The sequence below is a fragment of the Rhipicephalus microplus genome, unplaced genomic scaffold, assembly GCF_043290135.1.
Source record: "Rhipicephalus microplus isolate Deutch F79 unplaced genomic scaffold, USDA_Rmic scaffold_26, whole genome shotgun sequence".
In the NCBI taxonomy this organism is placed as follows: domain Eukaryota; kingdom Metazoa; phylum Arthropoda; class Arachnida; order Ixodida; family Ixodidae; genus Rhipicephalus; species Rhipicephalus microplus.
In genome coordinates, this window is record NW_027464599.1 from 4,962,849 (window position 1) to 5,034,937 (window position 72,089).

Genomic DNA, 72,089 nt, shown 5'->3' on the forward strand with positions numbered 1-72,089 from the left:
TAATCGAACATCTAGTGTAACTGCCATGAAGGTCAGGCTTAATCTCTCTCTGCTGTCATGCGTAGAAAAATCGCTCGCCTTTGCGCGTTTCAATAAATATACTATCACAATCACGTTCTAAAATCGCGCTTAATACAGCCTGCATCTTTCATATCATCCCGCATAGATCACCCCCACAAAGTGCATATTACTCGAAGTAACACCGTCACCTTTTCCCGAACTTTCCTTCCTAACACATGTCGCGACTGGAATCTTTTGTCAGCATCAACCGCCAGTATTACTGAACCTGACGCGTTCCGTCAGGCCTTCACATGTTGAATTCATTGACGAATTAAATTTCATGTTGCGCACGCGATAATTCCTCATCGTTTTCGTAACTTGTATTTCACACCGCATTCTCTCTTTTTTTTCTTCTCGTTTTCTTATTATTGAATCTTTTGCATCTTTTTTGCGTTGCCTAGCTTATTACGTGTATGTTTTGCTTTTTGCCCATTTCGCTTTTGCCCGTTTCGCTTTTGCTCGTTTTCTTATTATTGAATGTTTTGTAGTTTTTGTGCGTTGGCTGACTTATTACGTGTATGTTTTGCTTTTTGCCCCTCCCTTTTACAATGCTGTAAAGTCCTGAGGGTAAAATAAATAAATAAATAAATAAAGACGAGTGGTCTTCCCTCTCTTCGGTAATCGGTGGCGTAGCTGGGGACGTCTCACTCTAAGGCCGTCATAGACTGCGCACGTGCCGAAGTTGAGATTTCACCCTTGTGTGATGTCCCATTATTCGACACTCTTCATCAGCCGCCGAAGTTGCTCGTTCATTAAGATACCGATATTCAGTTTGAAAATTTTGCACTTGTTCCCGTTTCATGCAACGCCTTCGCTGACGCTACAGTCCTTTTTATGCCTTCCGATATCTTCAAATGTCGTCGAGCTTTGCCGCTGCCTTTCGCAACAATTGAGCTTGCCGCCGGAAGAAGCAACATGTTTGTAAGCAATCCGCTTTCCACACCTGTCACTTTGCTTGCGGGGGAATGTCTCGGCTGCGTGCAGGATCTTGACCCTTCGTCTTTGGTTGATGTCCCAGATAACTACTGCGACCACCCAAAAGCACTGTCCGCAATCGGGGAGTCGTCTAATGATACATTTTCCAGTGCCATCGCCGACACTCTCACTCCCACCGAACATGCCGACCTGCTGGATCTTCTTCATGAGTTCAGGAGTTCTTTCGATGTGTCGCAACCTTAACTGGGCCGGACGTCACAAGTCAAACATCATGTTGACACCGGCCTACACCAGCCACTGCGTCAAAGACCATACCGTATCTCCGCTGAAAAGCCCCGCGTGATTAATGATCAAGTCGAAGATATGCTTTGTGGAGACGTCATTCTACTATCTCACAGTCCCTGGGCATCTCCAGTCGTCCTGGTGCGTAAGAAAGACGGATATATCTGATTTTGCGTGGACTGTCGTCGTTTGAATAAGATAACCCGCAAGGACGTCTATCCTTTGCTGCGCATCGATGACGCCATTGACACCCTTCACGGAGCGGAATTCTTCTCGTCACTAGATTTGCGGTCTGGCTACTGGCAGGTCCCAATAGCTGAAGCTGATCGCCAAAAAAACGTCATTTATTACACTCAACGAACTATACGAATTTAACGTCATGCCCTAAGGGTTTCGTAACGCGCCTGCCACGTTTGAACGTCTTATGAATAATACGCTACGTGGCCTCAAATGGAATATGTGCCTCTGTTACCTCGACGATGTCGTGGTATTCTCCCATGACTTTCCTACCCACCTCATTCGCCTCAGATACGTTTTGACTTGTCTGACCAACGCTGGCCTGCAGCTTAACCTGAAAAAACGCCGCTTTGCTGCACGCGAGCTCGTTATCCTAGGCTACATCGTGTCCAAGCACGGCGTGTACCTGACCCAGCAAAACTTCGAGTAGTCGGAGAATTTTCCAAGCCGACGACCATGAAAAAACTTCTCAGTTTTGTAGGCCTATGCTCCTATTTCTGGCCCTTTGTTCGCAATTTTGCATCTATCATGTCACCGTTAACCGAGCTTCTTCGCGGTGACGTGAACCTCTCCTCCTGGTCCCGTGCATGTGAGGCTGCCTTCACAACTCTGCGCCGTCTGCTCACCTCCCCACTTATTCTTCGCCACTTCGACCCGACAGCTCCTACCGAAGTGCACAACGACGCCAGCGGCGTCAGGCTAGGCGCTGTCCTCGCTAAACGAAAGCCCGGCTATTCAGAATACGTTGTAGCTTACGCTAGCCGCACTCTGACGAATGCCGAAACTAATTACAGCGTGACAGAAAGAGTGTTTGGCTCTGGTGTGGGCGCTTGGAAAGTTCCAGCCGTACTTATCAGCCGCCCGTTCGATCAAGTAACTGACCACCACGCACTTTGCTGGCTCTCCACGTTGAAAGACCATTCTGACCGCCTTGCGCGATGGGCATCCACATCCAGGAGTGCGACTTTCGCGTCGTGTACACCGCTGTGGACGCAAACACTCTGATGCTAATGCCCTGTCCCGCTCACCTTTACCACCAGATCCGACGTGCGGAAACACTTGCCTCCAGATCTTGTCATCGCTAAATCTCGACTCGAATGCCACCAAACAACATCATGACCCATGGATCGCCTCTCTTATCGAATATTTATCTGGCACGCCCAACCTTCCAATATCTCGATCCCTTTGACAGTTTTCCATTTCGCCATCTGCGATCAACTTCTTCATCGACGCAACTACGCTCCCGATGGCCGCCGGTGGCTACTGGTCATTCCATGCACTTTACGATCACAAGTATGTTCCTCTCTTCACGAGGATCCGCAACGTGGTCACGCCGGGGTGTTCAAAACATATGAACGCTTTCGCCATCGCTATTACTGGCGCAGCATGTACAATTTTGTTCGCAAATACGTGCAGTGCTGTCCTGACTGCCAGCGACGCAAAGCAACACCGCCACGTGTGACTGGCGCATTGCAGCCACTTCCATGCCCTGCCAAGTCATTTGATCGCTTCGGCGTTCACCTCTACGGCCCCCTTTCATTGACATAAGATGGTAATCGGTGGATTATAGTGGCGCTTGACCATCTGACACGCTACGCCGAAACAGCCGCTTTGCCGAGCGCTACAGCTCAGAATGTCGCCTCTTTCATTTTACAACGCTTTATCCTTCGACAGGGTGCACTTCGAAAACTCCTTAGTGACAGAGGCCACGATTTCCTCTCCGAGGTCGTCGAAACTCTGATTTCGGAATGCCACATCATTCATCGGAAAACGACAGCATACCACCCGCAGACTAACGGGCTAACGGAACGGTCCAACCGCACGCTGGGTGATATGCTCTCAACGTACGTGGCATTTGATCATAGCAATTGGGACCATCTTCTCCCATACGTCACATTTGCATACAACACCGCAATACAAACCATCACGGGATTCTCACCTTTCTTTCTTCTTTACGGACGCGAGCCTTCCCATACAGTTGATACCCTACTTCCCTACCGTCCTGATGCTTCCGAGTGTCCACCTATCTCCGATGCTGCTCGACAAGCCGAAGAGTGCCGCCAGCTCGCCCGTGCGTTCACTTCGGAAGAGCAACAACGCCAGAAAGAAAACCGTAGCACCTCTCTTCCACATCCCAACTATGCCCCAGGGTCTCTGGTGTGGCTTGCCATCCCATACCAAACTCCCGGACTCTCCTCGAAACTTGTCCCCCGGCACAAGGGGCCTTACACCGTTTTGGAGAAAACCTCTCCGGTTAATTTTCTAATTGAACCAGTTTCCCGATCAAACGACATACGTCGGCATGCACGTGACATCGTTCTTGTTTCCTGACTGAAACCGTACTATGAGCCTCTGCCTGAAACTTCTTAAGTCGCCAGGATGGCTCCTTTTCAGCGGGGGCGATTGTGAAGAAGAAGATGTGCCTGCAGCGAGCAGCATCGCCAACGCCAGTCTCTCGGCTCGTGCTTTGGTTCGCTGCTGTGCCGGTCTCTGCTGGACGGTTCATCTCCGCTGGACGGTTGCCGGTTTCGTTAATGAATAATAAACCTCATCACAATATATAAATATATATATATATATATATATATATATATATATATATATATATATATATATATATACATACATATATATACATATATATATATATATATATAATTCGAAAAGAAGTTCTTTGGGTCACGTGCACATATAATTAAGAAATAAAGGAGTACACTTAAGAAAATTGGATACTTTTTTACTTTACGTTTTCGCCGTAGAGTAACAAATGGGGCAGCTGTGTCATTGCTCAGTCTCCAAGATTATAAGACGAACTTTTCACATATCAAGTTACTACCTTCGCACCTCGTTCTACAGAATTACTCGGAGCAAGTTATAAAAAATTATGGCTATTTCAAGGCAACAGTCTCGCACAAAGGCAACTGTGCCACGATTCCCTTTTCTGTCACCGACAAAAGAAACTCGCTCCTGGGATTAGTTGCCATCCGAGCTCTACAAATAATCATCAGAGGTGAGACCCTCACTTGTTCTCTCGTCGACTCCTCGGCGGTTCTGGCGAATGCGCCACCGAAGTATCACCACCTGTTTTCGTCGGACATGGGCACCGTTCGGAATTACGTTCATCGTGCGTAACGTCGACCTCGTGTGCAGCCAGTGGCAGCCAAACTGGGTCGTCTTCCCTTCTTGCTAAGGCAACAAGTTTTGGACTAGCTGTAACGACAAGAGTCAACTGGCATCATTGAGAGGGTAGATGCTTCAGACTGGGTGTCTCCCTTGCTCGGTGTCTGCAACAAGGACAATTACATCCGACTGTGTGTCGATCTCTGTGAGCTGATCTCCGTGAGCCGAACTTGGCCATTGTGGTGTACTGGTTCCCTCTACCTCACATCGAGGAACATTTACAACAGTTAACAGGTGCTAAAATTTTTTTCTAACTTGATCTTGCGTCCGCATACCACCAAGTTGAGTTAGTGGAGGACAGTCGTTATCTTACTGCTTTAGTAACACATCAAGGGCTTTACATATTTCGCATAGTGTGCTTCGGGCTGGCATCTGCGCCAGGGATTTTCAAAAAAATTATGAGCGATGTACTGAAGGGGTGCCCAGGTGTTCTCTGTTACTTGAAGGACAATATAGTTTGGGGCCGTAATTGGGAAGAGCATGATGTGCACTTGAAAGGTGTCTTGTCTAAAGTAGATTCCTGTGGCATGAAGCTTAATGACAAGTGTGTATTTGCTACTACTGAAATTACATTCTTAGGTCATAACATAAGTGCTCACGGGTTATTGCCGGTTGAGTTTAAGGTCGCTGTCATACTTGATGTCCCTGCTCCCACTGATGTTAAAGCACTGCAATCCCTCTTGGGTTTGTTGGATATTATGCAAAGTTTCCACCGCATTATGATGACGTTATTGAGCCTCTGCGCCGCATCTCCGGCAAGGTCTAAGTTTTAACTGGTCCGCTGAGACCAATGCCAGTTTCAACCAGGTTAAAAAACTCTTGCTGACCGCCCGGTCATAAATATTTTTGATAACAATCTTCCAATGGTGGTTACCACCGATGCAACCAATGTCGGCATTAAAGCAGTGCTCCAACAACAAAGAGGAGATCAGCTGCTAGCTGTTGTTTTTGCATCTAAAACATTGTCCCCGGCGGAATGCCGGTATTCAGCAGGAGAGCATGAAGCTCTTGTTTATTTGTTTGCGGTGAAAAAATGGCTTGTGTATCTTTGTGGTCGGCATTTTAGATTACAAACTGACCACTAGGCTTTAACTACTTTGCTGTCAGCTGGCGCGGTGGGGTGACGCCCCTTGCGAGTTTTTTTGATGGTGCGCCCGGCTGTTATATTAAAACTTTTCTGTACAATATTACAAAGATGCCGATAATGTTGTAGCAGACGCGTTATCTCGGCTGCCAGCCCACCTTTCGCCAGCACAGGCGCCAGAAGAAGAGATAATTGGTTCAGTTGCTGCATGCTTAAATAAGGACGAGTTACAGGCAGCCACTGCTAATGATGGTACTTTCCAGCAGCTTATTCAATACATTGCTGAGGAGTGGCCTCGAAAGAAGCCTTTGACTTCAGTACTTGTACCTTACTTTGCAGTGAAAGGCGAACTGTCTTATGCCGATGGGCTCATTTTCTGCAGGGAACATGTTACAGTTCCAGAGTCTTGCAGGGGGCAATTGATTCAGTTAGCCCATGAGAATCATCCAGGCATAATTCATACAAAGCAGCTGCTTCGTGACAGGTATTGGTGGCTGTGCCTTGACAAACAAGTAAAAAGTGCGGTTCGGAACTGTTGCATCTGTTAGGCTGCCAACGAATCGGCAAAACCTGTCTTTGCACCCCTACAACCAATTTCTTTTCCTGACAAACTGTTAGGCAGTTAGGCATGGACATTAATGGTCCTCTTTCAAATATTTCTTCAGATTGTCTCTTTGCAGTCAGTTTGACGATTACTCCAAATGGCCTGAGGTTTGTTTTGTTCGAGACGATACGTCTGATGCAGTCATCACCTTCTTGACTTCAGTCTTTTGCCGTGAAGGCTTTCCAGCATACTTAGTGATAAACAACGGTCCCCAGTTTAGTCTCGTCAGTTTGAAACCTTTCTTTGCGAAGGAGGTATTCAACACATCTGTTCTTCCAAGTACTATCTTTAAGCCATTGGGCAGGTTGTGCCGTTCAACAGGGTCCTGAAAGAGTACATTCAACTAGCCCAACTAGAACAACATCCTCTAAAGAAGGCAATTACAGAGTACTTAGGCGCTTACCGTTTTTCTGCTCAGGCAACTACGGAATCGTCTGCCGCAATCTTGCTTCATAAGCGTCAACCTCGCACAGCGGTTGATGTGATTGATCTGCCGTTGCCTTCTACTTTGCAGTCAGTTTTGGACAATATCTTAAGGATGCGAGATTTTCATAAACGGGAGTACATAAACAACTGTGTGGATTAGAAGCGAGGAGCCAAACCTCCAGTCATTCAGGTTGGCCAAGAGTCAAAGTACGTGTTCCAGGTAAAAAACACAATATTGAGGTTCGTTTACCGTTACGTCGGGAGTGGGATCCCAGGCATTTATGCTCAGTGATGGATCGATTCGGAATGCTTCTAAACTTGTAATCGTCCGTTCCGAACGGGAACCATCTTTACACTTGCACTCTTCAACACCTTTGCAGAACCAGTCGCAATACTCTGCCTCGATTCCACCATTGGTTTCTATACCTATTCCTGCAGCATCACCATCTGTCCCTGGAAGAAACGGTATTCAGGCACCGGTTTCAAATACAGCTGTGGTGCCCAGCCACCATATTTTACCGTGCACTGAGCACGCTTCAGAGCCCTCAGGTATTCAGGCACCAGTTTCAAATCCGGTTGTGGTGCCGAGCCACCATATTTTATTGTGTACTGAGCACGCTTCAGAGTCCTCGGGTATTCAGGCACCAATTTCAAATTCGGCTGTGGTGCCCAGTCACCATGAAGTTTTACCGTACACCGAGCATGCTTCAGAATCCTCGGACTCTTCGCAGGCTTCGTATCAATACTTGACTGACGAGCCTAGTTCCCATGCCAGTATCCTCCCTAAGACTGATGGACATGCTTCCGAACCTTCAGGTTCTCATGTTTTGCATCAGGGTTCTTCGTCCATAGCTACAGCTGAGGGAGGCTTAAGCGAATCATCAGACTCTTCAATGCTCTCAGAAGTGCCTGAGCAGCGCGTAAGCGAGCCAGTAGGCTCATCCTCACATACCGAACTTGCTGCTCGGCCAGGGAGTACTTCAGAGCGCAATGAGCTTCGGCGTTCGAAGCGTTCGCATTAGAAACCGTCCAGGTTTAAGGACTTCGTGTCCTAAATTCGTTCTTACTCGTATGTTGGAATCTCTACCATACGTGTGCATCGTTTTGTGTTGGCTGTAGATTTATTTATTGTATAAAGTTATAAGGGATACGCTGTTATGCCATGATTTTTTGTTGTATGTTGACTGTGTAAGTGCGTTCAGCTATGGTGGACTGTGTACATAGTTATGTTTTTTTCTCCTTCTCATGCCGCTTCTCTGTTTTTCAATTGGTTACTTTAGGACAAAAGGAGGGGGGATGTTGAGGTTTTAAATACAGTTCTATGTGTCAATACATTGTCCTAAAATTGTATAAGGTTATAAAAGTTACTCAGGTTTTGTTAATCATTGTATAAAGGTCTTAGAGCCATATTTCCTGTTCTTTCTTGGGGGTTTGGTGTGGTGTTTCAGTTCTGATTTCTTAGTTGCCAGATTAAGTTTCATGTGAAGTGTTTTCGCCCTCAGGGCGTGCTACCCTGTGTGTATATGTGCGGCATTGTACAGAATAAGTCATTTCCTGTTTGGCTACCGGCTGCAGCGTACCTCGTGTCGGCCGGTGCTTCACTGTCGTGCCCTGTGTAATCCGTGCGGCGAGTCGGCCTCACGGTACAACATATTCCAACATGAAAACTAGAGTTGAACAGAGGTAAAGGTTTCTTTCAAAATAGCATTGTAGGTCCGGTGAGTTGGAACTAGTCCACGTTACGATTGCACACGCAAAAGTCCACATTCGTGTTCACCCATGCTTGCGACAGCCCCCCCCCACCCCCCTCCAGCCCTTGTTTTTTTTTATCCGTCTAATGGTGATCTACTTTGATTGATGCACAGCAGCTTGCAGTACGTCAATCGTATGGTGTACAAATCACATCCCTATGTAACTGTGGCACAGACAGCATTGCAAAACACAGTACTCACCATGCATACATGTGACGATAGCGTCACCACCAACCAGTCTCGCTTGATTTGGGTCAGCCAACTTTTCTTTCGCGTTGAGCTCGACAGGAAGCGAAGCATTCTCACTCTGTTCTGAGTGTTGTTTGAAAATTGTGGAACACAACAGCCTGTTATGCTTTGTTCGCTGTGAGCAACCGTTGATGCAGCGCTAGCGAACATTGACGCACACCACAAAGAACGTAGAATTTGCGGCATCAAGTTCCACTCAAATAAAACTTTGTTGAAACGCACAGGTAGGGCCCGTGTAACCACTGTTTCCAATGTCGTCACAGTGCTACATAACTAACACCGTGTGCGTGGAGACATCCTTTAACCACCTGAACATTGACTGCCCTGACGTTGACCACGTTGAACCGGTTGAGTTGAAAAACAAAATGGCAACAAAAGAAGTTGGCAACAACGGCGACCATCAAAACTTGGGGGCGTCGGCATGTACGCTTTGAAAGGCTGACATCACCCTAAAACCGGGTGGAAGGCGTGTACGTAGTTTACTCGAGCAGCGCTTCCATGTCGCAACGGGGAGTGGAGGGAAAGAGTGCTGGACGGCCTGATGAAAGCGTTTGCCCAGGCCTGAAAAAAATAGGCAGGGCGCTGGCTTGTCATTCACAGTGGGATATTCCAATTTGTTGCTATTGCATTCATTGCTTCACCTTTGTGACAAAAGTGTGACGTCTTTTTTATTTTTAAATTTAACGTCAAACTTAGCTTTTTGTGGTCCTCCTGAGACGACTACTACAAATGTTGGCTAAAGAGTAGGAACGAGCAGGGGTACGCTATCTAGCGGCTGTTCAGACCCTTTCTTGCTCGGTTGCGGAAAGGCTCAAGTGGCTACTCTTTATGAAAGAATATTTCTCTATGACTGTATCACGTAAGAGCGGGAACACAGCGGGTGCAGAAGAAGGCGATACTCAACAGTGGAGCAAGCGAGTTCTAGCCGGGGCGTCATTTTGCCCCAACCAACGTTTTTAGGCCCCAACTGCCATGCCGCCAGTGGTCATTCTCGGAGCTATACTGTACATTGTGTAGTGATGATAAGCATACGTACAATTGTTATATGCACAGATATGTATGTTGAACATTCGCACATGTTTTATATGACTACATGTTTGCAGTTGCATATTGATGCCAAGGGCGACTTGTGTATCACCTACACCTGAAGCGGTAAGCTAAAATGCAGCGCTTGTGCTTGCGAGGATGGTAGCCCTTCATAGTGCTATGTAGACTAACTTCAGTGTTTGGTGCCTAAGTTCAATTGACACAAGCCCGACGTGACCCCTGTAAGATTGGAGACCATATGTATATGTTTTGAAAATTAGGTGGGCAGCAGTGCAACCACGATTGATGTTTCACAAACAATACGCCAGCATAGGGTCTTTTTTCACGACCTGCTATTGCTTGCCTCTCTATTAGAATACTGTGGTAGAACTCTTGGTCGCCATGGGTTCCATTGCTGCTGTGACCGTAACAAATATTATTTTTATTCGTCGCATCAGTGGTGCCAATGTCAGTTTTTTCTTAGCGCCCTTGCATTTGAATTGCCAAGGTCTGTTCTTGCCATTCCTCAGTAGATATAAACTGCCAAACACCTGTGGTGCATACCCTCATACCATGACTCGTGATGTAAGCATATGGGTCTGGAGGAAGGGGTTTGACATCGTACATGACATAATTTTATTATTATTTTTGTTTTGACCATATATTTCATAATTGTCAAACCCTCTCACCCTAACATCATAATTTGGATCCACACCAAGTTAAGGGGGAAGAACAATGAGAGTACCCAGATGAAAACGGCTAAATATATAGACAGACACACATGCTTAGTGTCTAAAGTTCCCAGAGAAATGCTTTGCATTTAAAAGAAGTAATAATCATCTCCGATGAACCATACGTCACCCTTACAAAGCCTATATTTGAAGATCTTGGAATAACGTCATTGCCAATCTTGTTCAAAATACCTCTAATAAAATTATATCATGCCTACCGCAGAATGATTGACGGACTGTTTTCAAAAAGCTTGCCACTCCCCACATGCTAGAACATACACTACACAACGCAGTCACACGTGGAACTTTCTATACGCTCGTACAAACAATAGCCACCGAGTGCTGATGTACTTGCAGCCACAGGCTCTCCATGCTTAGACTAATATGTTAATCTAAGCAACTAAATAGCCTTGAAGTAATAATGTATGCACTCAAATTAACAGAGTGGCCTCTTAAACTAAAGTAACTTTATTATAACCAGAAGTTTGTTGTAAAGGTCTATTCCTAACACGATTTCTATTGCAAGACTATTCTTCAGTTACTTTGTTATAACCGATATTTAGCAAAATTCAGGGCAATGAGATCTAGGTTTGAGTGTAAGTGCGATTCTGCCTTTACCATTTTCAGTCTTGTCATCTAAATGGACTTCGATTCTTATTTAAAATTGTCACCAAATTTACAGGCCTTTTTTCGCAGTTATTTCTTGTCCGTTGCTGTTTTGATTGTATAGTATTGTGTGTGACATGCTGGCCCTTTTCATGCTGTTAGACGCTTTTCGCTAGCACCCTGTCGCATCACGAGCTTGGCATTCCTTCCTAGTGAAATTTGCTATGTTATTATTATTATAATTATTAATATTATTATTATTATTATTATATTATTATTATAAATATTGATATTATTATTATTATTATTATTGTTATTATTATTATTATTATTATTATTATTATTATTATTATTATTATTATTATTATTATTATTATTATTATTATTATTATTATTATTATTATTATTAGGAAATGTGCTTGCTTGGTACATTAACACTGGCAGAAAACAGACACACATTAAATTTCACAGTCAAGGTATCAGACTTCTTTTGTGACAATGCTACTAAGGGGGCGTTACACACATATCCTGAAACTTGGCTATCACCTGAGCCTCCTGTATGCTGACGATGCTTGCCAGTCTCACTGCTATTTTAGTACATTGGTTCACAAGGTTCACAGACGCATGCGTATGCTCACTGTTGCGCAATGTGGCACACGCAGCCACTTGTAGCCGTGTGGCCTAACATTGTAACAGGAGATACACGGGAGGCACATGGGATATCGAAGTTGTCGGATATGTGTATAAGCTCACCCACAGTATCACTGCCCCCACTCTCCCCCACAAAATCAAATACCTTCACGGTGAAATATGATGCATATCTGTTTATTGCCAGCACTTATGTTACATCCAAGCATGTTTCTTGCATGTTTCTTCTGGCCGTCAGTGGTATAAAAAAGCTTGCTGCTGTCAAAATATCAGTTGTCATGCTTGTGTGTGCCAGGTTTTGAGTAAGCTAGGATTATCGGCAAAAGCAGGGACCAGACTGTAAGGGAACTGCTAGAGGAGTATTATACTTAAAGTAATGAGTGGGCTTGTGCCCACTCATTACTTCAGTCTGAGTTGTCTTCATTCATTCTATCAATCTGAGTTGTCCTTGTTTAATCGAATGCTCACGTGACGAGATGTTTGTGGTAACTATTTCACTCCAGTGTACGTGGGTGGAAATTTGCCCGTTTTTCAGCCTTCACCGGCAATAAGCAGTTGGTAGCTTGGTGCCTGTCTGTCTCTTTCCTCACCTCTTTTTCTCATGTTCCTGCTATAGCGCCTGTCACGAAATGTTCAGCAAATCAGTTGTCACTCGGTGCTCCAGGTGTGTTGTGTGCCCTCTTTTTTCTGCTTTCGTCTCATGCTGTAATCATGGAAGTGGGCTAAACCTGTCTCGGTTTGCGTAAATTTCTCACTACATATGAATGTGTGCAGGTGTGCCTGCAAGACGCACTGTTTGCCTTCCTGCCACGCATGATTTTCGGCCTGTACTACAACTTGCTTTCGGTGAGTTTTCCTCAGCTACTGTGGCCCAAGTTGCCACCTTGTCAACTGTGATAAGCTTTCAATCATTAGCGAAAAATAGCACATATTTTATAAGTAGGCATAAGGCCATGTTCATGTTTCTATGCCATGTAACATTGTAAACAATTCATGGGAAAATATGAATCTGTTTACCGCTGTATGGTCTGAGGGACATGCATCTATAATTAGGGGCCTAGGCTTACTCAAGAGATTAGAAGCCAAAAATATTTACAAGAATTGGTATTTGATGCTATCTTTAGTTTACAAGCTACTGTTTATAAAGTAATTATGCAGATGTGTTTTCTATGCAATTTTTATGACCATTTCGCTTGACTTCATAGAACTAATGATTATATAAGGGATCAGAGCATGCTGAATGATAAGTGTTGAACAATCTTTTCTGATTTAAGTGCACGCTGTGCTGCATTCAAGATTTTCAGTGGTAGAGCTGCTGGGCATTGACATTTTCAATGATCACTGTTTTTACTGATGCTTTATAGTGACACACTAGCATGTTGCGCACTACTCTCGGTCCATTCTTTTTAGGTAGCAGTGTTGTGAACATGCAGGCATCTTCATAGAAGAGACTTGTGTGATTCTGGCAGCCATTAAACACTTCAAAGAATAGAAATTATCAGATACATCTTTATATAAAAGGACTCCTCAAGTGTCATAAACGTTTTAAAAGCTCCAAGGAACCACATAGATCATGTTATCGTGTTGCTGCACTCATTCCTATTCACCATTTATGCATTAAAGCATATGCTAATAAGGGTAAAGGAAACAACCGCCCTTTTATCGCATGGAGCCGGATTTCTCAGAAAGAAAAGCCTCCTAGCAAAAGTTTGTTCTAGTTTGGGGTTCGCACCCAGAATCAACACTTTTTTGGGGCGGTCCCTCTGCCAATTGAGCTAACCAGAAAACTAGCAATTGACAGGGCCAGGGCGAAGTCATTGAAAACTTGAAGCACAAGGACATAACTATCGTAAATCAGTTCTGTGGGAATCTACATGTGGCAGAAGGTTCAAGAAAGGGACAGACAACCACCATTTTGCAGCACGAAGCCACACAGAAATTCGTACGATTTCTCAGAAAGAAAAGCCTGTTAGGTGTTGAAAAAATCGTGCTGGATGTTCGAACCCGAGACCAACGCTTTTCCATGGTAGTCGCTCTGCCTTGAAAGTTTCTCGGACGAAGCAAGAAAACTTCTGGAGTACTTGCACGCGCCCAGTTCGCATCGAATACATGCTAAGTCGCAGTCGAAGCCTTCTGGCTTGCTGCGAATTCTTCGGGCCCTCTTTATTATATTATTAAAGAAAAGGCCACAGACTGTTCGTGGCTGAGAGAATTGACTGACGCGAAATGAAGATAACGCCCACTATTTGTGTCTTTCCTAGGAATTTTGAATACCAGACGTTGTTGGTCCCGCTGTACCACTACTTTAAAAAACGTAGACGTCCAGAGCTCTTCTCTTTCAAGGGGTTCTTATAGCTTTCTCAATGGTATTCAAGTGGTTGGTGAATGCGGCCAGGGTGCTTTTTAAGATGCAAAAGCGATCATCAAAATATCGGAAGAATACTTTCAGAGAAGGGTCGAAGGAAGCCAGAGCCTGGCTTTCCACTGACTCCATAGCCAGGTTTGCCACCGTTACTGAGATCGAGGCGCCCAGAAAGGCTCCATGCAGCTGCTGTAAATCACATCACGTAAAGTAAAGTAGGTATTGTTCAAACAGAAATCCAGTTGTCTTAACATGGTGCGTTTGCCCAGTTTTTCATCAGCCTACAGGGCAGCTTTACAGGCACTTACAGCAAGTGGCACAGGAACACAGGTAAAAATGGAATTGACGTCGAATGTCATTATGATTTTATTATCGTCCACAGTGAGATGACGCACTTTGTCAATGATGTCTTGCGAGCCACGGATGATTGTGGGGCCACTTTTGAGCAGCGGAGCATGCATAGTTGCGAACGCGTGATTGTCACGCGTTCGCCTCTCTGCAGGCTTCAAAGCCTGCAGAGAGGCGAACGCGTGACAATCACGATGAGCCGTATTGGCGTGCCAAACATGAATTTCGAATAAGCTGTACAGTGCCGGCGCAGAGCCGTTGTGGCAAAGAAGCGAAAACTGAAAATCCTTGTGTTCCGGATTCACGTATCAGAAAAAGTCTACCAGAAGATCCTGCAGTTCTTATTTCACCTTGAGTGTGGGATCACGTTCGAGGACGGCATAGGTGCTGCTATCCCAGACGATGTCTGACGTCTTACTGATGTGGTCAGTTGTGTTCATAATAACAGTGATATTCCCTTTGTCAGCTGGCAGTATCACTATACCATAATTCTTGGGAAGATTCCTCATTGAGTTGGGCGGTTCGGGCAATAGGGCAGTGTGCTTTTTATGCGCGAACTTGGTGAGAATTCTGATCGCACAAGTACAGGCCTTGTCTCGTTCGGCGTCATCCATCTGATCAATGGCATGCTCTACGGTGCATATCAGTTTCTTTGGTTCAAGTGGGCCACTCATGCTAAAGTTCAGTCCAAATTCGAGCACACTCATCTTGAGCTGACTAGGAGCTTACGAGGACAAATTTCATACCACTAACCTTGCTTGGTATAACGTGTTATTTTTACGACAAGGCTGTAGGTGATTCAGTTTGTTCTGATGCGTGTGTTCACACAGAAATAACTGTAGCTGAGCCTTGCAGTTTGCGTAAAGCTCAATACTGGTGAAAACAAACGGGCACTTGTATTTAAGGTAATGGTGAGCAAAGGAGAGCTGTAATTAAGGTGACGGTGAGCAAAGGAGAGCTGATTCTGGAAGTCCAGAACTGCTCTGCAGTTCATGACTCAAGTTTTAAGTAACTGCCACTTAGCTTTCGATACTACCAGGTGTCCGAAAGCCATGTGCACCAGTCTCAGCATGCACAATGACTTCAGAATCAAGCCTTGGCCTTTGCAGAACAGGTTGAAGTTCAGGTGACCTTTGAACAAAGAGGTTCGAAATAAACTGGGAGACTTGGGTAATCTTTGGTTGGCCATATACGCCTGGCGTAGATAAACGAAGTCAAGAATTGGACGAAATTTCATGCTTCGGCCTCCCAGCATAGTGAACAAGGATACCGTCTGGAAGTACAAACATCTTTTTTGTTATATTTTCGACACCCTCTTGATTGGCGTCCTTTTTTTTCTGCAGTGTCATTACATCTCGACCGGACGAGATTGACAAGGATATTTTAACAACACTCGTTGATGAGTTGGTTGGTGCTTTGCTTTAAAAAAGATTCCAGCCAATAAAATGATGAACACAGAAAACGAAGCAGGAGACAGGAAAGCAGCTCGACTACCAACTGTTTATTCAAGTACGCGTGGCTCAAGTATATGTACCCATGTGGTCCCGTGGTGATGCTACAAGCTTCTAACAGAAATCGCATAATACAATAAACTGACGCCCAATCACTCTATGCCTTCTTCGTCCTACTAATCACTCAAGATTACAAAAAAGTTTCCAGGAAAGTTTTTTCTTTCCTGTGCAACGCCATGCAGCTATCACTACAAGATGCTTCGCCAAGAATTCTTTGGAATGTGAAAAGATTAAAGTACAGTCGAATCTCGATAATTTGAACTCGAAGGGGCCCGAAAATTTGTTCAAATTAAAAGAAGTTCAAACTAATGAAAGCTAAATAAACCGAGGGCTCTCCATGCAGTGGTGCATGTGCATTGAGCTAACACACGGGGGGGAAGTTTCAGAAGACTTACATTTATTTACAAATCACAGGACATCCATTATTATTTCAAGTATTCGGTGATTCGCGTCTGCATGCGTTTGCCTTGCAGCAAGTCAATCAATTCCGCACGCAGCTTGCAAAGCATTTCTACTTCGGCTTCAGCATTCTCCTGGCAAGAGAAGTTGCACGCGGAAATGTCCAGCATCGACACTTTCTAAAGACGACGACAACAACGGCTGCGTAGTCTCTCCGCTGCGCAGCCGTAGCATGGCTAGCACATGACGAGAAAGGAGGAGCATCTCCGTCCAGGCGGAGAGAAGCAGACGGCATTTGAGAGAAAACCATCACTCCACGGCAGCTTTTTTTTCACTGTTTTCGCGCGCGTCGTTGAAAGGAGAAGGGTTATGTGGCAGGGACAGGAAAGAAGGGGGACGCGTGGCATGGGCGCGTGAAAGACCCCCCCTCCTTCCTTCAATGTGCAGAGCCGTGCTTCCGCAAGGGGCAAAGGCCGCAGAAGATAGTGCCTTTTTCCTTTCCTTCAACCACACATTCATTCAACCCAGCAACAGCCTTTTTTTTCCTCTCTCTCTTCGCAAACGGCGTTGGAAGGAGAAGGGTCTTTATGTGGCAGGGACGGAAAAGGGAGAACCGTGACAAGGGCACGTCGCAGATCGGCATTAGAGAGTGAGCAAACATTCCACCATAGCCTTTTCTTGCCTTTTCATTTCCTTTTCGGGCAGCGCTTAGTTGTCGCAGGTGCCGCCATGGGATTGGGCAGGGTGCTGAGAGCATTTTCGGAGCACGGTATGTTCAAAATAACCGTCGCAAGTGTCTGCACGTTCGAATTACCGGGTGTTTTTGTCCATTGGAATACACATAGCTTTGAAGAGACCTTATCATGAGTTCGAACTGACCAGAAGTTTGAATTAAGCGTGTTCGAATTAATGAGATTCAACTATATTTCATGTGCCATTTTTTCATGGCTTCTGCCCAAAATCCTGAGTTTGTTCAGCATTGGCTTACATTTGCACTATTTACAATGAAGGGCTAATTTGGAGCCTGTTCCTTTCTCTAATAATTTAAAATGTTTCCATGCTCTAAAATTCACACAACACCTGTTTGGCTTATGTACACCATCCGAAAAGTCAGTGGAACTTCATATACCACACCAACAACACAATTCACACAAATTTGCCCTTGCTTCACTTCGTACTGTGGCTTCTTTTTTTTTGCCGATGTGTGCACATAAGCCATTCAGTTTCCTTGGCGCGGAAAACACCACAGACTCATTGTACCTGGAGGCAACTTTTTTCAGGCCATGCCCAACATGGTGCGCATAAGGCACCACCTGTAGTCTTCTCTGCTCTGGACAGGTCTGTGTGTTTTTCCTCTTTCCTGTCATTTTTCGTAGCAAATATTTAGCTACAGCAGATAAAACAAATTTATTTACTTATTTATTTCATTTTCCTCAAGGGTCCCGAACAGAAGGTAGATTACATGAGGGGTGGGCATACAAGACATGGGTAAAGGCAAAGTTGGATGTGCAACAAAACATAAAACAGAAATTTCAGGCCATATCTGAAGTGGCAGAAACAAACAAAACAAGAAAAAAAGGGGGGGGGGGGGTAACAAGTACATTTGTTTGTGGACTCTAGATAAAAACATTTTACAGTGACAAAATATACCACTTATAGGGTGCAAATCATTGCCAAGTACACAAAATATACATACACGCCATACTAGGAAGATGACACTAGAAACCATCACACAAGAATTAGCATGGCAAGTCACACGAAAAAAAATTATTATGGTTCAGTGATGGTTAACAGGGAATTTTGAAAGGCTTCTGCATCCTGAATGCTAACAATGGTATCCTGTAAGGCGTTCCATTCCTCAGCTGTCCGAATGAAGAAAGATTCGGCCAATGCGGTAGTTCTGGGACGAGGGTAATATACTTGCATAGTGTTGCAACATCAATCACAGAAATAGGGGTGTTGCGTGACGCAAATGCTGGATGGGGATGCGTGATGGAATTTGTGAAATAATACGAGCCGCGCAGTTTTTTGGTTTTGACTAAGAGAAATTAATACGGCAGGCTTCTTTAAGTCTTCTACACTGGTGAACGATGAGTAATTGGGAAAGGTGAATCTGGCAGCGCAGTTTTAGATGGCTTCTAGGTTTTGGATGAAATAATGCTGGTGTGGGTTCCAAATTGCTGCGGCATATTTTAATTTGGGGCGTATTATTGTGGTGAAAGCTACTATTTTTAAGTGGCTGGGAGCAAACTTCAGGCTTCTTTGGATATAACCTTCAGATCTACTCGCTGTTGAAATGACGTGATTGATCTGGAGGGTCCATGATAGGTCACTTGAGATATGTATTTCAAGGTATTTATACGAGCTAGTCGGTTATAGAAAACTGTTATATAGGGCGTAGTTGTACTTTAACGAATTAGTACGTCTGTGAAAAGACACTGATCTACATTCAGAAATGTTTAAACTCATATGTCACTTGTGGCACCAATTTTGAACGGCTGTTAGGTGTGCTTGTAAAGCTATTTGCTCTTCATGACTAGTGATTTTTGCGTAAATAATGCAATCGTCGACGAATAATCTTATGTTGTTAGTAATACAGTGTGGAAGGTTGATGATGTAAATTCGGAAAAGCAGGGGGCCAAGTACTGTTCCCTGGGGAACACCGGAGAGGACGGGAGAGATTTGAGACCTAGCTCTATTTATGACGACAAACTGTTTTCTGTCAGTGAGAAAGTTATTAATCCAGGACAAGAGGAATGGGTCGAGATTAGGCAAAGAAGGTTTGGTCAAAAGGCGGTGGTGAGGAACTTTATCAAAAGCCTTTTCAAAGTCAAGAAATAAAGCATCAGTTTGGATGTTCCGGTCAAGATTTGTGTGCAAGTCAGGGATGAAGGCAGCAAGTTGCGTTTCACACTACAGGCCTTTTCAAAAACAATTTAGGGAAGGGTGAATGAAGTTGTGCTGTTAGAGGTGATTAACGATGTTGGTAAATAAAATGTGCTCCATAGTTTTGGATGGGACACTTGTAAGCGATATGGGCCGGTAGTTATATGGGAATGCTTTGTTGCCATTTTTGTATAGTGGAGTGATTTCACCGAGTTTCCAATCACTTGTCACCTGTCCCTGTGAAAGTGATTCAGAGAAGAGCAGCTGAATTTCTGTACTAATTATCAATTGTGTGGTCATTATTATTTTGCCGTTGATGTTTTCCACTTGCAGATGACAGTTTCATTTTTCTAATTGCGTTATTTATTCTATTTGCAGATATTTCAATAGGTGACATTAGCTCACTTATATAGGCTCAAGGTTCTCTCCGGAGTTCGCAAAAAAGCTATCTTCACGCGTGAAAACAGAACAAAAGGCATTGTTTAGGGCATTGGCCGAATCTACGTCACTTAGCGATTTGTTATTAGTACCAAAAGAGTTATCGGCGAGATGTTTCATGGGTTTTTTGTTTGCCATAATTTCTTAGGGTTATTTTTGAGCATGTCTGGTAGTGTTGATCGAAAAAAATTGCGTTTCGCGTTTTGAATGTTAATTGAGAGGCATCGCACAGAGTCGAAATATTCTTTTCATAGAGATGGTCGGTTTTGTTGTTTGGCACGTCTGAACAGGTGTTTTTTCCGGCTCATCAGTTTTTAATCGCGTTGTTAAACCAAGGGGCGGATGTTTTGTTTTTAATTTTTATGCTCTGTATACATGCATCAGTTAGTTGATTGAGTTTTTCGACTAATAACTTCCAATTGTTTTCTATGGTGCGCTTGTTCAATCCCTGGTGGTATGAATTGTAAAATTGTTCAAGTTCGGTGTTAATATTTTCATAATTGCCACGACCGTAGAGCTTTATCTGCTTTGGTGTAAGCTTATTTTCTGGAAAAGTAAAACTGAGAGAGGCAAAAATAATTTTGTGATCACTTATTTCTTTAAGGTAATGGAGAGAATGTAGGCTACTTGGATCCGACATTAGTATAAGGTCTATTATAATAGAGCTGCGTAATGTTTCTCTGGTGGCATGGGTTATAACTTGTGTTCGTTGGTAGTTTTCTAAACAGGCTAGGAAATCGCCGCATTCACCGCTGCGAAGGAAAACATTGTTTGATCATTTTTCAGGATGGATAATTGAAGCCCCACAAATTATAAACTTTCTACGGGGATACATTTTGTGTAGTTTGTCGAAGGTGTCGTTAAAGCTGATGTTAAAGTTGGGCTCTGATTTGGCGGAGGGGGGGGGGGGTGGCGGTAACAGACACCTAGTATGACCAGCCCATGGGAACTTTCGCAAGTTACCCAAAGAGCTTCCAGTGGACTGGTAATGCTAATAATGAAGTGAAGGATTGTATGTTTAACAGCGATGAGCACGCCACCACCTCGACCGGATAAACGGTCCTGGCGATGCAATGTGAAATCGATTAGGTATGAAAGAACTTCAGAATCTTTGATGGAAGGTAAAAGCCATGTTTCTGTCAGCATCCCGACGTCACAATCAGATGATTCAATTATGGTACATATTTTGTCGTGTTTCGGCATGATGCTTTTTATGTTTGTGTAGAGAATAGAAAAGGTGACATTATTTGCATGTTTAGAGGGGTGATTCTGGATATGGCGAGAGGGTGAGGTAACTGGCGACGCATTTACTGGGTTGCGAAATTGTTAGCTTCACGCGGAAAAATTCCTTCGACTTCTTTTCGGGTTGCATTATAGTGGCACGATTTTTTCCCAATAACTACCTTCTTGTAACGAAGATTGAAAGGGTCGCTGTGCTCACATGCAAAGCGTAGAAGCTCTCTTTAGGCAGTGCGGGTAGCGAAACAATAATCCGGAGCTATACTGTACGGCGTATCTTTCAGTTTGAAACCGTTAGATAGGATTGCTTCTTTTATTTTGAACTGGGAGAAGTTAACAATTACCGGGCGTGGTTTTTCCGGTTGACATTTTGCGATTCTGTGCGCTCTTTTTATATCGTTTGGCACAAGATTAATTTTGATGTGCTTCTTGCAAATGTTACCAACAAACCCTTCACTGTCTGCCCAAGTTTCTTCTTTTTTGTGTGTGCAATGTGTATAGGCTAAAGCTGTCTCAACTGGCGTCTGACACTGAGCGCTGTCTAGCGAGGCGAGGAGGAATCACAATGGGAGTGGCGGCGGGTGCTGCCATCTATCGGGGGGTACGCGAGATGGGCACTGCGGTATGGCTGACAACTCATGTGCCACCCCCTGCTTGACGACCAAGTCCAGGGGTCGAGAAGTTCAGCGCTAAAGATGTCTTGCCATGCGTAGGCATAGCTAAGAACATAATGAAATGGCTTGCATTGGCTTGAATGTACATCTGTTGAAGATGGGCTGGCAGGCTGAGAGGTAGATTCACGAACCACAAAGGTCTGTTCGTTTACAAACTTTAACTTAGTGTTCTTGGGTTTGGTGGCCTGAGGCTTGACAATCTTCTTGAAAGGCTTACCATTTTCACTTTGCAGAGATGACTCCCTGTCATCCTTCTAAAGTTTAGCCAGTGTCGCATTTGGTGAAGCAATAGGCAGAGTGGCAGCACTACTTGACATCAGTGCCATCACCTTTGTCTGCTCAGGCTCGTCGGAACTGACTGAGCTTAAAGACTCGTCCCACTTCACAGCAGCTTTCTTGGCTGACGCAGCATTTTAAGCCTTTTGTGTCTACTTTGCGGTTGCTTGCTTCTTGGCAGGAGGCGATTTCGGCGCACTGTCCTCAGGATAGTTGGAAAAGCTGTCCTGTTGCTTCGATTGTTGGGGCTTCATGGTAGCTGCCTTGAGCACAGGCTTCTTACTCAGTGGTGCCACGGCTTTGAATTATGGGCTGTCGGATGCGTTGGTCTGAGGCTTTGCTCGCTTGCTAGGGGCTCTCGAACGAACAGCTCCCTGTTCTCGTAAAGAAGCTGATGTCTTTCGTTTCAATGTTTCATCTTCGTAAAAATAGGAGTTGAAATCCGAGTCCTTGCTGTGTCGCTCTGGTGCTCTGGGCTTAGCAATTTGATGTGAGGCGGGTGTTTGGGCGTTTATCTTGGCATTCATGTTGCATTTCGCAATTGCCGAGTTTATCGGCTTTGCCGGCTTGGCCTCTTCATTGGTGAAATATTCACTGAGTGGCACTTTACGAAGGATGAAACATATTTTATGGACCTCGAGGTCCGCTGGTGTGAGGATTCGAGAAAAAACGACAACGACGAAGGTGCGGGACAAGGCACGTGCGATTACGAGTGTGAGGATTCGAGAAAAAACGACAACGACGAAGGTGCGGGTCAAGGCACGTGCGATTACGAGGCAACTGTGCGCCAATCAGCTGATGACTAGCGGTGGCCCACAGAGGTGGCGTGCCACGATTGGGCCACGTGCGACAATTACGTGGCAGCAGGCTTTGTGGCTGGGGACGAGCCGAAGCAGCGGCAGGCGGAAGACAGCGGGCCGAAGCGTCGGACGCAGGCGATCCAGGTTCCGGCCAGGGAACGCGGCCGTCCACGCTGCTGCCGTCCAACCACCAGCTGGGGCGGCATTGCCGGCACGAGTACTGCATCTCGGGGCGTGGCCTGGCCTGCTGTTCTCTTCCTTGCCGAGGGCATCGCAGATCTCGGCGAGGCGTGTCAACCGTCAGCCGTTCGGCACAGCGATGGACGTGGCCTGGCTAATGGTCACGGTTGCGCCGAGCATCGCGTCTCGACGCTAGCTGTTCGCTGGACGGGCTGGCCATTCCCCGCATGGAGCATCGCGTCTCCGATGCGGGCTGACTGCTCCGTAGCCGCACTCATGCCATCAAGTGCCGGCGTCACCAGCGTCGCACATCGACAACAGAACAAGGAACGTGCGGAGAAGAGAGCTCGAAGGTTGAGGCCACGAAGGCAGAGGAAGCGGTGCGCCGCTCGAGAAGACGAGTTCCTGGCAGCGTTCCTGAGCCGGACGTGGGACCCGTACGTGTCGGCCAGGTCGAGCTCCGGTGTGTCTGTTTGAGGCCGAATCCGTCAGTCTGTACAAGGTCCATGGACGGGGCCTGCTGAACGGCTCCTGCCTGGGTGCAGTGGCCGGGAGCAGGTTCGTGGGCGAGGCCTACCGGGTGTGGTCCTCGTGAGCCGTGGCCAGATCCTGGACCTCCGGAGTTGCGACCCTGACTGCTGGGTTGGCCGCGACGTCCGACTCAAAGGCGCTGCACACGGTAGCGTATCCATGCACCGTCAGCCGTTCCACCCGTGCCATCAAATAAATTGTTCATGTTAATCCTTTCTCGTCCGCCATCAACAAACATAGTGACGAACGTCCCTTAATCATTACAGCTGGCTACCTGGCTGTTGTGCAATGCAAATGCTCTTGGCGAAGAGCCCAACCACGCTTAACGACGTCATTAGCTTGTGCCAAAGCTACAAAGAATCGCGGAAGCAGCGAGTTCTGACAAGACGTCCTCCAGCGCACGATTTGGCATGACTGTCCAGCGTGACTAACGGTCATGACCAAGCGTCGCTAATAGCCGAAATAAAAACATTTTTCGGCGATGAAGTCGCACGACAGTTTTCTTTGGTACCTTCACCCTGAATCCTACCACAACTCTACCATCGTTTCTCCATGGTGTCATTCAAGGAGAGCTCGCGCAGGCGCTTGCAGCTGCCTGTGAGCATAATTTTCTAACTGCTTTACTCACTTACGCTGCAGCTGCAGCCATGCCAACTCTCAAGTGCCTGCACCTCCATTCCAGTATCCTGCCAGCTATCCCCCACTTACTGTCTCTTGGAGTGGCACTAACACCTCCAATCCAATGCGCAGCTTTCACAGTCACCTGATATGTTTGGTATGTTGATACCCCGGACCCGTCGCAAGGTATTGCCGCCGCCGGACGTACATCATCGATGAAAACTGCCGAGAGCCCTTCTTTCTACTTGACTCCAACGCGCGTTACGGTTACTACACTCTAACGCAAGCTCGCTATCAGGATAACCACCGCCCTCGGTTGGGACATCTTTGCTCGCCCTCTCCGCACCGCCGCTCACCTTGTCCTATGCGTTGACAGCCTGTGCCTAACGAACAAAGAAACTAGATGCAGTTTATGAGTCAAGAACTGTGCAAGTTTTGGTTTGCCCAAGTCCTCATTCGTCACCTGTTTATGTTATTATAGTTTGCATAGAAAATGTCGCTGCAATCGCTTTTGTAGATACTGGTGCAGCTGTTACTGTTATCCATGCTGGATATTGCCGCTCAGTTCGTAAGGTCATGACGCCTTTCTTCAGATTGTCGTTTTGCACAGCCAGTGCTCAACCTCTTCAACCGATCGTAGTCTGTACAGCCCGTGTGACAATTGAGGACGTTCTGTATACAATATAGTGCATCATTCTTTCATCGTGATCCCATACCATTGTCTTGGTAAGAGACTTTTTGTCGCGTCACAACGCTGTAATCGAGTGTGCTTGGGCTGAGGTTCAATTCTGCGCACTGAATGACCGAGCCTCCGTCGACATCCAGTCTACCTCTAAACTAGTCGTTAATGACAACACCGAAATCCCTCCATGCTCTTTCGTATTCGTACCAGTTTCATGCAGTGCCATATTCGATGACACAGTCTTCTTCACACCATCTCAAATATTAGTTCCCCGAAGAGCCTTCCGCTGCCTTTTGCGTCAATCGACCTTGTCGAAGGCTCTACCACTATGCCAATATATGATCATCAGTCATCACCTTTATCCCTGTTTTATCACGGATGCCTTGGCCAGGTCGAGACGATCAACTCCACCAGAATTATATTCGTCCTTGATGAGGCGCCTTCCACCACTATCTGTGAAGTGGCTGTCATCTCTGTGCCTGACCCAACATCAGCGGACATATCTGGACCGTTCATTGCTGAAGATTTAACACCTTCGCAGTGTTCTCAGCTCCTCACCAACCGGCGAAAGAAAAGTGCTACCGCTTTTTTTCAACATTGCACAAGCATCTCTCGGCCGTGCCATAGCAGTCAAGCACCGCATCAACATTGGGTCCCACTCACCGCTGCGACAATGACAATATTGCGTGTCCGCTACAGAATACCGCACCATTGCTAAGCAAGTAGAGTATGCATGCTCCGCAGAAGCGTTATCACAGAGCTCATGGGCGTCTCTGATGGTCCTGGTCAAACAGAAAGATGATTCCATACGTTTCTGTCTTTATTTCCCGTGATTGAACAAGATCACGCTAATAGATGTCTATCCACTGCCACGCATTGTCGATGCTTTGGACTGTTTAGAGAGGGCTGAGTTTTTCTCCTCGTTATACTTGTGGTCAGGCTAAAGGCAGGTGCTATGGTGGAGGCCACTCGCCTCAAAACCACTTTTTGTCATGTCAGACAGCTTATATGGATTCGTCGTCATGCCTTTTCGACATTGCGATGCACCTGCAACGTTCGAATGAATGGTGGACAGCATTCTGCGTGGCCATAAATGGAACATCTGTTTGTGTTACCTCGATGGTGGCATGGTCTTCGCCCCAAACTTCGACACAAACTTACAGCTCTGCTGCATGCTCGATGCTGCTGCCCCTGTGCCAGAGTACTTCTTCTTTATATATATATATATATATATATATATATATATATATATATATATATATATATACGTGTGTGTGTGTGTGTGTGTGTGTGTGCGTGTGTGTGTGTTGAGATTTAGAAGGGGCTGTTAGCGTTATTGACAGGACACTGCACATTTTGCTAAGTTACTCATGAGTTTGTACGCCGCAAAATTCTGAGTACTAGTATAATAACTGACATCTAAATGAGCTACTGGCAATCATGTGGAATGGTGTATGACATTTTCGCCACCCTTACTCCTCAGTTTTACGAATCTCTCAAATTTCAAAGTTGCGAGTTTGGCAGATCTATATTTAATATCGCAGAGTCTGTCAAAATATTTGACAGGTGCAGCAAATCCTAATATGAACTTCATCACTGTTCGCTCAGTCGGGTAGTTCATCATACTGCGTTCATTGAAATAGCAGGGCTCTATTCACACTGGATAATTTAAAGGATGCTGAATGGTATATACTTCTTTTTCAATATCTAAGCTTTATTTATACTGCTCCAAGTTTAATACAGTTAAATCTGGATATAACGAAACTGATAAAGTCTCGAAAAAACTTGTTATAAAGAGGATTTCATCATATGCTGGTTTGGTACAAAATTCGGAAAATAAACGCGCAAATTAAACAAAAGGGGTACTTAAGGAGAGCTAACTGAAAACACTTATTTTACAGTAAAAAAAACTGCATTAATATTGCAATATCAATTACATGGACACACTCGGAGAGTTTTTGCATCGCCGCTATGTTACGTAACAAGTCCAAATTGATAAGATGCCCCCGCGCATCGTAATTTCACGAGGGAGTAAAGGCGCGCGAGCGCTGCTGAAGCAGAGATCAAACCAGTCTGCTCTTTCCTATCACCTGGAAAGAGCATAAGATAACATGCATAAGATAACTGCCGTCGAATGCTCAAACAGAAAGTAAACCACCCTTCTTGAACTAGCGTGAAACAATGTGGGGGTTAGGGGGTGGGGAAGGGGGGAGGGGATCGCTTGAGTGGCAATAATTAACTCAATTGGATTTTAAGGGTGGTTGCATGGCTGGTGCGCTTGCTATCTCGGCGAGTATCAGTGCCGTTTCAGCGCGAAGAGACCAACACCACCTAGACTTTAGGTGGTGTTGGAAGAGACTGTGTGGAAAGAGCACTTCTCCTTGGAGAGGCCATATTTGCTCACACCAGCATTTTGTTAGAGTTACGTGATATCCGATCCAAAAGAGTTGGTGCAGCTTTACGTATTATACCATTACAATTTTTTACTATCGCGTTCATTGGATTGCGCTGTCGTGTTGCTAGAACTAATCAGCTAATCGCAAAAGCTACCAGCCTGCGAACTGGCGGCGCTGAGCAAGACGGGAAAGCAAGTGACCAGTCGACCTGCGAAGAGCCGTCGTCACCGTGGTCTCGGAGAGTTTCCATGAACGTGTCATCTGACATCCCCTCGGTGTGGTCGACACGGTTGTCCGAAAGTAGGAAAAGTCACAGTTTCGCCGCAAGGGCGAAGCAATAAATGACTGCAATAGCAACAACTTTCAATATAACGCTAAGAACAGCAAGCAGATTGAAACGTGAAACGCGCTGCTCTGGCACGAATGACGCACGAGCACAATTAACAGGACGAAGCAAACTAACAATGTTTACGGCTCGACACTTAACACGCTGTTTAAAACGAGGCACGAAACGTAATCACGGGTACAGATTGAGTGCCAACTAACAGGTACCCCAGTTGTTACTTCACTGTTTTTGAAAGGCGCACTCTTTTCGCGAACGGCGCCTTTCCAGCGAGCCAAGTAATCTTTGTGCGCCCGGCAACTAAACGCAATCGTTCCGGTAAAACTCGAAGGTGCTATTTCACCTGTCGAAGGATAAGCGCGCGTGCACAGACATGTGTCACATATACGTGGGCTGCGCTGCATATGGAAGGCGCTTTATCGAATAGTTTTTCGTGGTTTTCCGCATCTGTGTCTTTGTCCTTCGCTTTTCGTTTTCGACGCCGTGCGCCCGTGCATAGTTTCACTGCGCGTTCATCGTGTGGCCCCTGACGACGTCTTTGTTTTTCTTTTTGTATTGCCATAGCATTTATGCGGAGAGTCCCGACTGATTTATTGCCGTCGCTGCCGCAGCCGTGCTTCACCGTATATGTACGTATCTAATATAAAAACTCAAGAAAGGAAGAAAAAAAGCCGCCCGCGCTCGGCACCCAGCTTGTCACGATGCGCCGCCGCACGCTCATCTCACACGCGCACTTTACCGCGCGAATAATGAGGAAGAGGGGGGGGACATTAAGATCTCCATTTCGGCTGTTGAGAGACTCGTGGGAGGGTTATGAAGAAGACCCGCACGTAGTCAGCTACATTTTAGATCTGTTAGAAAGACTATCTAAAACCAGAGAGCTCGTTGAGGAAAACATGAAGGCGGCTCAGAATTTAGCAAAGACACTACGATAAGTTGTCCCGGAAGCGCATTAGTGTGGCACTGCGAACGCACAAAGGTTTTTTTTCCTATTTTATTTTTTTGGAGTGTGTGTGTGGGGGGGGGGGGAGGGGGGGCACTATTGCGTATGCGCTTGCGGAGACGAGAACGGCAGCAACGCCAGCTCGTGGGGTGTAGCCGCCTCGCGCTCACCTGCGCGCAATAACGAGCGCTTGCCCTCGCCTGATGCGCGTGCGCCCCTTCGTGCTTTGTCGGCAGAGGGGCAGCCGCGGAAGATGCATGCTTGTAACAAAATGTAGAGCGAAATTCCTAGATTGTCCGTCGGGAAAATTCATTATATCAAGGTTGTCTACCACTGTTACTTTGTTGCATAGAGGTCACAAATACATGTGCTTCTATGGAGTAACGGCGGGGAATAGAAAAACTTAGTTATACCGAGGAATTTGTTATATCAAGGTTTGTTATAAGCAGGTTTAAATGTATTTCATGATAAAAAGATGTGTGAATTTGTTTCCCTAACCTGCTCCAAATTTGGATTTTAGTGCTCCAGATGTAACATTTTGCTGCTCCAAAAATTGTTTCAAATTGTATTTAAGCTGTTGCACCCTTGTGCACGTTGCTGTACCGCCAACAGCGTCCTGTTTCTGTTTCTCTTCTTGTTAGAGCCTAGTTTTGGAATAGCCAGATTCCTAACTGGCACTTGTACCGGTTCGACGTTCAAACATCTCTCTGCTGGTGACTGGCGCTCTCCGTTCGCTGGGTGATGTCGTATGCCTTGGCGAAGCTGAGACTCGTCTCTGCGAACAGGTGTTGTTGTAGGTCTTCGTCCCGCAGTCCGCACACAAAGCGGTCACGCAACATTACATTCAAAGTGAACGTATTGGTGTTAGTAGGTTGGCACTTGATCCTCTCTTCTGCGCAGTAGCTGAAGTTGCTGAAGTCGACGTCCCGAAATTGCCGTCAGCCGCGAGATTTGTTAGAGTCACCACGTAGTTGCTTACTTTTTCGCCTTCCAGTTGGTCTCGACGCTGGAAGCGGGCTAAGCTGTAGACCTCTGATGGCCTTGGGTCATAGCATCTTTGTAGCGCAGTTAAAATGTCGTCGTAGTCTATGATTGCTGGAATGGCTGACTGAATCAGGGCACAGACTTTGTCGTACGTCTGCTTCCCGCACAGCATTAGCAGGTTGGCTCTCTTAATTGCTGCATCAGTTGTGTTGTTACCCACGAAGTAAAGCTGTAGGCATCCAAACCGCGATGACCATGATGAGTCGTTGAATTCGGGTATCTAATATTAAAGGCAGTGCGTAGCGCAGGTCTAAATCCACTTCCTCATCGCCACTGTTATGTCCGGGGTTGTCGTCGTCCCAAGGATGTACAGAGCTGTCCACTTCTACCCTGAACACCGTGCCGTGTGGCTGGCGCTCCATGGAGCACCTCTGCCGGCTGCTTCGGAAACTGGTGCGCAAGCTCAAAGACAGCTGTAGGCGGGGCTTTCGCCGCATCGTCTGCTGGAGTGCGGTCGCTCGACAAAATTGGTGCTGCTTTGCGGTGAAGCAAGCATTACTCTTGTTACGTACGCATACAAATTGAGCAGTTTGTGCGGTTCTCAAGAAGCGCAGACACTGTGGCTTTTTTTTCAAGCCATCGTGCAAGTAATAAACCGTGGCCCTTACACGAGCAAAACTTCGCGCTGGCACTGCCAGAGCTAAGCTGCTCAGTGTAACAGAAATAATATTCTGCAGCTCACACGACTGCTTTTGTTCAGGGCTCGCCGCGGTGGTCCAGTGGCTAAGGCACTCGACTGCTAACCCGCAGGTTGCGGGTTCGAATCCGAGCTATGGCGGCTGCATTTCTGATGGAAGTGGAAATGTTGTAGGCCCATGTGCTCAGATTTGGGTGCACGTTAAAGAACCCCAGGTTGTCGAAATTTCCGGAGTCCTCCACTACGGCGTCTCTCATAGTCATATGGTGGTTTTGAGACGTTGAACCCCACATATCAATCAATCAATCAATGCTTTTGATCAGCCCAAAGCTTAACATCGCAAAATTGGTGATTAATATATCATGTGAGGCCTGATATAACAGCTTGCAATGTTTGAAAATTTTGATTATTTACTAACCTGTAAACAAGAGATAGTGAGTAGTTCGTTAATCTTATGGAACTGATATAACATTGGTGTGTTACCAATTGCGCTGCTCTCACGTGCTCCAGAATTTAAATCGCCAATATTCTACCCTTATTCACAGCTTACTAGCAGCTGTTTTTCTTCGTACCACTCAGGCAGACAAATTAAGAAACATTCTAATCAAATTTTCAGTGGAACTTGTATGGGGTAATCAGTGCACCAAACAAGCACCGATGACAAATTTTTACTGCTGTGAGCAGTTGCAGATTAAAGCTTCATACTTTTTGTCTCTAAGAAAAAAAGGCGCGCTTATCGTTTTATATCTTTTTAGGCTTACAACATTAGTCCACTACAGTAATTTGTTATGACCCATTAATTTGTTGTGCCATCAAAGGTTCCTTTTTTTTATCGCCGCATGATAAAAGGACTGCATACGTTCGATATTACTTCATTCCAGTATTGTCTCCTAATTGAAGGGCCATGCCGTAAGTGCCGGAAGGAGAAAGACGATGTATTGTAGGTTTATGCCTGCGAGAATATTCTCCACGTGCTATATTAGCGATGAAAAACCGTCCTTTTGCAATTGTCAACTGGATCATTCAAGTGTACAGGAATGATGGACGCATTGGAGATGCCTCTCAGCAGCCTCGTTGCCGGCTGACTACAATGGACAAATATCTGCAAATTGTGGCAGCCGTAGCAGAACAGCTGAAAAGTACAGTCGGAGAAGTACAAACTGAGCACGGACTTGACCAGGTGTTTTCTACAACCATGAAACGCCTCCTCTACGTAGCAGGACTTTGAAGCCGAACCGCTGTCAGGAAGCCCCTCATGCGATCCGAGAACAAGGCGAAGCGGCTCTAGTTTGCTGAATATCGCGCCCACTGGTCTGCATCTCACTTGAAACGCTTGGTAATCATGGACGAGTGCACGTTCAGGATTCGTTGGGATCAGAGAACACAAGTTTGGCGCCCCATGAACATGCAGTTTGTAAAGCAGTGAAATTCGCAAAAACACGACTCCTTCTTCAAAGCTTAAAATCTTTCAAGAAGCAGTCGTGTTTTTGCGAACTTCAGCCGCTACTTTCAGCAGCGCTAGTTATCCGTGATATCACTGTGCAGTTCGTGGTTATACTTTAATGATTCTAAGTTAGCAGCTAAATATTGCCAAAATCTTTTTTCATTTAGGTAATGAAAGGTGTGAAAGATATCTAACGGGAAGGTAATTCATTGGAGTTTATAAGACCCTGAGAACTAACCTCTAACTTTCGGTGTTATCTAGAACACTAAACAATCTTTTCTAAAACACTTGAAGGGCCCCTGAAACACTTTTTCAAGTAACCATGGAATGAATTCACTGGAATAGCTTATTGCCTCACGAACTCAATGCCGCAAAATTTTAAGAATTCGTTTAGTGCGAGTTGAGTTACAAAGGTATGTCGCATGCTCCAATCGCATTCTCTCATCCCGACGAAAGCACTAGAAGCTAAGCAGGAAGGGGTGGGAGGGGCACACAAAACACGTCATGCGCGCCTCGTGACCTTGAGCACTTTTTCCTTTTTGTTCTTCGAATGCACGGCTTTTTCAGTGTGATTACACGCGCACGCGTGGACAAGTAGCGACCTCCCACGCCGATCTCTGTAACAAGCGAGCTTTCCATGTTCAATTCAGCCAATGGCTGATAGATGGGCTTACTACATGTGACTTTCGAGCATATTGCGTGGTATGTCGAGAGATAAGGAAGCACGTTTTAGCTGACTTTGATAGTTTATTGTGAATTCTAGGCCACATGCTGTGCTATTATGTTTGGCTCGCGTGTTTTCGGGAACCTCTACTACCGATCGGCAGCATTTTCTGACCATGCTCCAAAAAGTGTTGCAGGGTCCTTTTAACTGCCTTTTTCTTTGGTGCGCCTGATGAAAATTATGTATTTTAAGCAAGTTTATATCAAAAATTCTTCGTAAATCTATTTCATCTCATGAGGTAACTTGTGAAAGCGACTTTCAATTTTAAAGTTCATGCACGCGTTACTCAGATTTCGGGAAGCACGCCCGAAAAACTCAATAGACTCAGGTCACCGACCGTCAAATTAGTCACCGACCAATTGGCCCGCAGGCCAATTGGTCGGTGACTATGGCATCTCAGGCCTAGTCTGCTAAAGGTCACCGTCTCTATTTTTATAGGAACCTCATTTTGCTCTTGGAATCTCTTTCATAATGCCCATGACACAATAAAGTATATGAGTAGCTACTACAAGCATTTGGCCCCAGTGCCTAAAGTCACCAAGGCAACCACACACAAAAAAAGCCTATCATTGGCTCCGTCAGTACCTTATCACGCTACTGTTTTCCACACTTAAATGTTGCAGTATCATAAGGCCATTTTTTTCTGTTAATAAACTGTGCTTGTTAATTTGCTGCAGATATATGCCGCGATACACACGTCGAGTAGCTGCCAGTGGCCTAAGTTCACTGACTGTCTGGGGGTGATCACAAAGTATGACCTCAGCCCTCTCTTCAGGGTACACGGCTGAGAGCTACTGCTCCAATCTAGACGTTGTGGCATTGCCATTCCTTTTGGAAGGAAATGTTCCCAGATAGAGAGTTCATTGGCCTCAGTGCGAGAATGGCCTCGGTGCCATTCTTGCTCATCGCAAGAATGGCTGCAACGAGTATGTTGTCGCCTACGCCAGTCATACCCTAACGAAGGCAGAGTCTAACTATTCCGTCACGGAAAAGGAGTGCTTGGCTATCATTTGGGCTATAGGAAAATTTTGCACTTATCTTTACGGATGCCAGTTCCATGTTGTCACAGATCACCATGCCTTATGCTGACTAGCGTCCATGAAAGATCCTACTGGCCGCCTCGCTCGTTGGGTTTTACGCCTTCAGGAATACGACATCCGTGTTATTTATCTCTCAGGACGCAGCCATTCAGACGCCGATGCACTATCCCGTTCTCCACTGCCTCCTGACCTTGCCTGATTACCAACTGCCATCTGCGATTCGTCATCGTTGAGCATCACTGGCATGCCATCCGAGCAGCGCAAAGATCCCTGGATCAATTCTTTGCTCGACGTCCTCTCTCACAGCTCGTCAGAAACTACTTCACGCTCCCTCTCTCGTCAAGCCACTTTGCTGTCCGTGAAAGCTTGTTGTATCGCCACAATTACGTTACGGATGGCCGTAGGTGGCTCCTTGTCATCCCTCGTCATTTGCGCTCGGACATCTGCGCTGCCTTTCACGATGACCCCCAGTGTGGCCACGCTGGAGTATTCAAGACTTACTCTCGCCTTTGTCTAAAATACTACTGGCGCGGCATGTATCGGCACGTTCGCCAGTACGTTCGGTCATGCACCATGTGTCAACGACGCAAGACGCCTTCTCACAGCACTGCTGGCCCTTTGCAACCCTTAACCTGCCCAGTAAGACCGATCGCGTCGGAATTGATATTTATGGTTCTCTACTCAACACTCTTAGAGGCAACCGGTGGATTATCGTCGCCATTGATCATTTGACACGTTACGCTGAAACATCTGCGCTGCCTGCTACCACTATGAAAGACGTTGCGTCCTTGCTTCTTCACGTTCTCATTTTGCTACATGGTGAACCTTGTGAATTACTGAGCGACCTTGGACGTGTGTTTCTCTCGAACGCCATCGACGAGCTGCTGAAGGCATGTCGCACTGTCCATAGGAAAACCTCGGCATACCATCATCAAACCAATGGCATGACAGAACGCTTTAATCGTACTCTTGGAAATATGCTTGCCATGTTTGCCTCTGAGGACTACACTAATTTGGACCAAGTGCTCCCTTTTGTCACGTACGCGTACAACTTTGCGGCACAAACAATCACTGGCTTTTCTCCTCTCTTTCTCCTGTACGGACGTGAGCCATCATGCTCCATGGACACCATTCTCCCTTACAGGCCTGACGTTTCTAAAGCGACGCCTGTTTCTGAAGCAGCTGCTTATGCTGAAGAGTGTCGTCAACTCTCTCGTTCATTTACTGCACAAGACAAATGGCACCAGAATACTGACCACGATGCCTCTGCGTCTAGTGCCCACTATAACCCAGGAATGTTGGTTTGGCTCTGGGTCCCGTCTACCCCTCCCGGTCTTTCCCCGAAGCTTTCGTCGAAATACCATGGCCCCTACTGTGTGGTGCGACAAACATCTCCTGTCAACTATGAAGTTGAGCCCATTGAGCCACCTTCGGATCATTGCTGCCATGAGCGTGAAACACTACACATATCAGGCTTCAAACCGTGCTATGACCCCCTTGTCGTATCATTTCTCTAGGTCGCCAGGTTGGCTCTTTTCTGAGCGGGGAGTAATTGTACCGGAGCATAGTGGCGCCAGCTCTGTGCCAGTGTGAAAGAAGATATTTACATCCATGTGTAGCTTGTGCTTGCCGGGTTCCTGCCTGTACCAGCTTGTTGCGGCTAATGCTTCTCGAATAATAACCTGTGTTTTTATGTAACCTCGCTTGTTGCAGTTTATTTACATTATAGAAGAAAGATAGGAAGTGTACAGAGATCCATAAGATCCCGCGTTATGTGCAACAGAGATTCAGTTCATGATTCCGCACATGACTCTGTGCAGGTTTCGGCATTATTTACAAAAATGCTTTGGCTTTTATAGCCCGCCGTCACTGCCGTAAGAAGAAGGTGGTTATCACTCTTGCCACAAAGCAAGGGACGAAGTCTTTGTGGTCCACCCTCCAGAAAGGGTGCAGATATTGCACCACTTGGCAGGGCGAAACGGTCAAATGTTAACAGGAACGCACCATTTACTTTCCCCCTCCTCTACTAGCTTAAACACTAGCTAAGGAGGAAAGATGTTTGAGGTTCGGAATGGGTCCCCTCGATGACTCGAGTGCACGGTAGCTGCGCGAAGGAAGGGCTGTAGTCCGGTGAAGAGACGCTTTATTGCAGCCTCAGGCGACTGCCCGAGTCCAAGCCCGAACCTCCGCCCACATTTCAAATTCAAACATCCTCTTTTCAACCCTTGGTCGAACAAAGAGTCTTCACAAAAACCAATCACGTGTTGGGACTCGCATCATCACAACCAATCACAGAAACACTTTCATAAAAGGCACTACATTTGTAAAAACCTCGTCACCAAATAAAACCCGCAAGGGGATAGGTTCTCCGCATGTGACACTCTCTCCCATGCCAGGTCGTGCTGCCCAACATTACTAGTGCTGCCTCCATCGGATGACTTCCGTGACGGCTGTTCTCACGCTCGAGCCCCGTCAGTTCTCTCATTAATTGTTGCTTCCTAGAAGCCTCCTTAAGAGCGGTGGGTACACCGTTGGGCTCCGTGCGCTTACCAGGTGTGCATGCGACAGCGAGGCGCCCCGACATCCCAACAACAGTGGGGCAGATTATGGTTGTTTTCCTGCCGCCACTATGTCTCTGTCAGCCAAGTGCTCGCGTCTCCATGTCATTCTCAATGACACGCGTGCCTGCCAACAATGGCTTAAACTCAGACGGTGGCGCCTGACCTGCCTCATGCCAGACGCTTTTTTGAGTAAGCTTTCCTCTTCTAATCCCGAACGGGGCGACCTTGACTGCTCTGCTTGTGAACCGTGAGAACGAAGAAGTCTATTTTCTTTCCCGCGCTCGGGTCTTCCGCGTTCGCCTTCGCAGAACCGATCAGCTTCCTTAGTTGACGGGTTGGGAACTGGCTATGCGCTCTACATTAGCCGCATTAATTGCGCTGCACCCCACATGCTGGTAATTGGTGCGTCATACTATCTGCACCACACAAAGATGCACCCGGCCCACGACTTGAAGGCACCACAGGGCGAGGAGGTGGAGTCCGGAGAGGGAAAGTTGAGCTCATCCGGGGAGAAGGCCACTAACCCGAACGTCAGCAGCAGTCTATGCTGCTTTCAGCTTCAGGCCATCCAAACGCTCGATCCCCATGAACGGCTTCTTCGACGCGTTCCCACGCTTCCGGGCTGTCGGTATGTTGATATGGCCTCGCGTAGATGACAAAAGCTAAGTCAAGAGGTTGACAATGAGACCCGCCACAGTGGCGCTGTTCCCCTGCTTTTCGAGCCCGTTCAACAAAAGGCTTGTTTCGCTAAGCTTTCGTGGAGACCCGACTGCTTCCTGGAACGTCTACCGGACAGCGTCTTGCAGACTAAGCGCCGATGGGGTCGAAAGCCTTCCTAGTAGACCGGCTTACGCACATTGGCGTCGGTCCAGGTGAATTGCCAGGCCAAACGTAACGGTGTGTGTGCGTTTGTGTGTGTAGATAGAGAGAGAGAAAGGACAGAACAAATAGTTTAGGGATTACACTAAATTCGCAAGCTTCCAATGTGCGATGAGAGAGGCATAATGTGGCGTAATAAAAATGCATACATAAATAAAGAAAGTTAGGCCCAAGAACAAATGCGCGTTCGTATCATTTCATTTCCTGTGTGTTCATTCCATCGCGTTGGTTAAGTACGCCACCAAGCTACCAAGCCAAACAAACAACCAGTACTGTTTCAATGATTACCAGTAATGTTCAAATGGCACCTAATTTTGTTTGAATAAAAAATAAGAGCTAAGAATAGTGTAAAATATAACTTCCATTGGCCACATCGGAATGATCAGTTTACGTTTATGCGTACTGCAGGATGAATTATCCCCAAATCGCTCTTCCTCGCAATGGCCTCATAATTTCTTGATTATGTAGCTGCCTTTTAACCATCACTGCTCACAGCCAGATTAGCGATATCTTGGTATGCATTCCGGCACTCCAATAAACAGTTTGTCCTTCGCATTATATAACTTGTCCCGATTATAAAATGTTGTAGTGTATGGCAAAGCCAATTATGAGCTTTAGTGACGAACACTGAATATTATTGCGCTGTAAAATATTCTTTAATATGTTCCTGTTTTTTCTTTCGTCTTGTTTACAATAATGTTATTCCACCTGGGCAAAGCACTTATTCTACAAACTTGTACATAGCAAAGTATAAGCACTTCAAACACGGCTCAAGCAAACCACGGCAGTAATTCTTTATTCACGAATACTATCGGCGAATACCAATATTAATGATTATTCTACCTTCCAAGGATTGTATTTTTTACTGCAAGAACTGCATTTCAATTGCACTGCCATTTTTACACCCCGTATTCTGCTTTTTGTTTATGCATTGAACTGATTGGCACCTGAATTAAAGTCATTGGCAATTGTAATAAACACGGTGGCACTTGGAATAAACTCACTGGTATGCAGCCTGATTGATTCGGGCCTTGGAATAAATGTTTGCCACAAAGAATAAATAGCTCGATGCTCAGATTATTTCAATGTTCACAGTATATTTAAGCTGGCACTTGAATTAAAGTGAGCGGTAAAACCTGTAGTTCATGCTAGCATAGGATGTGTTTGTTCATCAGCACAGTATAAGCTTCATGTGTCCGCCTTACTTTGTTGATCTCTATTAGATCCCCATGAACACCCTCCAATTCCCCCAACAGACAGCTAGACTAGCCTCACTAGATAGTCTAGCATTGAAGGAAGCTAATATCTGATAAAAGCCTATACACAAAGCGAAAATTTCATTCCCCTAGGCAATGAAATTTAAAGCAACTTTTTGTTTGTTTTTTCAAATCGCATCTCTCCTTAATATTTAAGTTTCGATTCAAAAGGCATGCTATAATGTTTTAAATATAGCAAGGTTCACAGTAAGTAATGAAACGTGGTTAAAAGTTAATTTTGCGTGAGGCTGTGTTTTGATACTCCAGTTACAGAATTAAGGCTATGTGAGACCATTGACGTGCCACCTGCATGGAGTTAACTGTTTTGAACACCCATCGCAAGGAGCTTGATTAATGGTTTTGATAGAAGCGTTTCAGTTGTGTATACATGTTCTCCTTCAGGTACCCGGTTGCCGTTCAAGTGGGCTTTTCAAAGCTTTCAATCGCCATGTCTTGCACAAGCTCAATGTTAAAGTGCTTTCACCGGTAAGTTACCTTCAGTTACTATTAGTGGTAAGGCTAGTGTTTGTTAATAAAATTGGTAAGGCTAGGTTTCTTCATAGTCATAATAAGACGTAAAGTATGTCTACAGAAGCAAGGGCACCCATCCTGTTTATGTGTTCCTTTTGAGGTCGGGTTTTTGCTACTCAGCGTGTTAATGTAAACTACATACAATCGAGCCCGCTTATAACGAACCTGAGCGTGACGCGGCATTCGTTCGCTGTATCCCGAAGTTCGTAGTAAATTAAACACAGCTTTTAAAAAAAGTTGTGAGTGAAAACACAAACTCTTTATGCCCCAAAAAGTCCGTGATGTACGTGTTTCGAATTTCAGAAGTGATAAGGGCGGTCTTGAGTTTATTTAAAACGGCAGGGTACTTGTTCGTCGAGACCTGTGGCATAAGCTGCATGAGGCACTGACTCCAAAGTTTCGTCGTTCTCGCAATCCGATTCCTCCAAACTGCGCTCGCTACGTACTTCATTCACAATGCCCTAATCCGTGCAAGGTTCCGCAGTGTCGGCATCATCTTCGGCTGTAATTAAACCATCGCAACAAATGTCTCGCTCTTCTAGGTCGGAGTCGGTGATGCGCTGCCACAAATCGTCACCGCAGGGGTCCTGTTCGGAAGCTTCAGGCTTGGCATCGGGCTCGACGGCAACGAAGTCAGTCTCACGAAAACAGTTTTAGGTGCATGTAGCCATCACCACCGCCCAGGAAATATTCACTTTCTCCACAGCTGAATACCGGGTTGCCTGAAGCGGCAAAGTGGCTGCCAGATGGCCAACAGCTATGAGCAAGTGCTCTGCAACGCGGCACCTAACGCGCGGATTACGCTCAAACCAAGCGGTCACACTTTTGACGTTTTCTTGAGCGGCAGGAGAAAAAAGCGTGCTAGTCCTTCCGTCGGCCATTATAACCACACACGCACACCAAGAGCGAGCAAGACGCACACACGCGACACACATGCCAGAACGTGTGGAACAGCTCTGGGCTTGTTTCCAGTCAAAAAACGAAACTAATTCGAGCCAGCGTGGCGGGCGTCGAGTAGTGGGGGAGACGGGCTAAGGGGTTGTGATCAAGAGAAAAGAGTAGACTTGTGAAAGAAGGGCAAAAAGTTGCGATAAAGAGAGGGGAGGATGCGGTGGGAGGGCGACTTTGAAAACCAAAACACACGGGAAGGAGGCAGGTTGGGTAGCTTGCTTGAAAGGTCCGCGAAACTCGCACATAGAAAAACTTGAAAAGAGTGCATGGCCGCCTGAATCGGTGCGCTCGGCGGTGTTCGAAGAATCGGCGGCGGCGGTCAAAAAATCGTTTCGTTGCACCTGCGGGTTTGCGTGGCCTCACGGACTTCGATATTTTGTGATTCGTTCTGCGCAAATTAACAGCGATTTTCGCGATTCCGCACGCGCGCGGAATGCACGCTGAGTTGAGTGCGAAGTGAGCGAGAACAAGTCCTAAACACGAAACGAATTGCAAATGATCAAAGTCGGTGTGGTAGCGTACGCGCATGCACTTGACGCAGACTATCGGACACAGTTGGTTGCCGATGATGTTGACAAATGGTCTGGTCACTCCAGGCCGCCGACGTGAACGACAGTACCAGCGATCAAAAACGGGGTAGATGGTCGACTGGTCTTCGAAAGGTCGGCGGTAGTGTAAAAACACGTGCCTCGTCTGGTGATGCGGAATGCTCAGACTAGCTGGGGAGACAAAGGATGGAGGGATGCTTAACAAAAGCGGTCGGGGAGAGCGGTAACTAGAGGGGCGTGGAGGCAGGGTCGGTGCTTAGCAATAAGAATGTATGGGCATCTTGCCGATGCTTGATCGGTGGTCGAAATTGGTTTACCAGGAAGTCGGCAGACCGCTGATTCAGTTCGCTGTAACCGATCAGCGGCTCTCGGAGACGTTCGTTCTAAGTGCGATTTTGTGCCATTGAACCAATGTATATTTTCACGGTAACGCGGATATTGTTCGTTTTAAGCGAAAGTTCGTTTTAAGTGGGGCCGTTATATGTGGGCTTGACTGTAGACAATGCTGCGCACATTGATTGAGTCAAAGTTTTTTTCAAGACAATTTAAAAGGACTGTCTACGACTCAGAAAAATTTTTGGAATTGATGAGAAGATAGTTCATCACATCGGCAGGGACAAACAGGCTTTTGTCCGTAAAAAAGAAGTTATAGTTTTAACTTGATAATGAAAGTCGGCAAAAAATTACTGCCAGCGTCACCCAACAGCAATGTGGTCACCCTACTGGTAGAACGAGAAATCCTTGCAGGTGCACTTAATTAGCTTGAAGACATAGATGTATAACTTGAAATTATATTTTACACACTCAAAGCAGCTTTACGTCTTACCAGAAACTAATTTTTGCCTTTTTTCTTCCCTTGCGTTCGAACAGACACCCGGTGGCACTGCGAATGGTGTGTTCGCTTGCCTGCATGCCTGCCTGCTAACGACGCAGCAACATGAGCGCGGCGTCCGCCGCCGCTCTTAAGAACAGGAAAAAAGTGTGCATTTTATACAAGACCTATAAAGCATTTGTTCTATTAAAGAACTAAGCTTGGTGAAGCCTGCAAAAACCGTAAGCTGTTGCAATTCTCGACTTTCGTCATCAGCAGAATCGTCATTCCCTCCACCGACCAGTGTTGTGGATATTCATGCAACCGGTGGAAAGAGACCAAACGCGGATCGAAAATTGTGATTGATGCCTTTGATATAGGAATCGGTATAACACACCAAAGTGAAACGGGTCTTCACAGAAGCAGCTCAATGTTCATTGCACATCGATATATAGTGTCTATTGCTGTTTAGTGAGTACAGTACGCTTAGATACTTATGCACCCTTGTTCATACTTCTTGGCACATCTTCTCCAGCACAACAATGAACGAGTCACGACCAGTATACACTTTCAGTAGACAGTGCACTCACCGGAGCATCGCGCTAATCACACTTAAACTACAACGGTTGCAAACAGTGCAAGGGAAATCGAGCGGGTTTTCGCTCAATTGCTTTTTAACTCACAGTGTGCTGATGCAAACAAGTATGACTTGCGGGTTAACGATTGTCCTATGGATATGTGCTTGGCATGCAGCGTTGTGTTGGTGAGCAGTGTCCTGCTTATAGGTCGCTTCGGTGAAAATACGATCATTTCGGTCCTGCATCGTTGTCTGTATAGCAGCCAGTTGGGTCACGATGCGCTCAACTTCACAAACGCGTGAGACAGAGTTCTCAGTTTGTGCCGTCAATACGCGAAGGCCTCCCGCTCTCCCCTGAAATGTCCATCGCTGCACCGAACTCGCGCGACATTCGCCAGTCGAGGTCGTTGTCTTGAAGCAGTGCCCAATGCAAACAGTTCTCATGGTCAGTACCATCGCAATAATATCGGCAGATGGCAAAGATACGCCATGGTTGCATATGGAAGCTAGCCCAAACTGCACACGCAAGCACAACGCGAAAGATGAAGCACGTCAAAAATACAGTCAAAAAGGTGAAGCATGTAACTGAGCTGTCACCAAGTCAAATGAACGCATAGAGTGCGTAGCACACAAAGACAGTGTTTGTGGCCTGCAAAATCAGCCCCAGAAAACTTGTCAGGGAAGATATCGTAGTCAACCCAAAGTGGCACTGGTGGCAGTTGTGACAAAAGCCGGTGTTACGCAGCCTCTGCAGATTTGTATCGAGATTTTGTAGATGTTGTTTTTTTGTTTTCCCGATGACTATAATGTCGTCGAGATAAACAATGTATGCACAGTCTCTCCGTGTGCCCAACACTGTGTTCATAGCACGCTGAAATGTGCTTGGGGCAGTTGGCAGACCGAACCGCATTCGGTTAAACACGTACAGGCTAGATGATGTTCAGAACACTGTCTTAAACTTATCTTCTTCGACCACGTTGATCTGTAAATACCCTGCTTTCAAGTCTAGTGAGGGAAAAACCCTCACGTTTTGTACAGCGCCAATAGCATCGTCAATTGGTGTCAGGGGGTACGAGTCTGGTATACTGTGCTTTTTCAGCTTTCGGAAGTTGACACAAAATCAGATATTGCTGTCCTTTTTCGGACCAGGACAACAGATGCTGCCCATGGGCTATAAGATTGTCTGATAATGTTTGCGGCAGGCATTTCCTGCGCCTGCTAGTCAATTACAATCCGCTCTCATTCGGCATATTCACGTAACAGTATGGACAGCGGCAGGTCATTGTCGGTAGTAATATGATGCCAGCACGCTAGTTTCGAAAAGCTGATAAGTAGTATCAGCGAAGAGCGATGCGTGCCACTTGAGTACAGCCGTATGTGCAAGTAGCGTCGTCAGCTCACCTTGAGGTTGAGTGGGAGGCACACTTAAAGCTACAGACTGGAGGTTGATGCGGCTTCTTTCAACCATGAGCAGCACTTCGCCGGAGAGAATGTAGTTGGCCCCTAAGACCATGTCTCTGGGCAGGTCGTCGAAGATGGGCACCGAGTACAAGAACTTGCATCGGGCCTCGATGTCAGCCACAGGTTCAGGGCACCGACCTGGTAGTACGTTGCCACAAAGGCCCCGCAGTGGTGGCTCAGTCCAGGGATGAAGGTGTTCTGGGGTGTGGCGATGAAGCAATGATTTATGCTGCGCTCGACGACAGCCGTCAGTGCACAAATGCTGTCAATGTGGACCATGAGGGTGAGCAGTGGGCGTGCTTTAGATTGCATGACTTGAGGTTGGCTTTGTGTGCAGCTTTTATACCCATGCCTGATGCTCCCACACACATAGCATCCACGTCCAGGTGAAGGCGACTCCGTTGGACAAACTGTAGCTGCTCGGCGATGAGACGTGTCCTGCAACCCGATTGTCTGGCGTACGAAAGGGAAGGTTTCGAATGGGTGGGTGTAGGATGACAAGACGGCTGTGTGCGTCGAGTCATGGATCCCGTCGCTGATGTACTGCAGGCTGCAGAGGAGGTTCATTGTATATTGCAGGGGTGTGGAAGTACCAGCGTGTCGTAGATGTGAGTCGCGACATTCTTAGTTGCACCTTGCCGGCTTGACCGCAAACGTTGACATCAGCGTCGCGCTCTATGTTGCCCATGTAGCGTATGCGCTGCTTTGAAAATGATGACATGCTTAGGCAGATCCTCGCAAACGTTCTTCAGCGATGGACTTCTAGATCGTGTCACTCCACGAGTATTTAATGGCAACCGGGTTATCACGCTTACCCAGCTGGTAGGGTCATCTTTAAATACGTGAAAACATGAAATCTAGGTCTTGTTGAACGATCCAAGGGAGGCGTCGCCAAACCCAGATGTCTTGATTTCTTGAGCGATCAAGGAGAAGCTTCGGGTAATGGCCTCACTGCAGTCGTAGTGCGGAGCGGACGTGGAAGCTTGTTTGTACGCGGTCCGTGGTTGAAGGCGAGCCGGAGAGCAGTTGTCCACTTCGAAGTGTAGTAAACGCAGGAATGTCCATGTCAGTAGTTCGCAAGTGCGCTATTGTTAGGTAGAAATAAGACACAATGCTCGTACCCATTTTGGTGGATTGGCCATGAATGCGAGGTTGAGACTTTTAATTTTAGGTATAATAGGAGAATAAAAAATTTAAAAAATGGCAATAGTATGTAATATATTTAATTTAAACTACAAGTATCATGCTTTTGAGCTTGTATTTCATACTGTGGTACTAATTTATTGGAAACAATTTTTGAAAACTTAGGTTCTACCTCATTGAAATTTCGAAGAATTCTAAATACCGGATTAAAATGGTACTTGTTGAGTAGTTTTAATGAAATTACACATGGTATCAAAGGCATCCCTGTGGCAGTATCCCAAGCCTGAGGCACTGAAGCTTCAAAATATTTTCCTCCGATGAGGTTAAGCCTAATTTAAAAAAGAGTAATGAGAAGTCGTCTTGGAATACGAGAGTATCTTGAACATCGCAAAAAGTAATGCGTAATATTTTCCAGTTCTCCGCAGAATCGGCTGAGGGATGATATCGTCAGAGGAGCCCTGTACAGCTAAAAGTTTGATAGGGGGATGGGGCATCAAAATCTGTGGATCGTCACTTCTGATTGTCGAGAATTGCTTCGCTGCAACATCCATGGATATTTTAGATGAATCTATTTCGTACACTTGCTTCCATCCTATCTGTGTGAATAGCTAATCTTCTGTACTTAATTGTAGTGAAGTATTCTACCACCGGGGAAACCTGAACTATTGAGAGGTCTAGCCTTAAGCGGGCTAAAGCGCCGGCCATTTAATTTAATGTTAATCCTCAGTGATGTGGGACCCATACTAACTTCAGGCACTTCAGATGAGACGGAACCAAAGATCGTAACGTCATTATAGCACGAGAGTTATGAGAAGTTGTAAGAGTTGTGCATACCGAAAACGAATCAGTAATTATTACCGCCTTGTTCTCATTCATCGGAAGTTTTCGCATTGCCATGATGACAGCTCAGCTTCAAAAACCAGAGCGAAACCGGGTAGCCTCAAGGCAAATTACCAGCCAAGTGGTTTGGAGACTATTCCTATGCCTGCCCTTTTCTCATGCCCGCCTGCCATAAAGCCTCGGTTGTGACCACGTTATTTCGGAGAGCCAAGAACATAAGCTCTAATGACCCAGAGCGAAAGAAAGTAGAGGCCCGCGTAATGCGGACTTCAGAAAAATTGGATCCCCAAAAAGCTTCCTTCGAGCTGCCACGCAGAGCAACAGAGCATACGAAAAACCCAATCAGCCAGCCCTCCGAAACGCATACCTGTCCCATACGTCCAGGGAACCAGCGAGATGTTGGCATGGGTATTCAAAAAAAAGGGGGGGGGGGGTTCGCATCGCACACTTCATGTATGCTGGGCCGCCTCCTTCCCCGCCCAAAGGACCTGCCAACGATGGACAGGATCCCCGGTGTAATTTACGAATTTCCGTGTGCTGAGCGCCCTTTTTGTATATAGGCGATACAAAAAAACCTACCGGAACGACTCGAACAACACGCCAACGACGTGCGGAAACTCTACAAAAAGCGCAGTGCTGTCGCCAAGCATGCGAAGACGTTGGACACCCGATAAATTTCGACACAATGACCATCCTTGAAAGCGAGACTAACGGGAGGAGAAGGTTACTGCTTGAGTCATAGCATATACAGCGAACTTCCCATAACATCAACCGCTCTCTTGGAACCCTTCCCCCAGTGTATACACACGGCCTGCGCTCCAGGGCAAAACGGGAGATTGAGAGAGGGGTCATGAACCGCCCCGCGAGTGCTTTGAAGACACCGCTGCTACGTAGGCACAGTCGCCTTTGAGGAAGGAACCAAGTCGGTGCCGAAATGTCGTGTTTCTTTACATACTTTTGCTTGGAGTTTAAATTATTTTCCAGTTTTCATACCCAAGCAGACAGACATCTGTCAAATGTTTACATTCACACCTGGCTCTGCACGCGGTTCGCCAGAAAGCCCTGCCGAGCTTTTTCCGGGTCACAACTAACCACTTGATAGAGTTGAGCTCCAGGTTTCATCTAGCCACCTTACCAGCACTGTGCGCAAGCAAGATCTTGTTAACTGCTGCCATCGCACAAATTCTTGAGGCCAGCTCACCTGAGACCCGCCGTGCGCTCTAGCATTCTCTCACGGAGCTATCGGAGCAACTGGGCTGCTTGGCGTGGGCACACATGGGAATTTCAGCCGCCGTCCTGCCATCGCCGGCTCCACGCATTTTAACATTGATTGATTGATTTGATTGATTTGTAGGGTTTAACTTCCCAAAACCACCATATGATTATGAGAGACGCCGTAGTGGAGGGCTCCGGAAATTTTGACCACCTGGGGTTCTTTAACGTGCACCCAAATCTGAGCACACGGGCCTATAACATTTCCGCCTCCATCGGAAATGCAGCCGCCGCAGCCGGGATTCGAGCCCGCGACCTGCGGGTCAGCAGCCGAGTACCTTAGCCACTAGACCACCGCGGCAGGCGCATTTTAACATTGTACTGCAGAATCCAGGAGGACGTCTTTGGGTGGCTCGAGACAGTGGACGCACTTGGCACTCTCCATGCCTGGCTGGAATATCGGAAATGGGCAGTTGCCATCGACAGCCTTCGCAGAGCTGCCAAGGCCTGGCATGGCTACCAGGTTGTGAGGCAGCGATCCTGGTCAGAATAGTGCGCTATAAGTTGACCAGTCTGTTTCGCCCACTTTTCACTAACTGCAACTACGCCTTCACTAACTCATTGTCAATTGCGGACACCAGCTGTGAGATGCACAGCATAGACAGTAGCACTAAGGCCTCTACCACACTTCTCTCCCTCGTTGACAAAGATTGGGCGCATCCCGACGCTACAGCTGCACCATGCACCAGCGTTCTGTCTCACAGATACAGAGTTCCTGAGGGGCAGTGCCATGACTGTACATCTGTGTCTAGTCAACACCTTCGAGTAAGCTTCCCGGAACACCCCACGACAAACACCGAAAAAGGCCGAAAGGCGGGTTTCGCTGCAGAGGACCCAAACTCTCCTTTGTGTCCCACTTTCGAACTTACACTGACCAAATCTGTTTCCAAGTCACAACAGTTGGTGAGCCTGCGTCCAAGCAGGCCAGTGCGAGAGTGCTTGAACGCATCGGCCGACAGTGTGATGGCGTCAGCTCCCTCGCAATCAGCTGGACCGTCACCACAGTCATTGGCCGGGCGTGGGAAGGCTGTCCACATGCAAAGTTACATTTTACCTGACGACAATGTGATCCACAACAAGGCCGCCTCAACAATGGCTTCATATTCAACAATCCCCACATCTTTGCAGTGACCATCCGTCTTGTTCAAGAATTGCTCATTGATGAATGCTGAAAAGATAGTAACATTGCTGCTGACATCGAAGATATATTATGTGCATTTGATGGCAAAGTAGTGTCCATTGAGGATGCAGCCGGGCGGAAGCTTGATTGTCCACCATGGCACTGGCAATGCTGTCCGCCAGGAACCATTCAGCTAACAATGCCTTTTCGGGATACTCAGCATGTGGCCCTGCTAAGACCCTGTCGCTGATACCGACCGCAGTGCTACAGCTAGTGTCACCATTCAGAAAGCTTTTCATCAGGAGGCCATCCAGCATGCAAACGCCAAAGCTGACTGCTTGAGGCATGGTTCGCAGTTAAGTGTGACCAGCCTCCTTGAGGATGCCAATGTCGCCTGCTAGAGGCATTTCTTCTATCTTTGGTAGTTCAGAGCTCAAGACCTCTGAATGATGCCACCTTTGAAGCGATGGTCAACGCCACCAGAGAGTCAATTTCGGTCAGATTGCATGCTCGCAGCGGAGCCGAGTGTAAGGAAGACTGAGCGGGGCTCGGGCACGGGCTCACGCTCAGCTAGCATGTAGAGAAAAACGACAAAGAGCAGAATAAGAACAGCCGGCCTACTGAACAGGCGTTGTCTCTTATTGCTCTTCATGAATATATATATATATATATATATATATATAAATATATATATATATATATATATATATATATATATATATATATATATATATATATATATGAAAGTAGATGCGCTTTCACATAACAACTGTTTATTGTGCCGACGTTTCGACGAGAACCCCGTCTTTTTCAAGGTATAATACGCACGTAAAAGACGGGGTTCTCGTCGAAACGTCGGCACAATAAACAGTTGTTATGTGAAAGCGCACCTACTTTCATATTTATAACCTTGCGGCAACCGAAGTTATTCTTCTGTATATATATATATATATATATATATATATATATATATATATATATATATGTATGTATATATATATATATACATATATTACTACGTGTAGGCTGCCAGAATGCATACTGTCGAGACGCGGGCGTGCACCCGACGAAAGGGAGGAAGGTGCCTTGGTGCTCGAGCTAGGAGCCACTCTGGCCAGCGCTGCAACTGCTCTTGCAATTATATTTTGTGAATACCACGCACCTCCACCAAATTCGTTACGTGAGTAACGAGTCACTTTTGTTGCAGGCCATTCACAAAATATATTTCAAGAAAGGTTGCAGCGCTAGCCAGTCCGGCTCCGAGCTCGAGAAGCAAGCGACTTTTGTCCTCTTTGTCATGTGCACACGCAGGTGCGCGACGACGATATGCATTCCAGCAGCCTACATGTAGCATGTAGCATGTAACCACTCTAGCAAATATATTTCGTGAATAGCCTGCAGTGTTAGCCACTCGTTTCTCGCGTATAATATAGCAATGAACTTTAATATCGCTAAGCGTAAGCCATGTACCTCCCTTCCTGGCTTCACTCTCGGCACTTTACAGATGGATGGACGCAAAACTTGATGGTAAGCCCTGAGGTGCATGACTCAACAGGAGGAGGAAAAATAGACTTTATTATTCTGAAAGGGGGAGAAATGGAGAAACCAAGTCTGACGAAGGCTAGGTTGGGGCCCAAGAAGCCGCAACATTACCAGACCAGTGTGCCAGCTTGTCCAGGGTGGCTCAGTGGTTAATTCATCACTTTCACGACTCTACAGACTTTGGTTGCATTGACATAGTAGCACCCTTGTTAAGATCGTCTCACCTCAAACTACCACCCCCACCTTTTTTCAATACTGTCCCTCTGTCTAGACACGTGGGCGCATTTGCCAGGAAATCGGTCGGCGAAGGTCTGTGAGTGGCCTCTTCTAAGTTCAGTAAACTGCGAGTGGCTGCTGATGCCTTATACTTCGTTTCACAATCTGTTGCAAGGGGAGCCAAAGGTACAGCTCTCTCGTCCAATCAGGACTGTAGAGGCACAGCAAATAGTCCCTAAAATATTTTAGCTGTCCAGTTCTATTTTGCAAGCTATACCAACAGAAGTTAGAAACATCGTTAGGAGTGTTTTTTTAAAAGTGTGTAGAGTGTTTTAATCAACAGAGACTATTAAACCGAAAGCCTGCATGAAGGCATCTTTGCGATGGTTGTTGTGTCGGGGTGATGCGCTGCCTATCAGAAACAAGACGTCATCAGAGTTGGTTGTGTCTGTGCAAGATGTCTGACCAATGAGCCATCCTTCGAATGGGCTTCGTTTTTCTAAGCTGGCAATGCAGGTAGCTTTCAGTGTTTTTGAAGTGCTTTGCGTCAAGTGCGGAGATAGTGCAAGTGTGCATGCACTCCTTAAGAGAACTGCAAACTGACCAGAATGAGTGAGCAAATGCTGTATCAGTGGAAAACACAGACGTGGGACGCCAGCAAAGTCCTCCCAGCAAAGAAGCGTTCTAGTGGGAAATGTCGTGATCGGATGAAAAAGTTGTATGATTTTGGCCTCCACCTGTTGCTAAGAGTGGTGCATGGCTTTTCTGAGAAAAGCTAAATGTTTGCTATCGCCAAAGTGGTGCAGTGTTTCAAAGAGGATGAGACGCTACCGACTCTGTCCAGGATGATAGTGCAGATGGTCTGAAAAAAGCTTGCCTTGACAAACCAGAAACGCTCTTGGAACGCCCTTCTAACAGAAGCGACGCAGATTGTCCAGAGTCGCCACCAATATCTGCGCCAAATAGAGGAGCTGTGACGCCAGAGCAGGCCAATCTTTTTCTTTTCCACCGACGAAACGTGGGTCAAGGCCGGTCATACGCATATAGTCGAGTGTGGACTGATGGCACTGTCCTGTCTACGCACAAAGCCCGTTGACCTGGTTTGTCGGCTGGTCCTCGAAACCCCATCTGCAGTGGCACTTATAAAGTGTGGAGTGCATTGCTGAGGTTGCTGATCACCTCGTGTGCATTTACCTCCCAACCACTACCAGATGGACTCCCGTAAAGCTTGTTTGCATCTATGTGGAGGACTTCGTAGCAGCAAAAAACAGGACGTTTAAGCTTGAAGATATTGATGCTCTGGTATGGCTAGGAATGAAGCAAGCGACCACTGAGAAGTGAAAATAAAGCTTCTGATTGTTTGAGCCAATCAATCCTTCGTTTGTTGATTCAATGCCTGAATTAGATGTTCGTATGCAAACTGCATAAACAAGTAAAAAAGTGGAACGTGACAAGAACTCACAGGAACCGGTTAGGATAATATATAGAAGAGAATGTGCCACTTTCATTGCAATGCTGGTCCTTTATTTATTGATATTGTGGGGTTTAACGTCCCAAAACCGCTATATGATTGTGAGAGACGCCATAGTGGAGGGCTCTGGAAATTTCAATCACCTGGGGTTTTTCAACATGCACCTCAATATGAGCACACAGATATAGAGCATTTTTGCCTCCAATGAAAATGCAGCCGCCACAGCCGGGATTCGATCCCGGGACCTGCGAGTCAGCAGTAGAGCACCTTAGCCTCTAAAGCACTGTGGTAGGGCAACCCTGGTCATCCCATCTGACAATAAGAAAAACGTATCAAAAAGGTACCAAGTGCCATCTGCCACAAAAATCAAAACGTAATTAGAATAGTACACCCACTGCCACACAGATGGGGCCACCTGTCGAATTAACGGACACAATATGTGCATAGGAACACACTTGTGTAGTGCGCTCTGCCATGATTAGCAGAGAGCGCCCGTACCTTCCACAACACTGCCAACAGTTTGTGAAACAGAGTATAGCTCGGGAGATCAGGTGTTCCTTAGTCTCGAGCTGAGAGCTGATCAGCCTGCATTTCCACTGCTTCAGGATAGGATCATTTAATTGTTGTCTCTATTCTTCTAAATACAAATGCATATTTTAGTCGGGGATGTCAGGCGTCTGTTGGTGTCTGCACCGTGAGGTCTTATTTCTCTGCTCTCATTTCCTGACCTGTAGCCATAGCTGTGGGTGCTTATGCCTATCCTCGCCCCCCAGAAACCGGAGCAAATGATGCAGATGGAGTAGCAGAGAGCGAGTGGAAAGGACTGCACTCATGCGTGTGAGGGTGCTCGCATCGCGAGAGCTCAGCGGAGCTCCTGGGTGTGGGGAGAGAATGTAGGAGAGGGTAGGTGCAGTGCTTCGCTGCTCCTTCTACCGCAGTTTGCTTTCTCTCCTCTCTGCATCCCAATCTCCCGTCCGCTTGCTCGTACATACTTATAAATGGAGTGAAGTGCATACCTGGTTCTCGAACATTCGCTGGCTGATAAATGTGTAAATAAGTGGTTACGGTACAAATCCTCGTCTCGTCACTAATTTTTCACGCCATAAAAATACTACACTGTGTACTCTCAACGCAAGCACGATTCTCTTCGGCGAGGTGGGGGCAGTTTGTTTTCTTTGCATCTTTTATTCCCTCCGTTGCTCTAACTTGGTGCATACTCGTGCTACTTCTCAAATATAAATCTCAACTTAGTCATGCAAGCCCGAGTACATGTTTTTTACGCATTCTCTCTCCACCTTTTGTTATCCCGAGCCACGGGAAGGTGTGGTTAAAAAGGCAAATGATCTGCCCACATGTAAAAATAAAACCGAGGCAAAAGTAAGTGTACAAACGAATGCAATATTAGAGTGGATACTGAAGAGAAATAAACTATTCCTGCTGGTTAATTCCCTCTAATATGTAGTAGTGTGTAGCCCATCCTCTGTAATGGCTTATGGTACTGAGGGTACTGTGATAAATACAAAATTTTTATACCTGTGCAGAACGCGCAGCACACTCACAGCAAAAGCTAGAAGAGCGGCCTTTCAGAGCCTTTTCTAAACTCTCTTTGGGATGCTACTGCTGGGTACCCACTATGCAATAAAAATCATAAATTTTGTGTAGTAGGCCAGCACTCACTATGCTATCATTTGTCATTTTTTAGAGAAAAGTGGTATCTGCTACACAGTTGTTAAGAATTCTGGGCAATTTGTTTTATGCATTGGCTAACGAGGATGAAGAAATACACCTTATGTGGGTATGCGCCACAGTTAATAGGTGACCAAGAACAAGTTTTCGGATGGGTTGAAGCATTGGACGGCCCACTAGTTATGCAATTCGTACTGTGTGATGCCTGCCTGTTTCTTTGATGTTCTAAAGCACTTTATTATTCATATTAACAAGATTTTTTTTTCTGGCATCAAGCATGCTTAAGGCCAGTTTTAAAACGAGTTCTAAGCACTGGCATTGCTTTGTGGGAGAATACTGGGCTGGCACGCAGTGTACCCGGGTTCGAATCATATTTTGTCATTCGTGTTTTTTATTTACTGCATTTTTTTTCGTTTGATACTGATAACGGACACCGGCGGCGGCAGACAACTACAGCGCCGCGTGTGACTCGCATTCTGATCTCATAACAGCTTTCGCTGTAATAAATAAGCACTCTATGCACAGCCTCATCTTTATCTCATGAGCAGCATCATATCTGACACACATAAATACCTTTTAGGGGCAAAGACCCTTCTTGCGGGGGTCTGTCCATCCCTTGTATGTATGTATGTATGTATGTATGTATGTATGTATGTATGTATGTATGTATGTATGTATTTATGTATGTATGTATGTAATTTATGTATGTATGTATGTATGTATGTATGTATGTATGTGTGTATGTATGTATGTATGTATGTATGTATGTATTGTGGGAATCGAGAGCGCCCTCCGACCTAGCGCCTCGTTCCCCAGCTGCCGCATCAACACCGGCATCCGCCAAGATGGCCGCCAGGGCGCCTCTTGGTCTGGGCCAGTCACGGAGGAAGGAAAAAGGTAAGGAGAGGGCATGCCCAGCCGGCGCAGGGCGTAAAAAATGTGGCGGAAATGACATCATGGCGGCCATGATCAGTAGGCACAATGGCGGCGTTGTTATGGTTACGTGTTGCGCAGTGAAGCTGGTCTAGCAGTGAGCGGCCGCGGCTGGCGGCGGAATGTGTGCCTCCCCAGGTCTCGTGCTGAGCCGTGGCGGACGATATCTGTGCTCTGCGCCGCGTTATTGATTACGCAGTGTTTGTCTGGCTGTTACATTACTCTTAGCAACGTTTGCAAATCTCTTTGTCCATCACGGGGTTTCAACAGTGCGTAGAACAAGTGCATATCCATGTGTCGTGCGGCGGATGACGGTGATGAAGCAGTTAGTGTTCAGCGAAATGGCGTTGGGCACCATGACGAAGCTGAATGACGACGAACGCCTTGCAGGTCAGTGACGGTTGAGCAGTGCTCCTGCTTGTGACAACGGACGACGCTGTTGAGCCCAGCAAGACGCCGTGAGAACCATGTGTACATACGTAGTTTCGTGTTGTGTGTATACAGTAACAACTTGCATGTGCGTATTAAAACACCTTTTCTGTTCCGCTTGGTACACTCTCCACCAGCATTGCATGTAATCTCAACGTAACAGCAACCACGTTCAACTGTCACTAGCACCGTGCTCAAAGTCACCACGGTCGCAGAATGCTGACGCAGGTGAGTTTCACGCGGAACACGGACACAGTGGCAGGACGCTGCATCAGTCGCGTGGCGGAATGCAACCGTAGAAGGCGCACGACCGATTGTGTTGTCTGTACAGTTGCTGAAATAATGACGTGAAAGCACTCGCCGTTGTCAGTGCATCTAGCGCGCGTTCTTTCGTAGTTGCTTCGTTGTCAGCGAGCTGTTACTCTTTGTTATTACTCGGACGAAGCGATTTCGCTGAAGGTGTCCCGCTGGCTCTGAGTGATAAACCCAGTTCCATTAGTTTCGGATCGTCACGACACACGCGCTGCGCAGCCCACTTGCTTTCCGAGCCGGAGAGAGAGTCGCGCCTTCTGCTTCGCATTCATATGTAAACAAGAGAGGAGAATTTGCCTACTCAATATGGCCGACTTCCGGCTTCATCGTGGCTTCACAACGAGTGACGTCAGGGCCTCTCCTTACCTTTTCCTTCCTCCGTGGGGCCAGTTAATCATGGGCTCCTTCCTGCGCTGGCATGTCTGGGCACGCTACGCTGGCATGCTGCGCGGGTCTACGTCACGACGCAGCGCCATTTCCCTTTGGGCGCGCGTGACATCCTCCTCTCCTACGTGCTTTGTTGCGCCGGACGATTCGCTCGTCGCGGCAGATGCTCTTAGGCCTTCACGAGGGGCTGATGCGCTGCTCAGCAGGCGGCTTCTCGTTCGTGCGTTCGACTTCGGCCCTTGTGCTGGAGTTGTCGCGCCCTAGGCAAGCGTACTTGCTCGGTCTTGCGGAGTTCCCTGTACGGCCTGCAAGCCCGCGAGTGTCGCACTGTGTTGCATCTTGGGTTAATAAACCCGTTGTTCTTGTTTTCCTGCTTCGTGCGTGGTTTCTGCGCCGTGCCGGAGAAATCGACGAACTCGGCCGCAGCGTCTTCACACGCAGTGGCAGTGGAGGACGTCGCATCCCTACACGGTTGCGCTTAGTAGGTAAGCCTAGTGCAAACCTATCTCCACATAACTGGCCAACTTGGTTTTGGCATGGCATCAGAGCAGAGCCCTTCGAGGCGCTAGTTCCTGCTCGATCCTGTGGCGACGGACTTGATCTCGTTCGAGGCGGACGGCTGTGACAGCACGGGGTACGGCCCGTGCTGTGAGCATGCAGTACAGCGCCGTGCAGTACAGCGGCATGGCCCTCTCGGCGACCCTCGGCTTTCGTTCACCGGGAGAGATCCCTTTTTCGGGGCCCTCTACAGTGATGTGAGCCACTTGAACGAGGACCACAGTCCTAGCCAAGCCAGTAACGGGCTGTATCAGCTGTTAGAAACTCACGCGCTTACGAACCTGTCCCCGCCGCAGTCTCCGCTCGCTGGCCTTTCCCCGTCAGCAGCACGGTTGACAGCTCAAATCGCCGCACCCAGTCCTTCCTGCCGGGGGCACTCAGGTGTTGGCGAAAACGCGCTTACTGACCCATCGTGGTCGCAAGGGCAAAGGGTTGACGAAGTTGTTTGCGAGCCTGCTCGCTTAACCGACAACGTCGCCGCGTTCACCGACACTCGCTGGCCTGAGACTCGCGTGGGCGATGCTTTCGAGGGACGTGGGCCACCGTGCTCCGCTGTCGACCCGTTTGCCAGTCGCGTGAAGCCTCAAGCACCAGTAAGAGCGCAAACCCTATTCTCCTCCATGTCGTGTACTGGCCCTTTTCAGTCGGACGCGCATGTTGGGGAACAGGCGCACGCACCTGTTACGGCCGCTCCCGCGCCGGAGCAGTCACCGCTGCACGCAATTGCGGCACAGCTCCTAAACGTTCTGTTGGAAGCGGTGCGCTCACAGTCTTGTGCTTTAAAGGGAGACCCCGAGTCACCTTAGCCAAGCGTTCCGAGTAGCTTAAGGGTACCTCTGCCTGAGTACAGCGGTTATTCGGACCGCATCAGTGCCACAGAGTACCTCGAGGTGCTGCACCGCTATCAGCAGGCTACGCGGCTGAGCGACCGCGTTATGCTAGGCTCCGTTTTGCCCGTGTCGCTGAGAGCCCAAGCGGCGAGGTGGTACCGGCTCGTCGGCCACCAAGCTCGCTCAATAGAGGAGTTTAGGGCGCTCTGCCGTACCGAATTCCTTCCTCCTGAATACGAGCGCCACATGCATCACGAGTTAGAGCTTCGTACACAGCATCCCGACGAATCTATTCTCGAGTACGTTCGGGCTTTACCTCCTTGCCGATCTTATGGCATCAGACTCTGAGAAGGTGGAGCGAGCCATACGCCAGGCTCACCCAACCTTCGCCGCTTACCTTCGGAGCGCCCGTTCTCGTGACCTAAACAAGCTGGCATCCGATGCGAAGCGTATTCAGGGCGACATACTGGTGCGTGAGCCTATCGCCCGCCGCCACCGCCATCTGCGTCTCTCGAGCCTCGTTGCGCGTGGGCTGATCGTGACTCGTCACACTGGGGTTCCCCGAACCGTGAGGTGGCCTCTGCCGCGAGAGACCGAGACGCGCTCGATGTGTCGGACCGCGCTCTGGACCCGTACTTGTACGCCCGGGTGGCCACCGTTGCCCGGCAGCGTGAACAAGAACGGAAACCCCGTCCCGTGCTTCTGTGCACGAGGGGATATCTGATCGTGGAGCCCCCAGTGTGGCTAGCCAAGAAACACGTCGTTGCTCTAAAGGATCGCCAAAATCCCCCCCTGTTGGAGGAAAAGGCGTGGTCTGCTTTCGTTGCCGTGAGCGTGGTCACACCGCGCGTGAGTGCGACGCGCCCCTACCAACACAAGGGCTTGCTTGCCCGTCGGGAAGCGGGGTGAGCCGTCGGTGAGCTCCCCCTTGCTGGCGGCTGCAGTAGTAAAAGAGCACGGGAGTGTAACACAACCTCTGGCACCGATGGCATGTCGCGCTGGGCATGACATTCCAGCCACGCCGGCACCATTCATCGCCCTTACGATCGCTGGTCGAGAGTTTGCGGCGTTGAATAGTGGGGCTTCTATCTCGCTGTTCGGCGAAGAGGTTAGGGCTCATTTGCGCGACTGCTCTGTCCGCATTCGAGCTTGCGACACTGCCTTCCACCTCGCCAGCGGTACCGCCACCTCGTGCAACGCTGCCCGGTTGGTTGTGCGTTGGGAGAATCCTGCACGCTGACAGCGCTTTGTGCATCTCCCTGGTCTTTCCGTGCCTATGATTCTCGGTCGCGACTTTCTCTGTCACCCACAGGTATCGCGATTGACGTCGCAAGCGGAGGCTACAGGGACGGCCCTTTGGCGCCCTACAGTCTTTCGCTGCACCTCCCGTGGTCTCGGCTGCCAGTAAGTCGCCGGATGCCACGAGGAAGAAGAAGGAAAGGAGACCAAGCGTTGCCACCGCGGCCCGCGTCTCCTCCTCCGACGCCAAGACTGGTCCTTCGGCCAGCGCGGCAGAAAACGGTCCGTGCGTACAGCTTTCCCTCGAGCATAATGCTAGCGCGGTGAATGAGGTCTCAGCTATGCTGGTGACCTCCCCGCTAAGCAGCAACTCGAATGGCTCGCTGCCGCCTTTGCCGGACAGCTTGTCGAAACGTGAGAAAGCACGCCTGTCGTCGCTGTTGACACGTTTCAGCGATACGTTCACGGAACGCCCGGGTTGCACCTCTCTGGTGAGGCACCGGATTGAAACAGGTGACGCACAACCGTAGAAATGCAATCCTCGCCCTGTTAGTGCGTGCGGCAAAGAGGAAAGCAATTGACCAGGCACTGGATGAGTTGATGGAAACCAGAGTTGTTCAATGCTCAAACAGTCGTTGGGATTCACCGGTGGTAATGGTCCCCAAAAGAGACGGCTCTCACCGGCTCTGCGTGGACTACTGCCGGCTGAACGAGGTCACGAGAAAGGATGCTTATCCTATGCGTAACGTTGACTCGATTGTGGTTGCTCTAGGTGGTGCTTGCTACTTCAGCACCTTGGATGCTAGCCGCGGTTACCTACAGGTTCAGATTGAGCAGACTGACGCGCAGAAACCTGCGTTCACCTCTCACAGAGATTTGTATGAGTTTACCCACATGCCGTTTGGCTGTTCTGGAACTGCAGCTACGTTCCAGAGATTGATAGACCGCGTTCTAGGGGACGCTAAATGGCAACACGCCATGGCGTACCTCGACGACATCGTCTTCTCACGAACGTTCGAGGAACACCTTCACCACTTGGGGGATGTCCTCGGGAGGTTGCGTGCCGCCGGGTTGACTTTTAACCCGAAGAAAGCTCAAATAGCTGAGACTCGCATCTCACTATTAGGCTTTACCATTCAGAGCGGTCGTGTTCTGCCGTGCGAGGAGAAGGTACGTGCCGTTGTGGACTACCCGACGCCGGCAAACATTCAGGGCCTGAAGCGCTTTTTGGGCATGGTGAACTACTATCGACATTTCATCTCAAACTGTGTGGCCCTCCAAGCGCCCTCGACTGCACTCTTGAAAACGTCGGCACGATGGAGCTGGGGGCCAGAACAAGAGCGAGCCTTCAAGGCGCTTTCGGAAGCTGTAGTGGCTACAGCCGAGTTAAAGCTGCCGACCTGAACAGGGAGTTCGTTGTCCAAGCTGACGCGAGCGACCTGGGTCTCTTCAGCACGACGGCGTCCTCCAGCCAGTGGTATTTGCGAGCCGGTCACTTAACGCCGCCGAGCGCAACTATAGCGTCACAGAAAAGGAATGTCTCGCTATAGTTTTTGCTCTCCGGAAGTTTGACTGCTATGTCAACAGCGTGCCATTCGTGGTGGAAACAGACCACATGGCACTCACCTGGCTTAAACGCTTGCGCGAGCCCTCGGACCGCCTCACGCCCTGGGCATTGACCTTGCAGCGGTACAACTTTGTTTTGCGCTACCGGAAAAGAAGTTTGAATGCCGTTTCTGACGCTTTGTCGCGTGCCCCCGTTTTGGTGTCTGGCACTCGAGTCTGCCACTCTCGAGAGCAGTCGCATCAAGTAGACACCGGGCCCTCTGGCTCCTAAGGGTCGAAAGGCGCGAACCCCGATGACAAAGTGACTTTCGTGTCAACAGCCTCGGGTGAGGACGCATACCTGGTAGACCCTGTCACGTCCACCGGTATCGTCTTTAGCAGAGAGGAGCTGCTCAAGGCACAGCAGGACAATCCGTTTTGTCAACACATCGTTGATGAGCTCAAAGAGCTGAGCTCTCAAGCGGAGCGGGGCGGCCAAGCCGCCGGGCGCGAACAGACAGCTGGTATTGCTGTCGGCGCCGAGCGCAGTACGCAGGCTGGTATTGCTGCGGGCACATTGGACTCGTACCTGCTTGATGCCGATGGCGTTCTTTTGCGCTACGTCTCATCTGAAGAAGCTCCCCAGGAGTCTTTCAAAGTGCTGATACCCCGCAGTCTAAGGAAAACCATCTTAGGTTATTTCCACGACTCGCGGTTGGCCGTACAACCGAGTGGCCTTAAGACTTTTCAAAAGTTGTATCGCTCCGCTACCTCGCCTGGCATGAAGCGCGATGCCCTTCACTACGCCCGCTCATGCCGCATGTGCCAATGCGTGAAGCCTCGCGGGGGCAAGCCTCCCGGGCTCATGCAACCGATCGACAGGCAACAACCTTGGCAGGTCGTGGCCTGTGACATTATGGAACCTTTCCCAAGAAGCCGGAGAGGCCATGTTTTTCTCTTGTCGGCCACAGATCACTTCACGAAGTGGGCCGAACTGTTTCCCTTTCGGAAGTTAACGGCACGCGTAATCTGGGACAAGTTGATTGAGGTCTTTACCCGCTTTGGTTTTCCGGCGGAGTTGATCACGGACAATGCGTCCTATTTCACGGCAAAGGTGTTTGTGGATGCGTGTGCTGCCTTTGGCATTAAGCACCATAAAACAACCATGTATCACCCACAGGCCAACCCGACCGAGCGGATCAACCGGAACCTCAAGCCCTTGCTGACAGCCTTTGCGCAGCAACACAGGAATTGGGAGGCTTGCCTTAACGAGATCGACATCTCCTTGCGGTCTACGGTCAATCGCTCGACAGGGTACACGCCCGCTTTCCTCAACTTGGGTAAAGAGCTGCCTAACCCCATGGACTGCGTCCCTAGGGGCGGCGGCGGGGCAAGTGCCGCGAAGGTCAGTCCGTCTGGCTACGGGGCGAAACTGCGCTCACGGGTGGACGCGGCCCTCGACCTGGCGCGTTCCAACCTACCAAAGCGCAAGCTCGTCAGAAGGCTCAATATGACCGGTCGCATCGGGATGTCCGTTACGATGTCGGCGATCTCGTGCTCAGGTGCAATCACGTCTTGAGTGACGCCGCCAAAGGCATCTCGGCCTCCTTTTCGGCCAAGTGGTTGGGCCCATACCTAGTGCGCACCAAAGTGTCGCCCCTGGTATACAAGCTGGCTGACTCCCAAGAGGAACCAGTTGGCGGTCCAGTTAACGTCTCCGACCTCAAACCTTTCGTTGCCCGCAGCAACGACTGCGGGGAGAGGGAGGCGGTCACCCAACCGCAGGGAAACCGGGATAAGGCTGGTTCTAAACCACGCCACCGGTACAACTTGCGAAAACTCACTTAGGCTGATTTTCGCCTCCGGCATGTAGCGGGACTTTATCCCCTCCATGTAAGGGAGCGTAGGTTTATAGCTGCTGTGCGAGAGCCTATCCAGCAGCAACAGTAACGGCTACCTGGCGAGCTTTCTCCCTGGGAACATCATTACACGCGCTGGGCACGGAATAACCACCCAGTTAGTTCCCAGCGCTCCCGGCTGCTCGAGAGAAAAAAACCCTTTCCCCGGTGGCCCACCCTCTCACTGAGTATCTTCTGCGTAGTCGGCGGGAGAAGGGAAGCGTGCGCCCTATTGGCTGACGGAACCTTCAATCTGACGGAGTAGGCTCCCTTTATTGGGCCAGCCTGTCGCGCCTCCGAGGCCTCCTCTTTAGTTGCGTTTCGGCTTTTCACCGACACCCCAGCTATCGTTATGTCTTCCTCGATGACCCGTTTTTCCAACAAAAAGCCCGGGAGACCAGCTGCGTGCTCGGTTGTTCCGCTGGCACCGGCCGCATCTCTGACACCTTCGTCGAATGCTCCTCCGGCCCCGGCCAACAAGACACCGCCTCGTCGTGAAGTCGCTACGTGGAAATTTCAACAAGGCACTGAGGCCCCAGTCGCCTTCCTGTCGACTCGACGCTGGTCCAAGCAGCGCAAAGTCTGGGTGAGGGTAGACCCCGAGTGCGTCCCGCGTCCTTTCTGCGGACGCACCCTTTCGGACCTGCTCGACGCTTCCGGAGGTGCCCCAATGCCGCCTGCTTCTGAGGCCTCCTACTGCGACGCTTGTGGTGTCGTGCTGGTGCACGAGGCTACCCACCTCCGTTCGCGGGTTCACCGAGCGAAGTCTGGCAGTGTCTCTGCGATTCTGTCCGCTCCGGCAGTGCCACCAGGCCCTGGCCTTCAACCTGCCCAGTCGACCTACTCCGTTCAGGCGGTCGTGGTGGCGCTCACCACGTACTTTTCATTCAAGTCAGCCATCCCAGGTTTCTGCTGACACGCCGCCGAACGAAGAAACCGGGGCCCCCGTCGATCTCGTGGACGGCACTGAGTGGCACTGAGCTTTCAGGCCTCCACGAGGGTATGAAGCGTGGAAGCTTGGGCAAGTTGGTAGGACATAACTGAATGCAGAAACAGCGCAACCTAGAAGTAGTTACTTCCTAACTACGGAAGCGAAAAAAAACAAGGACAGAAAAGAGCGCTGCTTTTGTTTCTGTCCTTTTTTTTGCTTCCGTAATTACGAAGTAACTACTTCTAGGTTGCGCTGTTCGTGCATCAGTTATCTGCACGAGGGGTTGAAGCGCTGCTCAGCAGGCGGCTTCTCGTTCGTGCGCTCGACTTGGGCCCTTGTGCGGGAGTCGTCGCGCCCTAGGCAAGCGTACTTGCTCGGTCTTGCGGAGTTTCCTATACGGCCTGCAAGCCCGTGAGTGTCGCACTGTGCTGCATCTTGGTTTAATAAACTCGTTGTTCTTCTTTTCCTGCCTCTTGGGTGGTTTCTGCGCCGTGCCGAAGGAATCGACGAACCCGGCCGCAGCGTCTTCGCACACAGCGGCAGTGGAGGACGTTGCATCCCTACAAGGTTGCGCTTAGTAGGTAAGCCTAGTGCAAACCTATCTTCACAGTATGTATGTATGTATGTATGTATGTATGTATGTATGTATGTATGTATGTATGTATGTATGTATGTATGTATGTATGTATGTATGTATGTATGTATGTATGTATGTATGCATGCATGCATGTAAGTAGCCACTCACCTAAGGCACATACCCGCTCTAGAGCAGGTACACGCCACAGGGGTTGCAGGATCGGAGATGAGGGTACTGGGAGTGTTCACTAGATCGACGCACGAACGGACGGACAGACAGACTAGCAGACCGAAAGACGGATGAATGGACGTGCGGACGTATGGGCCGATGGACGCACGAGCAAACAGATCGACAGACTCACACAGACAGACGGAAACAGGAATGAACGGATGTACGGAAGAATGGAGAATGGACAGGCGGACGGATGCTTTGCCCCACTCATCATCATTCACTCCGTGAATATGCTGTGATTTTTCGCACAAGGAAAGCAGCGCATAGCTATGCTCAAGTAAGCAAACACAGATCATTCTCACCCCACCCATGCTTGCGAGATGCAATTTACAAGCGTGAATGCTGAGAACCAGTGCGTCCCCGTGTTCTGTATTAAATGCAGATGCAGAAGGTGCTCGAGTGCTGCACTATGTCTCGTAATACCAGTAAATCTAGAGAACTTTGTTCCCCTTTTACCGAATTTTAGTTTTCTCCATGTTCACGGCCACTCCAGACGTGCGGCAAAACTGCTTTATCTTCTTGAAAACTACATTTGTGGGCATGAAAATGAGTTATGTTGTCATTTTAACATTAACATATTTCAGCATAAACAAAATAAAAAAATGGCATCATTCGTTCAAACTTGCGCACCTTGTAAATACTATAAGTAACGAGAGAACGGCCTTTGTGGAAATTGGTATGCTTCTGCGCAAAATATGTCACCAAGCTATATATTAGCCATCAACCTTGGTAACGTGTCTTGCGTAATTTCTCACTTCTTATCATCTGTAACATTAGCTTTTTGGTGCATTCATTCTTAACCCGATAATATCATGATGCCTTTTCTACATTGGAGAATTACAGGAATAGAATTGAAATATCTGGCCATTCCTGGAGTTGGAGTGGACTGTTCTTTTTTCATTCCGAAGAATTGAAAGAAGTTGAATTGTTCCAAGTTCTCATTCCCTGGAATCAAGTTGAAATGAAATTAAGGCACTCATTCTGCAATACTGCACCACAGTACCCTGCACTGTCGATGCTGATGCTTGCTGTAAGCGTAGCGCTACTTGAGCCTGTCTAAAAAATCCTCCTACTTGTGAGCCCCGTTCTTCCTCCCCCTTCACAGCACTTATCAGCGATGACTTAACGGCTACGCAGGCCCAGTAACTGCATTGCTCTCTCAACACTACACGGTCCTTTTGACGCCTGCTCCCGGACGTTGAGCCAGACTACCACTGCAGTGCATCGCAGCTAGCCCTAGGTCATGGCCTGTTGTTTTGGTACGAAAAAGCATGGTTTCGTGCGCTTTTGCGTCGATTACCGGGCACTTAACAAAATCACACGTAAGGACATGTACCCCATTCAACGCGTCGGCAATGCCCTTGATTCCCTACAAGGCGCCGAATACTTGTTGAGCCGTGATTTAGGTTGGGGATATTGACAAATTTTAATGCACGATGACGATAAAGAAAATATGTCATCTGCAACTCCCGCCAGACTATAAGAATTTAACGTGATGCCTTTCGGGCTCTGCAATGCACCCGCGACCTTTGAGAGCATGATTGACACCGGGCTTATAGCCTTCGAAGGAAGATCTGCCTCTAGTACCTTGATCACATTATTATCTTTCCATGAACACTTTCTCAACACCTGCAACGCCTCGATGAAGTCCTAACATGCCTCACCGACATGGGTCTGCCATTCAGCGCCAAGAAATGCCGTTTCGCCAGCAAATCCATCAAAGTGATCGGCCATGTCGTGAGCAAAGATGGAATTGGCCCTGACCCTGACATTATTGCTGCTGTCCTTCGCTTCACATGTCCAGAAGGCCGAGGAATTCGCGAAATTTTTGTGGACTCACATCCTATCTTCGTCATTTGATACCGTACTTCGCTTCAGTACGTGCGCCGCCACACCAGCTAGTTTCTTCTGGCATACCCTTTGTGTAATCCGAAGTATGTCAATCGGTATTTGACCTGTTGAAGGAAATCCGTCCTGTCAGAGCTTGTACTGAGACTGCCCTGACACTCCTGCATAGACACCAGCGGCTGTGGTGTAGGTGTTGGTCTGCAACGGAATGACTTCACAGGAGAGATTCGTTGCATACGCTGGTCGAGTGCTCACCGCTACTGAGAAGAACTGCACGATCGCTGAGCAGGAGTGCCTCACTGTGGTTTGGTGAGTAGAGAAGTTTCGTTTTTATATCTGTGTGGCCGTCAATTCACAATCGTGACGGAGCACCATGCCCTATGCTGGCTTTCTACTCTGAAAAACCTGTACGGACACACGGGTCGATAGATTTTACGCCTGCAAGTTTAACAGTTCGAGAATATCGTTGCAGGTGTATTTACTACTTTCTTGTAGAAAAATAGTCCGGCAGCCAAGCTGGCAGCTGTTGTATCTTTCGAACACCAACATGTCGTTGTCCTCATCTTTGCACAACCCCACGTAAAGATAGCCGCAACCCCGCAACATCGACCTCCGGCGGCAAGATCGCTGACCCGGCGGTGTGTTTGTCAACCCTATGCTGGAGAACACGTGAGAGAGAGGGGAGACGCCCATGTTGTCTGCTACGGCAGCCAAGGCCGCAGTGGTCTCGCTGGTAGCGCCGGTACTGAGAGCAGCTGTTTGTGGTGTGGTGTGTTTTAATTGTGAATCAGGTGGCTTTTCGGTTGTTTCCGAGCTACTGAAACTTTATGTGAACAGTCTCGGGCAAACTGCGTCAGGGGTGTACTTAGAGCAGCTGTGTGGTGTGGCGTGTTTTATGAATCAGATGGCTTTTGGATTGTTTCTGAACTACTGAAACCGTAAGTAAACAGTCTCGGGCAAATCACTAAGACAGACTGCACACAAGACGCATTTTTTTGCCGCAGCGTTGCTTGCATCAGGGCTCGCATTTGCCCATAGATCCCACAGCATGTTCGTCACGTCTGTTAAACGCATGTCAAGTTTTGATCTGGATGGCTTATTACGCTGTTGCAGGGACGGTTGTATATCACTGTTCATGCTTTGAGAAATCTCGAGGCTACCGACAGTCTTGCCAACACGATCAGTGTACAGCCGAAATCCGCAATAACGAAACCCCGCGAGTACGAAATCCCCGCGGCAACGAAATATTTCTGAATCTCCGGCGAACGTTCATAGAAGCCCATGTATTACGTATCTCGCGACAACGAAATGTTTTTGGACAGCGATCCCGCTATAATGAATTTTCCACCACGGTGCTTCACGATAGCGGGGCCGGGAGCCGGCATCTTGGGCTCATCGGAAAGAGCATTTCTCCGTGTTTAACTTTCCCGCCTCAGCTGGCTCCTCCCTTTAAAAACAAGCGCACAAAAAGCAAATGTTTGAAGGTCGTTTTGAGGCTTTTGATTGGCTGTGGCCGCCATGTTGCCTCAGCTCGCCTCGCCATTGGCCCGATGTTCGCTCCGGGAGATCATCGTCTGCTGCTTGTGCGTCGCGAATGAATTATTGAATGCAAAACTTTATTATAAATAGTTTTTTTTCGGTGAAGATGGAGCCCTCAGTCCAGGGCCCCTGTCGCCTTTGCCATCTTGCAAGCTCTGTCGTTCAGCTTGAGCTGTTCTTCAGGCTTAGAGCAAGACAGCGCAGCCTCCCTTTGCTCCAATGTTGGTGTACAGTTTCTTGGCACTACCTGTGTGTGTTGGCAGGCCCATGTCACGTGGTAAAGTGTGGAGTGTTCTCTGCATAGCCGGCGTTGATGTATATTCCCGGATAGATTTTACTCAGAAGACTGAGATTGGGGCACGTATTAGTCTGCAGCTGTCTCTAGGCAACCGACTGCTGTCTGTTGAGGTCTTTGTGGGGAGGGGATATATCCTCCTCAGGGCTCTCTGGTGTTCTAAAATTGCTCCATAGCGTCTAGTAACTGTGGCTGGTTTCTCGTCATTGTGCGCCCCCCGGTCGCCGTATTCTCGGGCAATGTCGTCGGCATGCTGGTTCCCTGTCACAGTTTCATGGCCTGGTGTCCACGTAATGGAGCAGCTTGAGAAGTTCATTTTTCTTCCCTTGAGTATGCAGATGGCAGCACTGGATATGCGTCCACTGCTGTACTATCGACACGCTTTTTGCGAGCCAGTTACTATTTCTGTAGTAGACTCTTCGCTCTGGTGTGTGATGGCGAGCGTGATCGCTACTTCCTCAGCCTCGAGAATGTTGTTGCTTATGATCGAAGCGCTGTTGACTTCCCTAAGTTGTTGATCAACAACGCTTACAACTGTCCCGGAGTGCTCTTTGTATGTGGTCGGGACAATGTACAAAATGTCGGTTCTCGGCTTTAAATTTTTTCTTGTGCTTCTGATCTGGCTTTTCTTCGGGCCTTATGGATTTCTGGATGCATGTTTTGAGGTATTGGGCTGACTTGAATGATCTGGTGAATGTTCTTTGGTATGCTCGCCGTGTTATTGATTTCTCCGCAAGCATCCCTCATGCCCAATGTCTGCGACGTGTACCTGCCCGTAGAAGTCAACAGTAATCTCATTTTCTGCGCATTAAAATGCGCCTCTATGTGTTCTTGCACTGTGTTGTTTATCCCGAGTTTAAGAAATTTCTCTGTCGAGGTGCTGACAGGTAGACCAAGGGCGGACTTGTAGGCTTTTCTAAGGATTGCCTCTAATTGTTCTTTTTCCTATGGGAGTGGTGTTTGGTATGGGACACTATATACAATCCTACTGACCACGAGGGCCTGTACAAGCCTGCAAGTGTCCTCCTCCTTCATACCCCGTCTTTTGTTAGAGATTCTGGTGATCATCTTCGTGATTTGCGCTGTAGTGTTAGACAGCTGTCTGATGGTGTGTGTGGTCTCTACAACATTTGCTTTGTATCCACATGCCGAGAATCTTAATTCGGGACACTTCTGGAATCTTCTCGCCCCATTATATAGACATCTATGGAGTTTTGCAGATGGTATCCTTATGTGTAGACTCTCAGGATTTCTTATTTCTCCGGAGAGCAGACGAGGCCACATTGACGCACGTAGTCATGAACTGTATCAGCTGCGTGTTGCAGAAGATCTTTTTTGGCCTAGAGATCCTCTTGTCACCCAGATTGAAACATCGCCTGCGTAGATGGCATGTCTGAGTCCTTCAATGTTTTCGAGGTTCTGAGCTAAGCCGATCATACTGATGTTGAACAGCATCGGTGATATCACAAAACCTTGGGGCGTTTCTTCTGTGGGCGTATGAAACGTATCATTCCGGATGCCTCCTATACCAATTGTGGCGGTTCTGTTACTGAGAAAAGCTTTGATGTAGTTGTGTATTCACTTTCCACAACCTAATTTGCTAAGCCTTTCTAGCACAGCCTTATGACTGACATTGTCGAAAGCAGCCTTGAGATCCAGTGCAAGTAGTACGTTTTCGCCATAGTTTGGGACATCGGTAAGCACCTCTTCCTTGATTTGTAGAAGGACGTCCTGCATTGAGAGGCATTTTCGGAAGCCCAACATGGTGTGCGGCATAAGTTCGTTGTCTTCCAGGTAGGTTTCCAGCCTCTGAAGCACGATTCTCTCGTATACCTTTCCCAAACAGGAAATCAACGAAATGGGTCTTACGTTTTCCAAGCTTGGAGCCTTTCCAGACATTGGAATCATTATTGTTTCCACATGTTTCCAGTCGTTTGGAACGGTACCCTCTTCCCAATGTTTGTTGACAAATTCTGTAAACCTTGTGATAGATTTGTCATCGAGGTTCCATATCATAGCGTTGCTGACGCCATCCTTTCCTGGCGTAGTGTTCTTTGTTGCCGACAGCAAAGCATGTCGAACTTTTTCTGTGGTAATGGGTTCGCCCAGAGCGGGATTTGCTACACCAGTGTATGCCGGGTTGCAGTCAGTATTTGTTGTATCGCCAGTATAGCGCAGCTTTATGTGTTCTAGCAGTTCCCGGTCTGTGCCTTTGAACCAGTGTGCAATTGTTTGAGTCACCTTACAAGTTTCAGTTTTGGTCGTGGTTGGGTCTATGAGGGCCCTCAGCAAGGCCCATGTTCTTTTCCAACCTAGTGTACCTTGTAGCTGCTTGCATTTTTGGTCCCAGTTGCGCCTTGACAGCTCTGTCGCATACTCTTCAGCTTTCCTGGTGACTGCCGCGATCCTAAGTCTCAGTTTGCGATTGTGTTTCTGCCGCTTCCATCTTCTTAATAGGCCCCGGCGGGCGTCCCAGAGGTGTAGGAGATGCTTGCCCACCTTGGGCGTGTTTGTAGATAGGGTAACTTCTCGAGTTAATTGTTTCCAGTCTGCCTTGATTCCCGAGACCCAACTCTGAATGTCCGCAATTTCTTTATCCCCGAATTCTGCCCTAGTTTTTCTAAAATCTTCCCAGTCTGTAAGTCGAGCCAGGCCATGTCGTTTCTTAACAGGGAGGGTTTCTATCTGGATACGCAAAATGCATTGGTCACTGCCAAGGGTTTCCCCGCCGTTTTCCCATCGGGCCTCTCTGACACCTTTAACAAACGCCAAGTCCGGGCACGTATCTCGGTTGATACTATTCCCCACTCACGTTGGTTGAGTGTGGTCTGTAATGAGGCTTAGCCTTCTGCGATAAGCTTCTCTGGCCAAATCCCTGCCTTTCTGAGTTTCCTTGACATATTCCTAGCTCTTGTGCCACGCATTGAAGTCTCCAAGGATGACAAGACTCTTTTCGCCTGCTGCTTGTTCTGTCTTTGCAGAATGTGCGTCGCGAGGACATGGCTCTCGAAAATTGCTACTTCTTGACGTGTTCGCGGCTCGATGATGAGTTAAGATATAATTACGCTTTAGTTAGGAGCAGTAAGCGGATGCGCTATCATGTAACTATGAGCGCGGCGTGTCATCGCAGTCGTCTTTAGCCCTCACTCCGCCAACAGCGAGACTGTAGGCAGGAATGACGCGCTAGCGCACTCGTAGTGACGTGCTTCGTCGCATGCAACGAAGCTGTAAGCGGCGGCTTGGTCAGATTACTACGAGTGGCCGCACTGGATGCACAGTCAGATTACTACGAGCGGGCGCGCGGTCTACGAGCGGGGCGTGTAACCGGAGTCGGCCTTAGCCCTAGCTTCGCTGACAGTGAGACTGCGGGCAGGAACAACGCGCTAGCGCATCCGAAAAAACCCGCGGGTTGTTTTAGATCCGCAAGACACCCTTCGCTCCTTCGGCCTACATGATGACGACGTAGCAATGGACCACTTTTTCCAGTGCGAAAGCAGAGCTTTGAAGTTGTTGCATGGCAAGGGCCGGCAAAGTAAGTTGACTGACATCTTTCAATAAATTTTCGTCCTGCTGGTCGTATCACTGTTTTTATGTCTCATACTCGCGGCAACAAAATTCCCGCGAAAACGAATTTTAGCGGTTTTTACGGCGATTTTGTTATTACGGGTTTCGACTGTATATCGTTAGTAATTGCGAGTTCAAACTATCAAATTAAGTGCTCATAATATGCTACGATCGGTGTTTGACCTGCAGCGAGAGCGACGTAAGAACGTGAAACAGTTGTTGATTCCCTGAGTATGTCCTGTTTAAAAATAGACCAGCTGCCTGTTACTTGACATTGCAGTGTCGGTTCGTGATGCCTGCAGCAGTTTTCGGAACTTTGTGTAACAGTGATTCTCCAAAATACTGCACGTGTATAACTTGCAGGTGACTGTTGGCAACATTTGAAGCAAAATCAGGGAGATATGGGGTAGTTGTAGTGCGAAACAAAAACCAGACTTGACAACGTGTGCATGGCTCCCAACTGTATCACTGTGAAGGTACTGAGTAGCCTACTGCAATGACGAATAGAAAAAAAGATCCATCACAGGCAGATGGTGCAAAAGAAAACTTAATGATGGTTAAGGGAGACCTTAGTTTTTGATAAATTTCTGCAAGAGTATGTTTGTTTATGCTGGATATTTCATTTGTATTACTTCCAAGGCCTTAGGGCATCACAGGAGAGACTAGCAAATTCAATGCACACAAAGTAAGCATTAGTAATTTCTAATTTTACTGTGGTTCAGGTGTTTATTGTAAGGATCAGGCGTTTTAATGTAAGTAAAATGTAAGTAAGAATGTAAGTAAGCAAGTACTCATGGACCGAGAAAGTAAAAATCCTGTGAATAATTTCATCAGCTTCCACCTGTTTCAGGACTTTGTTTCTTTAATTTTTCATTGCAGCCGATTCACTTCATTATTTCTACGCTTCCACATTAAGCCTTCACTGTGAGTTACTCTTCCTGCTTTCATGTGGAGGGCTTCAGACAAGCAACATGCATTTTCACAATAAGCTCCCAGCAGTTTCTCAGAACTCTGGGACCTGCTAATGGGATATTTTTGCAATATAGCTCTTCCATAACTGTTTTAATAACCTTGCCATATATTGACTTGAGCATGTAAGCTGCGCTCAAGTGTAAACAGTGTTTTCAGAAACAGAATGAAGAAAGTTCACCTGCCTTAGCGAACTGAACCGGGCCGGTTGGTAAGTACATTGCAAAATGTTGAATTTAGACAAGTCTGTACCGATCTGTTTAAAACTCGCAAGTACAAGCAAGCACTGGAAACTGCTCAAAACATGAACAGCAGCATACGACCATTAGAATGGGAATTAAAACTACTACTATGGGGAATTAAAATTAAGGCATTAGTTAAAGACGCGTGGCGAAAAACAAGCTCCCCACACTATGAAACCCCGCGGCCACGGCTGTACGTCTCGCTCCAACGCGTAAATCTTGTTCGTCTGCTACTTGTCGTAACGCCACGAGTGTGCAGATGCCGCCTGTTTACGCAGTCAGCCCTCACTGTTTACTTTCAGCTTCAGTAGTTCGGAAACAACCCCGAACCAGTCGTGTCACAACGCAGCACCGCAATCAGCCACTCCTCACCCCGGGAGCGCGGCCGCGGCGGTAACAGAGCCGAGGACAGACGAGGGCATCAGGCATTGCGCGGAATTGACATTTGCAGCAGTGGTAGCCAATTAGAGCTGTGGCAGACGACATGGGCGTTTCCCCTCTCTTGCATGCGTTCTCCAGCAAATGGTTGTCAAACAAGCGACCCGGCGCTTGTTAGCAGGTGTTGTACGAGAGGTATGGCTTCAGGCGAGCGACGCGGACGATGTTGGAAGATGTGGAGGGCATCAAAAGGTTTACAGGGGCTATTTTATATGTGACATATATATGTGCCCACCGTCATATATGTGACGTTTTATATGTGACCACCGTCAGAACATTTCTTCAGACGATCAGCCCAAAGAAAAAAAGCGCCGCACCACCACCGGGTGGGCTAAAACCTCCAAACTTTCGGTTAACAGCCGATCGCGCTAGCCGATTGCGCCACGGAGACAGTCGTGCTCCACTCTCACCACCGTCAGAACATTTCTCCAAAGCTTTCAGCGCCAAGAAGAAAAAAGCGACACACCGCTCCCGGGAGGGCTCGAACCTACAGCCTTTCGGTTAACGGCCGAACGCGCTAGCCAATTGCGCCATGGAGACAGTCGTGCTTCACTCTCACCACCGCAGAACATTTCTTCAGACTATCAGCCCGAAGAAAAAAAGCGCCGCACCACCACCGGGTGGGCTCGAACCTCCAACATTTCGGTTAACAGCCGAACGCGCTAGCCAATTGCAACACGGAGACAGTCGTGCTCCACTCTCACCACCGTCAGAACATTTCTTCAGAGCTATCAGCTCAAAGAAGAAAAAGCGCCGCACCACCACCGGCTGGGCTCGAACCTCCAACCGTTCAGCTAACAGCCGATCGCGCTAGCCAATTGGGCCACGGAGGCAGTCGTGCTCCACTCTCACCACTGTCAGAACATTTCTTCAGAGCTATCAGCCTAAAGAAAAAGAAACGCCGCACCACCACCGGGTGGGCTCGAACCTCCAACCTCTCGGTTAACAGCCAGTCGCGCTAGCCAATGGCGCCACGGAGACAGTCGTGCTGCGCTCTCACCACCATCAGAACATATCTACAAAGCTATCAGCGCGAAGAAAAGAGCAACACACCACCCCGAGAAGGCTCTAAACTACACCCTTTCGGTTAACAGCCGATCGCGCTAGCCAATTGCGCCACGGAG

The 72,089-nt window shown here is 47.8% G+C and overlaps 1 long non-coding RNA gene across 1 annotated transcript; it reads left to right on the top strand.

Moving 5' to 3' along the window:
- The first annotated feature begins 17,154 nt into the window (after positions 1-17,154).
- LOC142786568 (uncharacterized) lies at positions 17,155-41,060 on the top strand. The gene is made up of 3 exons (XR_012889094.1): positions 17,155-17,209; positions 38,434-38,517; positions 40,932-41,060. It is a non-coding gene; the product is annotated as an uncharacterized LOC142786568 (long non-coding RNA).
- The last annotated feature ends 31,029 nt before the right edge of the window (positions 41,061-72,089 follow it).